A 72,089-nucleotide genomic window follows, 5' to 3' on the forward strand; every position below is an offset into this window, starting at 1 on the left:
TTTCTTCTCGATCTTTAGACTACCTTGGTTGGAAGCCTTCAACCTTACGCTTTTGTATAAGTGGAGGTGGAGATTTTTTACAGAAGGCACTTCTCTCTAGGTTAAATGTATAAAGTCTTTGTATGGTGAAGATGGAGGTTTGAAGGGTGAGGTTCGGTTTTTAGGAGGGGGAGTGTGGAAAAAATTGTTGGCTCAATTAATCATTTGCATGAAAATAATGCTATTCCTAGGGACTGTATGGTGATATTTATTGGGATTGGGGTTTTGCCTATGTTTTGGATGGATGTTTAGTGTGGGGGTGTGGTTATTAAGGATCACTTTCATAGACTTTTTGCTTTGTCAACTTCGAAAAATGCTTTTGTTTGTGATTTTTTTTCGGGTAATGGGTGGAGATTTGACTGGAGATGTCCGATTAAGGGAGGAGAATAATCTTTTCAACTTGATACCCCTATGAGGTTTTTGAGTTCAGTGGTTCTTAATTTCAGTCCGGATAGATGGATTTAGCAATTGGATTCTAGTGGTACTTTCACTGTCAAATCGACTATGATGTATCTTGATGATCATCGGTTACCCGAGGGATGAAGGTCTACAAGATGGAGTAGCTTTGTCCCGATTAAGATTAATGTATTTTTTTTTGGGAGATTGTTGTTAGACAGACTTCCTCTTAGAAGTAACTTGGTGGATAGAGGTGTGGATGTGGATTCTTTTTTATGCCCTATTTGTCAGATGGAAAGTATTATTCATTTTTTTTTCGGTGCACGACGACTTGTCAGATGTGGAGAAGGGTTGCTTTGTGGCTTGATTTGCAGACTCCATCTTTCTCTTTGGTGCTGGATTTTTTAGATTGGATTGATGCTTGCTCGATGGCCAGAATGGAAAGATCGATCGAGGAGTCGGTTTTTATGACAATGTCATGGGTTATTTGGATGTATCAGAATGCGGTTGTTTTTTCGTCGTCTGAATATAGGAAACAATTTATTTTTGATACTATTGTCTAAAATTCTTTTCGTTGGTTTTCTTTTAAAAACTCTAAGGTTGGGATTAATTGCATTGTTTGGTTGAAAAATCTAGTTATTTCGAAAGATCTCATGCAGGTTGTCCAAAATATGATATATTGTTACGTTTGTTGGGATTATAATAATTATTGGAGTATTAAATTGTAATGTATCCCTAAAAAGCCGATATAAATCTGTTTGATTTTATATCTTCATACGAATCCACAAGTTATGGGCCTTCTGTTTATTATATTAAATTTACAATAAAAGATTATCCATATTATATTATATGTTTATTTTTCTTAATTTTTTTGCCAGTTGAAAACTTTCCATTTATAGGAACAAGTTTTTAGCAAATCATACGAACCTTATTGGGCAAAATGTCAAAAGAAGAGGACACCCAATTGAAAATGACTTTCCAAACGTATTTTGCTTCAACTATCTAATTTTGTTTGAAAATATGGATGATATAATCTTAACATATTGTGTTTGATTACAATATCATATTTAGATATTAAAGCCGACATTTTAAGTTATAATTTTTTTTAAAGAAAAATCAAACCCTACTCACACACTTCAACGAATAATAAGACTAGAAAGCGACTCACGACATCACAAAGCGGCAACACGTATGCTTGCTAATAAAGTCGTATTTGAATATTGATAGTTTGATACGAATGGAAAAGTAAATGAAGAACGGCAAGATCTGGTTATAGACTAGAATTCGAGTTAAAACAATTGAGGTTGTGAATGAAAATATAGACACGATTCCCTTTTTAGAATTCAAGAACGACGGGGGCATCATATGTATTGTGTCGTGTTGGCAATCAAACATAAATTTTGAATAGGGAAATGGAACATATAAAGCTAAATAATCACATTTCTTTTTTTAAATTTTGTTTAGTATATTATTAAAACATATCAGATTTAATAAACTTTTTATTTTTGGAATTGAAAACAAATAAAAACCATATGCATGTCGATTTGTTTCAAACTTCGATGTCAACTTGTCTCAAAGTTTATGTGGAAGGTTAACCAGAGAACAATAACAATTTTTTTTACAAGGTTTGAACCTATATATGTAAAATTTCATTCCGTAATTATTAGGCTTCTATTACGGAGTTTAATTAAATACCAATATCAATATATTTCTAAACCACAAAAATTATATTACAATATTCATAGCTGAACAGAAAATAATGAATCATGTCATTTTTTTCTTAAAATTATTTCAACATTTATTTCAAACTGTAAGTAGCAAAAATTCAATAATTTTATATAATTTATTATTTCTAGTTAATAAATAAGTAAAAATATATACAAGAAAAATTAATAAATTACAAATTATTGTTTTGATAATTTATAAACATTTTGATGTTTCCCATTTAAACTGTTTTTTGTAGCATTCTTATAATTATTTATAGATTAATCTTCATAAATAGTTAATATGGTTTCTTAAAATATCAAGTTTCGTTTTTAATTTTTTTCGGTCTCATAAAATGTCTCGATGGTTTCAATTTTTATAGTAATTGGTCATTGTTCCACCTTTTTATTTTATTTTGTCTTTTCTTTCTAATTAATTTAGAATTTATATTATTTGTATATTATTATTAAATTAGAAAAGGCTTCCACCATTACCACCCCCATACACCATCATTACCCTCACCATCCATCAGTATTACCACCACCGTCTAACACCATCAAACACCACCACCACCACCGTCCACTCTAACTAAACCTCTTTTTCCTCTACCTTGTTGCTACCGCCACCAACTAAAATTTGAAAAGTTAAATAGAAATCAGAACCTGAAACTAAAATCAAATCATAACTTCAAATCAAAACTTCCATCTAAAATATCAAGTTTCGCCTCTAATTTTTTTCGGTTTCATAAAATGTCTTGGTGGTTTCAATTTTTATTGTAATTGGTCCATGTTCCACATTTTTATTTTATTTTACCTTTTCTTTCTAATTAATTTAGAATTTATATTATTTGTATATTATTATTAAATTAGAAAATGCTTCCACCATTACCACCCCATACACTATCATTACCCTCATCGTCCATCAGTATTACCACCACCGTCTAACACCATCAACCACCACCACAACAACCACCGTCCACTCTAGCTAACCCATTTTTTCCTCTATCTTCTTGCTACCGCCACCAAATAAATTTAAAACGTTGAATAGAAATCAGAACCTGAACTAAAATCAAATCCTAACTTCAAATCAAAACTTGCATCTAAATTTAACGCTTGAAACCCAAATAGACAAATACAAATATACAACAATCAAAAAGGTATTTCATGTCTTTCAATGGTGGTTCAAACAATTTATTGAGCATATCAATAATCGTAATTGAACAGTTAATATCAAGCAATACAAAAAAACAAAGAACAAAGTTAATCAAAAACTAATTTTGATTAAGAGATCTTACACGTAGAGAGATTACACAAAGCGTTAATTACATCAATACCTAGTGTAACTTATATACTAGGTAAGAGCATGGGGGTGTTAAGGGGAGCAAAGTGGGTAGCTGCTCAGGGCCCAATTTTTTTATTATATATTTTTATTTAAAATTAAAAATTTATAATAACGATAAGGCCTTTTTTTCTGGTTCGTCTTGGGCATTTGAAGATATTTAATTTCTCAGGACCGGCCCTGTAAGAGACTATTCTAGATTCAAATGCCTATGTATCAGGGATTTGAATAATAAGATATCTACCAAATATAAAAGATGTATACTATACAAAAGAGATCATATCACAAAGATAATGGATCAGTAACTTGTAACAAAAGTACTATCACGCTGCAGTGAAAAGCTAGTCAGCGACTGGTGACGCTGATGAGAGAAAGCGTGATACAAGGTTTAACACATCAGAGTATAAGGTTTGACCTCACAATATCACCCAATCCAATTATGTCAAAACTTATTACAGTAAGATGTCTTCATCATAGACCTTATCAGCTTCAGAAATTATCTTTGGCTTGATCTACTTGAAATCATTACAAGCCATTTCATCTCTTCTTTGTCCACTTTATAAGAGATGATCCAGTGATAGCAATCATCGTGAGGTTTATCTTTGCACTCCAACTTTATATGGAATAAATGTTCAGTATAAGCTTTAGAAAGATCAATAGGGCATTGAAAACACATATGATCATGATGATCAACATAAAACAATCCATGTTCAGGTTCTCTGATGAAAAGATGTTAAAAATAATCAACATTTGTTGGAAGTGAGTTGTTGATGTAGACGATACCATATAGAAGTAAGAACTTTGAATGCTTGGACCTTCTACCAGATCTAGCAAAAATGGAGCAACAGATACAAAGGATATAGCAGGAAGAGGAACCAACTTGATATTATTGACTTTATTAATCATCAAAATAATAGCAAGCTTTAATTCCTGTGCATGGATACCCTTAAGATTTTTGACAATTTCTTGAATTTCTAACCATTCTGAATCCATATTTAACAAGCTGGGATATCAGAATCTTTTCAACGTATTAACCTCTATCATCCTTTCCAGGTAATAAAGATTAAGAATTTTCTCTCCTTTTGGATTAGTACTTCTAACCTTCACAATAGGATCAGAAGAAGCTCTTCTTGGCAAGACATCAACGTAGGTAGGACGATCAATCTTGGTGGGAATTTCTTCAACATTCTTCTTCTTGTCAACCCCAACATTAAAATGTTCAACAATGGTTTTGTGTTAAGCTATAGTGTTTTCAACGGAAACAACTTTTAGAGATGATTTCCTGAGACGAATGTTGTCTCGTGTAGCAGCATTATGCTTAGAAAGAAAAGCTCTAGCATTTTCTTTATACAGACCCATTCAACAAAAATGTTAGAGAGCTTTGTAATCTTGGGAATTTTCATGTGTTTGACAGGTTCATAGGTTGAAGCTGAAGACTTGTATTTCTTGCAGATAAGTTGATCATCATCTAATTTAATGTCACTATTTACATTTTTCTCCCCCTGAGGCTGAGACTCCCCCTCATCCTGATAATCACAAGGGAAAACTATAAAATGTGGAATAGTATAGGCTTGAACATAGTTGCCAAGAAAACCAAGTTCCATAAATTCTTCTTCATCTTGATCAGGGGTAGCATAAGCTTCACCATCAAAATTTGTAGTTACATAGACAAATTGCAGATCAAATGAATTGTCTCCCTTTTTTATATTATCAGAGGAAGCACCAGTAGGATGTTGAGGTGATAGAGGAGGAGTTGGATCTTTTTTTGGAGACTTTCACTGTAGGAGTAGCATGAGAGGGTGGAGGTAGTGGTGTAGTATCATCATCTGGAGGTTATTGATTATTTAAGGGAGGAGGTGGTGGTGGAGGTGTAGCACTTGATGAAGTAATTGAAGAGGAAAAGATGGAAAAATGGCTCTCGTGATAGTAGGAACATCTCCTTTGATAGTAGCAACATCTGGTTTTATATAAACAATATCTCTTTCCAATATATCTTGACGTTCATAGAAAATGTCTTCTAACCTAATCAATATCCTAAGAGCTTTAAGAATCTGGGTTTGAACATCAGGTTGATCAGGTTTCTCAAGATGAAGCTCCCCCTCAACTTGCACAGGTGGTTGAGAGTTATGAGCAAATTGAGATTCACCAGCAAAGGGACCAAGAGAATTGTCAAGTAACGTCCCAATTTTCAACACAAAATTTTCATTTTTAGTTATTCAAATATATCAGAGTATAATTACATTATGCAGAAAACATGATACGAATGTGTGTGTACAGTCGAGCCTTGCCCTTCTTACGATCCGAGGAAGTACCCGAAAACATTTATAATCAACTAGGATACATACTATAGTATATAGTGATATAACTCACATGGACAATCGAATCTACTCTACTAGCTCTTATACCCTAACATACATGGATACATACTATAGTATATAATGATATAACTCACATGGACAATTACTCAAACAATTGAAAACTATCCTTCTGTCGATTCAATTGGCTGGTAACGCATGTATCAAGTATTGGCTATAATACTATGACTTATTAATATCTATGGAAATCTGGTAGAAGTTAGATTCTTCACTAATTCTAAATATACTTTCATGGCTATCAAATTAGGATAAGCCAAACAGGATAGTTGGGAGGCATGATAATTTCGTCATATAGTTATTCTGAAATTAAGCAACCATGTCAACATGCCCATTCTAGACACCTCTCTCGTAAGTAAACAATCATAATATTTAACTGGAATTAATGACTAATATGATACTTATAGGTTCTTAGTAACGAATATAACCATAATTATAAGTTACTCTAAAATCCTAATAAGCATAGCTTAACTTACATATATTTCTAGTGAAAAACCCAAAAAGTCGGGGGCGGAACCTCAATATTGAGCACTCCTTTCTGACCGGCTTACTATTGCCCTAGAATTTTTCTAAAAATAAGATTCTTAAAAACCCCATAAAAGTCAAGAAAAGTCAGACTAGAGAGAGATGTAATAGGATTGGTATGAGAATGAGAAGGGGTTTGAATGGTTATTTATAGGGGTTTTAAGAGAGGGGCGGGGGGGCTCTTTCCTAGGCACACCATGCCTCTGCGCTATGCTAATCCATTATATGGCTGCCACGTGTAAAAAAGCTAGAAGTCCACGCCCACCTTATAGAAGACGTGCACATCGCGTCCATGCGCATTGTGTGCGCGAAATTCCATTTTTATTTTATGAGAATCGTATCCCCCTTATACGAGCTCCATTTTCAACATTCTTTATTTCCATGCATAGATATCGACTAGTACTACAACTTTCATTTACACTCCGTCGGCTAATTCTCACTCTATTTTTAATGCATATTTTTATAGAGGCTTAGACTGACAAAGTCCGTGCAAAATTCATAACTTCCTCATACAGACTTTGTTCTCGATGTTCTTTATATTGACAGATTGGTATTTACGAGATCTTCAACACTCATTTATATTGTTTTGGATAACACTCAACCGATTTTAATTTTGATTTCTGTGTCGCACATTGTTGCGCTGAAACTTCAAAAAATTATAACTTCCGCATGCGAAGTCAGATATGAGCGTTCTTTATATGCATGCTTTCGCTTTTACGATTACTATAACTTTTGTTTATATTACTTAGGCTAATAAGCAACCTATCTCCAAGTCACGTTTTACGACACGCTTTGCCGTATAGGGCTGAACGCGAAATTTCAAAGGATCATAGTTTCTTCATACGAAGTCAAATTTAAGCGTTCTTTATATCTACGAAATTTGTATTAATTTCTTCTACATTTTTGTGATGATTAATTTGCCTAAAAAGTAATCTATTTCTACTTTGAATTTTATAAACAAAAGGGTTTATATTAAATCCTATAGAATGGTGAAAATAGGGTGTTACAACTCTCCCCACTTACAAAACTTTCGACCGTAAAATCCTACTCCTAGCACATTGTTGCGCTGAAACTTCAAAAAATTATAACTTCCGCATGCGAAGTCAGATCTGAGCGTTCTTTATATGCATGCTTTCGCTTTTACGATTACTATAACTTTTGTTTATATTACTTAGGCTAATAAGCAACCTATCTCCAAGTCACGTTTTACGACACGCTTTGCCGTATAGGGCTGAACGCGGAATTTCAAAGGATCATAGCTTCTTCATACAAAGTCAAATTTAAGCGTTTTTTATATCTATGAAATTTGTATTAACTTCTTCTACATTTTTGTGATGATTAATTTGCCTAAAAAATAATATATTTCTACTTTGAATATTATAAACAAAAGGGTTTATATTAAATCCTATAGAGGGGTGAAAACAGGGTGTTACAACTCTCCCCACTTACAAAACTTTTGTCCGTAAAATCCTACTCCTAGCACACCTGAACGTCATATTATCGGAGTTATCGAGATTAACTAGTGATCTAGCCTACGTTTTCGCATCAAGTTCGCCCACAGAACTTCGTTTTCTACCTTAGACGTACTCTGAAACTCCTCGTGAAGTCTTCCAAAGTTGGGAACTCGTAGATCTGGACCTCCAGAATTTATACTCTACGACTGAAGATCGCCTTTAGACGTGAAATGATGATTTGTGCCTTTGACAAGGAACACAGTCGACTCATTATAAAGCGAGTAGCAAGGGAAATTTATTCATGACTCTCTAATGGAATCCACTTTCCAGAACGTACCTCTATAAAAGTCTTATGATATATCATTCTGGATTTGTGTTCTACAACAACTTTCTACAATATACCCTTAAATACAAATGAACCTAGATTGCAAGTGGTCTCGCTACCTAGTTCAGGTGTTCCAACATCCTGAAATCTAACAAAGCCAATATAATAGGTTAATTGGTTTGAAAACTCTAGAACCAATACTCCGGTAGTGATGACAAAATCATTATAAGGCTTGCTCATCTCCCAACCTATTAGATAATAATGAACATTAAGTCACCAACAACCTTCTCACAAGGCTCTAACTACTTTACCTGTAATAAGGTATGACTATCAGTCAGGAAATTTGTTCCTATTCCTGCTAACGACATGTCGTGATACCATCCAACTATTGTTTTTATGATGCTAGATCGCTATTGTAATCATCCCCATTGAGTTTGAAGACTCATGATCAACCCTTCGGTGGTTTTAAAGACTAACAACCATTATCTGACTGTCCCAAAGTAACCCAGTCATCATCTGATATTGGCATATTTAATCATATAATTCATGCTTTATCTTAATATTTTATGTTGCATTAGTTTGAAATATTGAACAAAAGGTACTTAATTAGTTTAAAATTTCATTTACAGCAACAAAGACATGCTTGGAAGGAAAAAGAAGTAGAATTGGCAATTGGAAGCTTGGATCTTGGATTTTGAAGAAAAAGAAGAAATTGAAGAAGAACACGACATATTATCTCTGAACACGGCGTGTTGAGATGGAAAATCCTGATGGAAAAGTGCCTTGCCGTACACATGTTTTTAATGAAGAACACGACATGTTGGGTCCTAGAACACACCATGTTGCATCATTTTTAAGGATGTATTTAAGGATCGTTTCTTTTCGTAAACCTAATGGATGCTGGAGGTTTTTATCGATTTTTGGAGGCCAGAGACATCCCCAAGGACCTGTGGATTACAGAATTCGACTAGGATCTTGCTATTGAAGAGATCAAAGGGAAATCATCATTACTTTACTTAATTCTCTTGTTTACATCATGTATGTAATATTGGATTTCGTTTTTATGATTGTTTCTGCTAAAGTCATGGGCTAAACACCCTACTTTCGTTTAGAGTAGAGGATCTTATAACTATGAGTTGATTTTGTGGTTTTGGATTATGTTTAATTGATTATTCATCATGCTAAGCTTGTTAAAATAACCTTATGTGTTAACGATAATTATTTTCTGTTAATTTATACGTTTATTGAGATTGCATGAACATCTTCCTGATTGCTTCCCTTTTATGATTGTGTTACCATCAAGATTGTAAGCCTAGCGTTGTGAACATAACCTAGGGTTAATAAGAAAATAAATAAGTTAATGTATGAGCTATATATGATGACCAACCATATATGGGTTAAGTGAACATGAACCTAATCATATTAGAAATAGGTAATTAATAATACATTAATCCATTGTACTTGCCACGAAATCAACCATAGGAGTAAGTGAATCGAATCTAAACAGAAGTCTCTTTAATATTCTTGAATCAAGTCATATTTTGTCCTTCAATTAGTTGTTACTTGTTTCTTTTTTAAGTGCTTAATTGATTGTCTAAGTTTCTAGTCTTGCAAAACTAGAGAAACCCCTTTTTTAATCATTGTTAAAATTAGTTAACATTAGTAGTATTTTTAATTGTTTTTACTATTCCCTTTGTTCGATACCTTACTTACCTGCACTAAACTACTATTCGATTAGGTACACTGCCTATCGTGTGTTGGTTTTTGTTTAAGTTAGTTAGGATTAAAACTAGTATACCTCGCATGTATCAAGTTTTTTGTGCCGTTGCCGGGGAACGGTTCTAAATAGTTAATTTTATTTGCTAATTGTTATCGATCCTTTGTGTGAGATTTATCTCATATAAAGTTACAAGTTTGTATGTTTTAATTTTCTTATTTGTTATTCTGTTTTTGCATAAAACACGATGTGTTCTTCTTTGAACACATCGTGTTTATCATGTTTCCAGTTTTCATTTTTGTTCGTTTTACGCGTGATTTTCTGTTTTTGTTTTAGTTAGTTTATGACCAAGAACTCTAATTCTACAGTAGTTCCACCATTGGGAGATCCGTAATTAATATTTCGCAAAAACTAGGACAAAGCAATCGGGGAATCAAGCAGTTTTGAAAGTTTCGAGAAAACTTAAGAATACAAGGTAGCGGATCACGAGCCTGAAACACCCAAGTCTGAAGAAAATAGTAAACCCGACCCTGAAGTAAAGATGGCGGATATTACGGATATATCCATGGAGGAATACGAGAAGAGGATGCGTGAGGATACTGGACCAGGTCTTGTGCAACACACCATTTCAGCAAAAACAAATTTTAAGCTGAAGGGTCACATACTCGCCCAACTGAAGGACATCCCATTCTACGGGAAGGATCATGAAGATGCCTATAAGCGTATTGACGAGGTCAACGACATAGCCAAGTACTTCAAAATTCCAAATGTGCCACGCGAGATTGTGCTACTTAGGATGCTACCTGTTACATTCAAGGGTGCCGCGAAGGAATGGTTAAAGGCACTTCCCCCATGATCAATAACCACATGACTAAAGATGCGTGAAGAGTTCATTCAGCAGTTCTCCCCCCCCCCCTCGAAGGCCTCAAAGTTAAAGAAAGCAATCGCCAATTTTGAACAACAAGGAGGTGAAACACTTTATGAAGTATGGGAGAGGTACAAAGGGTTGCTGAGAAATTGTCCCCAGAATGACCTCAATGTGCAACAGGAAGTCTCCATTTTCTACGATGGAGTAAATGTGACAACTAGCAACTCCTTGAATCCTAAGGACCACTAACGAAGAAAGCACCAGCCGTGATAAAAGATTTGATTGAAGAATTCTCTAAACACTCAAGAGAATATCATAATCCTTGAATGACACCACTCGAGGGACAGTGAATGCAGTTTCAGATGATATGGGGGCGGTAATGGCCAAATTGGAAAGCATGGATCATCGAATGACAAAGATGGACCGATCCATCCATGCCATTCGTGTGGGGTGCGATAACTGTAGCGGTCCACATCTCACAAAAGATTCTGACCTTGACTAGAATGGAAACCGAAAGGCCCAAGTGTGTTATTCAAGTGGGGATAGGTATGATGAAGATTGGAGGAAACCGAAAAAGGAGTAGCTACCATATGATGAATACAAGAAGGCCAAGGAGGAGAAGTACAAACAAAAGGCGAGTGGGTACTATAAAAAAGAAGAACCGGTGCCCGAAAAGAAGACGGATCTTGTAGCAATGCTCACTCGTTTTGCAGCCGCGTCAGAAAAAAGGCATGATGAAACCGATGCGAAAATGAGAGATCGACAAGCTATGATGAGAGATCATTAAGCCCTCATGAGGAATCAGCAAGCTTCAATCCTCAATATCGAGAAGCAACTCGGGCAACTTGCTAAGCAATTCAATGAAGGGTCACCAGGCAGACTTCCAAGAAACACCGAGCAAAATCCGAGAGGGTCACACATCAATGTTGTGACAACTAGGAGTGGAAAAATTGTCACACCTATGGCCCCAATCCCAAGTGAAGATCCAAAAGTGGTGCAGGAAGTAGACAAAGAAAACTGAGAATCGCATTTTGAAGACTCAAAACGGCGTGTTCAGGAGAAGGACACATCGTGTTTGCCGACTGAAGAAAATAAAACCCCTTCGGTAAAGCCGTATCAGCCTCCATTGCCATTCCTGAGCCGAGCTAGACAAGATAAAAAGAATGAAGACTATAAGAAGTTTCTTGAGCACATCAAGGCCCTCAAAATCAGCATCCCATTCATTGAGGCGGTGGATCAAATGCCAAAGTATGATAAGTTCTTAAAGGACCTTCTCACCAATAGAAAGAAGATGGAGGAGGCATCTAAGGTGGTTCTGAACGAGAATTGCTCAACCGCGATGTAGAACAAACTACCAAAGTAGATGGGGGACCTAGGAAGTTTAACTTTTCCATGTCAATTCGGGAACTTAGGTACAAGCTATTCATTGGCTGATTCGGGAGCTAGTGTAAAGCTTATGCCCTACTTATTCTTCAAAAAGTTAAACCTTCCGGAACCGAGGCCCATCCGTATGGCAATTCATCTAGCAAACAATACGGTGACATTTCCAAGAGGGATATGCGAGGATCTATTGGTGAATGTTAACAAATTCGTATTTCCTGTAGATTTTATCGTGTTAGATATGGAAGAAGAAAATCAAGTTCCAATAATCCTTGGAAGACCATTTCTAAGTACCGCTTGAGCCCTAGTGGATGTGAGAGAGTCTAAACTCACTCTCCGGGTAGGAGAAGATGTTATTACCTTTGGAGTAGATCGAGCCATGAAGCATTCCAGGTTTAGTGATGATACGGTCTTCTTGGTGGACACGTTTGAAGACCTTTTGGAAAAAGAATTGGCAAGCTGGCAAGAAGACAAATCAGGAGGATTCACATTCTTATCAGAAGGGGACTTTGATGCTGAGAATGCTCTAAAAGAGATGGAAAGGTTGCTTGAAGGAAGTGAATTCAAAGAACTTACAAGACATTCTGAAGAATCAACACGACGTGTTTGGGTCGAAAATCGCGATATGACGAAGGAACCGACGACAACACGGCGTGCTTTGCAAATGTACACGCCGTGTTCAGTGATCAGAAGACACAAATGGAACTCAAAACTTTACCGGAACACTTGGAATACGTTTTTCTGGAAGAGGATGAACAAAAGCCGGTTATTATTGCTGCTGGCCTTGCACCAATTGAAAAGGAAAGTCTCATGAAGGTTTTTAAAAAAAGGAAGAATGCCATTGCTTGGAAAATTACCGACATCAAGGGCACTAGTCCTTCCTATTTCTCGCACAAGATCAACCTAGAAGAAGGAGCAAATCTGGTAGTACAACATGAGAGACGATTAAACCCAAACATCCAAGAGGTGGTCAAGAAGGAGGTCGTGAAGCTCTTGGATGCTGAAATCATCTACTCCATTTACGATAGCCAATGGGTGAGTCCATTACAAGTAGTGCCAAAGAAAGGAGGAATGACGGGCGTTACAAACGAGAAGAATGAGCTCATACCTACACGAACGGTAACCGGTTGGCGAGTGTGCATCGATTATCGCAAGCTAAACGATGTCTCTTGCAAAGACCACTTCCATATTCCTTTTATTGATCAAATGCTTGAACGTTTATCTAGTCATTGCTATTACTGTTTTCTAGATGGATATTCAGGTTACTTCCAAATTCCCATTGACCCCACAGATCAAGAGAAGACGACATTCAACTATCTAAGTGGAAATTTTTCATATCGACACATGTCATTTGGGTTATGCAATGCGCTAACCACTTTTCAACGATGCATGATGGCCATATTCGATGACATGGTGGAGAAGTTTATGGAAATATTTATGGATGACTTTTCAGTCTTTGGCTCTTCTTTTGATGACTGTCTTACTAACCTTGATTTGATGCTTGCTAGGTGCAAAAAGACCAATTTAGTCTTAAATTAGAAAAAATGTCATTTCATGGTGAAGGAAGGAATCATATTAGGTCATAAATTTTCCAAATCGGGGATTGAGGTGGATCGAGCAAAGATCGACACCATTGCCAAGTTACCCCCACCAACTAATGTGAAGGGCGTTAGGAGTTTTTTAGGTCACGCGGGGTTTTACCGCCGTTTTATCAAGGATTTTTCTAAAATAACTAGACATTTAACTCAATTACTTTTAAAAGATGCAAGATTTTTCTAATGAATTCTTAAAAGCTTTTGAAATTCTAAAAGCAAAATTGGCTAATGCCCCGATCATTATCGCCCCGAATTGGAACTTTCTCTTTGAAATAATGTGCGATGTCAGTGACTATGCTTTGGGAGTCGTGCTTGGTCAAACGTTTGATAAACACTTTCAACCCATTTAATATGCGAGCAAGACATTAAACCCGACCCAAGAAAATTACACCACTACTAAAAAAGATTTATTGGTCGTGGTTTATACATTTGACTAGTTTCGTTCCTACCTAATTTTGTCCAAAACAATTGTTTTTACTGACCATTTTGCTATAAAATATTTGTTTGCCAAGTAGGATGCCAAACCAAGACTGATCCGGTGGGTACTCTTACTTCAAGAATTTGACATCGAGATCAGGAACAAAAAGGGAATGGAAAATGTAGCGGCTGACCACATCTCTAGATTGGAAAATCTAGAAAGGGAAGAAATGGAAAACAAGGGTATTGGAGATGATTTACCAGAGGAGTACTTAATGATGGTAGTAGGAGAAGAGCCTTGGTATGCAGATATTGCAAACTTTTTTGCAGGCAGCTATCTTCCGAAGGGGTTAACTCACCATCAGAAGAAAAATCACTTCTCAGAAATCAAATATTACATCTGGGATGAGCCTTATATTTTTAGAAGTTGTGCAGATGGTATCATTAGGAGATGCGTGTTTGGAAAGGAAATCCAGGATATGTTGAGACATTGTGACCACGGGCCTACGGGAGGACATCATGGAGCTCAATATACAGCCAAGAAAGTGTTTGATGCAGGTTTTTATTGGCAACGATCTTCAAGGATGCTACTACTTATGTTAAAGAGTGTAACTCATGCAAGAGGACGTGAAATATATCAGCAAGGAACGAGATGCCACAAAGGAGCATCCAAGTCTGTGAGGTGTGCGATTAGACTTTATGGGACCATTCCCATCATCTAGAGGAAACAAGTCCATCCTTGTGGCAGTCGACTATGTTTCCAAGTGGGAAGAAGCGCATGCACTACCTACCAATGAAGCGAGGGTGGTTGTGGAGTTTCTTTGGAAATTATTCTCTCGTTTTGGAGTGCCAAAAGCACTTATAAGTGACAGGGGAACCCATTTTTCTAATGATCAACTTGCAAAAGTGTTATAGAAGTGTGTGGTATAACATAGGTTTGCAACACCATATCATCCTCAAACGAATGGGAAAACCGAGATCACAAATAGGGCACCCAAGAGAATCTTGGAAAGATCAGTGGGGAGTAAAAGGAAGGAATGGTCGGACAAACTCGATGATGTGCTTTGGGCATTTCGCATCGCGTTCAAGACACCCATTGGGACTATGCCTTATAGGTTAGTTTTTGGGAAGAATTTCCATTTACCAGTGGAACTCGAGCACAAGGCGTATTGGGCATTAAAGACATGCAACTTTGAACCGAGTGAATTGCGCACCAATCGGATTTTGCAAATGAATGCCTTGGAAGAGTTGAGAAACGAGTCATACACAAACTCGTTGATCTACAAGGATAAGACAAAAAAATGGCACGTTGCAAGGCTGAAAGGGAATAAGGAATTTAAAGCCGGACAAAAAGTTCTCCTTTACAACTCAAGGTTGAAACTTTTTCTGGAAAGTTGCGTACACGATGATCCGGGCCATTCAAGATAAAGCAAGTGTATCCATATGGGGAATCGAGCTATTCAACAAAGATGGATCAACCTTTAAGGTAAATGGGCATAGAGTCAAACATTACGCAGAAGGAATGCCAAGCAAAGAGGAAATGGGAGAAGGCATGGACTTGGAGGAGGCCGCCACAACGTAGGGCAGAAAGGAGTCCAACTCAAGACTCCCTAAAAAAGAAGCGCTTGAAGGAGGAAACCCGTCTTTTGAGTTTGCATTTCTTTTCATTTCTCTTTCTTTGTGTTTTTTGTCTTTAATTCCCTTTATTTTATAATGTTTTATTAAGGATTTTCATCTTTTCCTTTTGATACTTAAAATGTTGTTTGAGGGCAAGCAAGGCTTAAGTGTGGGGTGTGGTAAAAACGTTAATGAGAAAACATAAATTTTTTTGTTCTGAACACCCAAAACGGCGTGGATGAGCTCTTCCCATGCCGTGTTTGGGCAAAATTTCATGATTTTTCGAAGATTCTCGTTTCAACACGACGTGTTGCTACCCCAACATGGTGTGTTGCTTTAGCAGTTACTGAAAATAGATCATTTTTAAACACAGTCAAAAAGGTTCTCTAACCCTAAAAGGGCAAAAACTCGTTTTCACCTTTTACCAACTACCCCCAAACACACCGAGTTTGCTTCAAGCACCCTCAATCTCCAATTCCTTCGGTTTTGCTTCATTTTCGTCAAGAAAAGTAAGATTTTTAACCCCCAATTCTGTTTTAGGTGAAGGTTTTCCTAGGTCTTGTGTCCAGTTTACATGTTAAACCAAATTAGGGCATTTTGGCCGGATTTTCTTATGTTTATGTGCATATTACAGTGTTCTAAGCAAACCCCTTGACTTGTTTTAAGTTAATTTGGTCGATATGGGTTTGATTCAAAACTTGACAGCCAACCTGTTCATCGAACACGACATGTTGTTCATCCAACACGGCAAGTTTGATGTTTAGTAAACCCAGTTTTTGCTGAAAATGTTATTTTAATCTCTTTTGGCTTTTGGTTTTCTCTTTTGTTGTTTAATTGTGCAGAAAAGATGAGGAGAGGCCAGAGAAGCCAATAAGCTCCACAAGTACAAGCAGGTTTCCCATGCTACAATATTCCAAAAAGTCGTTCATTTGGGGTTTCTAGCGGAATGGCAGAACAAACTGGAGAAACTAAAGACAAGAGAGTTTTACATCACAAGTGAAGTGGATTGGCACTGGCTGTAGCAAGCTGGGATAGTTGATGCAATGAACCCATATTTGAATAAGATTTTTATGGGTGATGGGGTAAGGATTACGTGTACAAGTTGGAGGAGGTTGTTTCAAATTTAAGAATCGATTTACAAGGAACTGTGCTTGGAATTTTATGCTATCGTTCGGTTTAGAGGACAAAGTGATGCTTTTGACATGGAAAACCTAACTTTTTGTTTGGGTGGGGAGCGAAGGGAGTGTAGTGTTGCAGAGTTGGCTTGGAGATTGGATCTATACAATCGATCAGAGGCTATGACCGAGGGCTTTGGTGCCTTTTTAGATACTTGTCACACGGAACTGCCGTAAGGTGTTAATGGGGCGAATTGGTGGACCACTATCGCCAATGGTGTTCACATTCCATCGGTGGCTCAAGAAGGTGACATTTGGTCACCTATTCACCGCCTCATTCACTGTTTTATCCCGAGTACTATTAACATGAGGAAGGATTATGATAAGGTTCCCAACCTTGATATATTTTTCTTATGGTGCATTCTCACACGCGGGGTTTTCTGCAACATATCGCATTGTTTAGCAAAGTATATGGCGGGAAGGGCGACAAAGGATAAAAAGGGGGAGCCAATCTGTGGTGGTATGTTGGTGACAAAATTGGCTAGGTCCTATGGGTTGTTTGAAAGAGGGGCAGGGAGTTTCTTGACTATGTTGCGAACACGTCGCTTCAATGTTCTTCATTACAATAGGGCTCGGATTGTACAAGACAATGGAGGGAATATTTACTTTATTCCCAATGACGACGATGTAGTGCAACCGGAGCAAGCGGGAGACGGGTAAGGAAACACCCCGACGACATTCACAAGGAGCCCCTAGTGATCCCCGTGGAGGATGAGATGCCCATGGACTTGTATAATCGGGCAATGAGGAGGTACCAAGATAATATTGGTCGGGGGATTAACTATCAAAACATGTGCACCGATATCCTTTACCAACAATTGCAAATTTTACGATCGGACGGGTATCCTACTTTTTATCCTCACATCCCTAGTTGGGATGAATTATGGAGCGAGATGCAAGGAGTAGCCGGTGGGAGCGGAGCCGGAAGAGAAGATGATGACTGACTATCCTTTTTCAATTTTGGTTTTTGTCTGAAATTTTTGAAACTATTTTTATTTGTCTTTATTTGTGCGTGTTTGATTGTTTTAAACTTTTAGTTTATTAGGAGTAATTTAGGAATCTTAATTTAGTTTTTCTTTCATTTTTTTAATGTAGTTGTTGTTTTTGATTTCTGCAGAAGTTAGGTTGAGAATTGAGCGAATATTTAAAGCGTGAGAGGAATCAAGAGAGGGTTTGAGTCTTTGACGAGAGAATAGAATATTTTTGATGAAAATTTTGATTATGATGCTTATAATTACTGAGAGGGATCATGTCACAGAAGATATAGAAAGGTGTATAGCATTTATACCCTCTCTAACCCACAAAATCATTGTTAAAGCAGAAAAGAGTCAAATCACGTGATGACCGTCAAACACGTCGTGGTCATAAACAAACACGACGTGTTCCAGTGAAAAAACATGACTTCTTTCTGAGCAATAGTTCAACACGGCGCGTTTCCCTTACAACTCGGCGTGTTTATGCTTCAGCCAACCTTTTCGATTCATTGATTTGTGCCTACTCAAGGAAGGCATTGTCCATATTCCTTGAGTCCATTCCGAGGTGTTCCAAGATGATTTTTCCAGTTATTTTACGAGATTTCAACCACACGAGACATATGACAACCAAGGCATGGATGAGTTGTTCCCATGCCAAAGTCAGCTGAAAAAGGAGCATAAAAAAGAAAATCAACCTCGCCACTTCTATCCCAGGGGAGTATGTTCCTTTTTTCCCTTCTTTTTACTTTTTCTTTATTTTTCATAGCATGCAATGGGGACATTACCTGAGATAAGTGTGGGGTAGGGGGTTGGTTACATTAGTTACATTAGAATCTAGGTATCATTTAAAAAAAATTGCATAAAAAAATTGCTTGGATAATTTAGAAAATTATGGTAAAAGCAATTAGGATTCCATGCTAGTATTGTGTTTGATGATGCAATACATAACTGATGATTAGTTGAGCCAACATATATAGTGTATTTGTGGCCTCCTTATCCTAGTGAAATCATGGAACAAAAACATAACCTTGCTTAGTTGAGGGACGCAACATGTTTAGCATCGTGCACTTAAAATGTATCCAAGAAAGCTTAAGTAGTCATTGCACACTGAGACTAATGCCTTTAATCAATAAAGGTTGAAGTTAAAACCCCTTGCGTAAGCATATGTTTTTCTAGGATTTTTAGTTTTGAGTAAAAAAAGTGCGTATGAAAAAAAAAAAAAAAGAGTGTTGCAATGTTTGAAAGAATCTACAAGTTATGAATACATGAAGAAGAGCTACAAATTATCAAAGATTCAAAGAAAAAGTTGTTATTTTATTTTATTTGTCATTTTATTTTGTAGGTTATTTTTCCATATGTATGCTTGGGGGTTTAACCAAATATACCTTGAGGTTAAGAAAGTCTTCTGCGGATAGATTCGGAGGGATGCATAAAATGAGCGTTGTTCAGAAAAAGTGGGTGAGTGTTTATGAAGATTGTAAGTATTTAGGATTAGGGAGGTTCTTAGGAAAAATTAGACATAAATACATGCGTTGCGGTCTTGGCATAATGGCTTGGTTCAATTCGGATTGTCTTATGTGGTATTGGTATGCTAAAATCCAGTTTTGCTTGGGGGCAAGCAAAAGTCAAGTGTGGGGTATGTTGATATTAGCATATTTAATCATATAATTCATGCATTATCTTAATATTTTAAGTTGCATTTGTTTGAAATATTGAACAACAGGTACTTAATTAGTTTAAAATTTCATTTGCAGCAACAAAGACATGCTTGGAAGGAAAAGGAAGCAGAATTGGCAATTAGAAGCTTGGATCTTGGATTTTAAAGAAAAAGAAGAAAATGAAGAAGAACACGACGTGTTATCTCTGAACACGGTGTGTTGAGATGGAAAATCCCGATAGAAAAGTGCCTTGCCGTACATGTGTTTTTAATGAAGAACACGACGTGTTGGGTCATAAAACACGCCGTGTTGCACCGTTTTTAAGAATCTATTTGGGGATCGTTTCTTTTTGTAAACCTAATGGATGTTGGGGGTTTTTATCGATTTTTAGAGACCAAAGACATCCCCAAGGAGCTGTGGATTACAGAATTCGACTAGGAGCTTGCTATTGAAGAGATCAAAGGCAAATCATCATTACTTTACTTAATTCTCTTATTTACATCATGTTTACAATATTGGATTTCATTTTTATGATTTTTTCTGCTGAAGTCATGAGCTAAACACCCTACTTTCGTTTAGAGTAAAGGATCTTATAACTATGAGTTGATTTTGTGATTTTGGATTATGTGTAATTGATTATTCATCATGCTAAGCTTGTTAAAAGAACCTTATGTGTTAATGATAATTATTTCATGTTAATTAATAAGTTTATAGAGATTGCATGAACATCATCTTGATTGCTTGCCTCTTATGCTTTTGTTACCATCAAGATTGTAAGTCTAGTGTTGTGAGCATAACGCAGGGTTAATAAGAAAATAAATAAGTTAATGTATGAGCTATATATGATCACCAACCATATATGAGTTAACTGAACCAACCAATTTAATTAACCACCATTACAAGTCTTGCATGATTCGAACTTAATACTAGTAAACCTGTTACTTTAATCAACTAATCACTTATTGAATTGATTTGTTTGCTGAAGGATTAGTAATAGTGAACATGAACCTAATCATATTAGAAATCGGTAATTGATAATACATTAATCCATTGCACTTGCCACGAAATCAACCATCGGAGTAAGTGAATCGAAACTAAACGAAAGTCTCTTTAATATTCTTGAATCAAGTCATCTTTTTTCCTTCAATTACTTGTTAATTGTTTCTTTCTTAAGTGCTTAATTGATTGTCTAAGTTTCTAGTCTTGTAAAACTAGAGAAACCCCCTTTTTAATCATTGTTAAAATTAGTTAACATTAGTAGTATTTTTAATTGTTTTTACTGTTCCCTGTGTTCGATACCTTACTTACCTGCACTAAACTACCATTCGATTAGGTACACTGCCTATCGTGTGTTGGTTTTTGTTTAAATTAGTTAGGATTAAAACTAGTATATCTTGCACGTATCAAGTTTTTGGCGCCGTTGCCGGGGTAAAAAAACTAACACATGATAGGCAACACACGATAGGCAGTGCACCTAATCGAATAGTAGTTTAGTGCAGGTAAGTAAAATTTTACTATTTAAACTTTTGAGGCTACAACCGATCTGAGGTCCTTAATCTACATGATACAAATGCTAAAGTCTCATCTTATGTCAACCTATTAATGTTAAACTTCGGTCCTAATTTTATATAAACCTTTACGCTTATCGATACCTAAACCAAACATGTAACTTACTTCGAAAAACTATGATATTAATGGCGTATACGCCGTTGAAATCGACGATTATCTAAGATAACCCTTAGTTGAACGAGTGTGTCTAGAAAATTTACACTAGTTACTTATTATCCTTTTGTGTTTTTATCGCTAACTGAAACCTTGCATCCTAAGAACCTGAATAACTTCCTGATAATATCCTACCATCTTACTGTAGTTCTAAATCTCAAAGGAAGTCCTTAGATCTTTTCTTTGCAGTTCGATCTTTTGTTGACACCTACTGAGGTGTCTCCACAACCGAATCTTCAGCACCTACTACTTCTTACACAAGTTTTAACAGCGAGTCGCTCCTAAAGTTGAATTGTTTCCAATTAATGATAGGGACTCTTAGTTAATATCAACTTATGTTGATAACATCATGACCGTCTGGTTGAACCTGGATCAACAACTTGATCCGCTAATCATATTGTGTATACTACTGATACACTTGTATCCCTTGGATGGTATTACCGCCTCTCTTAACTGGAATAGTCCATCTTGAATGACCTCCTTCTAGGCATCCTTTATTTTACGTATACGCACCTGAGACGACGAATTGAAGTCGTCGAACGACATAAACATTCTTTCGTTTGACATTGATCCTACCATTGTAATTCCTTGTCATGGGATAACTGAATCCTCTATGTGGTTTTAACCAAACTCTGTAAGTGTGGTATATGTGTTGAGTACTCGACATTTTCTATAGAGAACTATGCGACCTACTGAATTCCTTATCTAACTGATCTTCTGTTGCGAGGATAAATCCCTTATCTGTAAAGGTACAAATCTAATTGGTTCTCTTGGCTATCTGAGCCGCACTAGGAATTTGGCCAATTCCTAAATCCTATTAGATTTATTGGGAGGAAATACCAACCTTTCCTTGAGAAGAAATAAAGTTATAGCCTATGGATATTCTAGCAGAAGACCTCCTTACTCCTGTGAAACTGAAACTAACAACCTCCATTACTTGTGTTGAAACCTTCCTGGACCTTGACGTTGAAAGCCAAAGCCAAACTACTCTTAGCACTTTCGCATTATGGCTCGGCTCTCCCCCACTTGGGTTCGACCCAACATCTGTTGATGTTCGTAACTAACCGAAGTCCAAGCTGGCTTTGCTTATGTGATTCGTAGCTCCTTTTGACTTTGAAGAAACTCATGATTGTCATATCCAATGACTTTAGACATTCTTATCATAGCATTACTGCTTGTTCTTACTGTAAGTGGTCTCCTTGCAAAGCACGGCCAAAATAGGATAAGGTTGTGACAATCATAACGTTGTATAGAAATGCACTAACGCACATGCATGTCTAAATGGTATAAATGGGCATTACTAACGTATTCAAACTACTAGCAACAACGACGGTTGTTGGATCCACTCCATCCTTTTCATTTCTCTGGGATAATCATCTTGTCACGTTCAAATTGTCCCTCTTGTAACAATCCTCTTAACATCTCCAAAGCACATGGGTGCAAGCACACGAAATATGCCCGCATGTGCCTTTCTATACTAGCTACAATGATCACAGTTTCCCTAGTTTCCTATATAAGAATCAATAGGTCTGAACCTATTCGTTGATGGTGGTGTTTGAACCTACACATGTTTCTTCATACTCCGATGGACCTTTAGTCGTAACTCTCGAGTCATACACTCAACTCCCAATGTATGCACACATAATCCTTCCTAACTCATCCCTTGATGCAGTATCTATCACAACTATTGTATAAGACTTAATGGTCATACCTTGATGACCTTTATTAAAAAAATCCATAACAAGGTGAACCCTTGTTTCTACGAGACAGGCCCTAGTATGGAAGATACCTTCCATATCTCTAATCCTTCTTATTCTAACAACTCGATTCTTCCTCCTTTGATCATAGGAGGTCGACACATAACCACACCACAATAATAGCAGTTCTAGCTTCTAGTTGCTTTGCCTCAACGAAGGTTGCAATCCTTCTGTCAATTATGTTGATCACTTCCTTCTTAAAATCTCACAACTAAAGTGGGCCCTATGTCGGATAAGGTTCTCAAAACCAGCCCTCTTACGCAAATCTACTTTATTCAGAATCGATCTTTTATGGCTACTTGGGACCAAACTTAGAGTCACTCTCTTGGACATCACCATACTACAGATAATGGTGGAAATAAAGCGAAACAAATTTATAGTGTTAGATATACTATCTACCAAACTGCTAGTGCCTTAGTAACTTTGTGAATCTTCCTGATCCAAGTGCGGGTCTTGTGCTTTGGGTATTATAGGCCTCTACTACCTTTCACACCTACTAATACTTGTCCCAACATTTTCCTTGCAGCTTCCAAGTCATTTCTCAACACTACACCCGATGACCGAGCGATATATATATATATATATATATATATATATATATATATATATATATATATATATATATATATATATATATATATATATATATATATATATGTGTGTGTGTGTGTGTGTGTGTCCTAATGAGCATATACAACATATTTTCCAAGAATCCACTAGGATTTTGCATCTCTACCAATGCCCTGTCAAGCACATACTACACTTTCTAGAATCTCCTTCTAGGATTCCATTCATTTCACCCTGCTATCAGCTGAGGAAGAACTTTTACCAATATTAACCAATTATCAGACGAATACAAATACATGCCGCCAATATCAAACAGTTTGTCGACTGAAATATCGGACACTAAAACGGTTGGACTCAGACAAGAGCTAAGCAATAGCACCAAATCAAGCAATCTAAAGCTATTTAATTCCGGGAGCATGCAACCTAATGTATTTGTCAAATAACTAATTATTATCAATATAGGTTCTAAGCATCAAATAACAAACAAATCTCTAGTCTATAATGCATCTTAAGAATCAGACAATTCTAACCGGCAATTCCTGAAAAGATCTGTAGCCTACATACTAGCATGTATTTCTAAAAGTTCACATATCAGCACACATAACAAATATGGATCTTATGCATCATATTCTTTTCTTTTGAATAAATTACTTTTTGTTTAAAATATTTGTGAAGATATTCATATCCTTAGTTTGATTCTGGAATCACACGGGTGTTCATCCAATTCGCTCAAACCAGGGCTCTAATACCAACTTGTAACATTCTAATTTTCAACATAAATATTTCTTTTTTATTTAATCAAATATATTAGAGTATAATTACATTATGCGGAAAACATAATGCGAATGCACTTGTGTACGGTCGAGCCTTGCCCTTTTTACGATTCGATAAAGTACCCGAAAACATTTATAATCAACTGGGTAATCACAAAACTTATTGAGTTCCCCAAAATACCATATACCACAATATATATACATGCATACAAACAATGCCTCACGACCTTTCGTCGATCTGCCAATTGGAACACGACCTTTCGACGATCAACCAATAATATGTGTATCTTAGACTTACGGCCTACCTGCCATTTCGTCTTCAACACTCGGTTCTATAAGCTTCCGACCTGTCGTCATTTTGTCGTCAATCTATAACTTAACCATAATAAATAACAGCATTTAGTCACATAGACACTACACTTTCAACTCTACTAATACATGCACATAGAGACTATACTCTCTACTATACTAGTTCCAAATATATTAACATTAAGCTCATAAAGACTATACTATAGGTTCTACTCTATTAGCTCCTATATACTAACATACATGGATATATACTGTAGTACATAGTATAGTGAGATAACTCACCTGGACAATTATTTAGATGATTGACAACTATCCTTCTGACAATTCAACTGGCGGGTAACGCGTCTTTCAAGTATAAACCTATAATACTATAACTTATTAATATCTATGGCAATCTGGTTGAAGTTAGATTTGAAGGTTTGTATCAACCGGATACACTTCATGTATAATAAACAAGAACACAATAACTAGGCAAATAAAGAACAGAAAAATAAAGAACACAAAGAATTCACCAAATTATCTTTTACCAAGAAAGAAGTTTATTCACCAAGAAAAAGGGGTTGCCAAAAAGATGGTCACCAAGACGAATACATTAGGGTTTCACCCTAATGTTGATTATATACTAATCTATACAAGTATATCCCTTCAATCAAGAGATTGTATCTAATCTATAGTAAGAACTGATCTTTATGACAAAGATATCAGATCTGCTATCTATTCTAAACATATATATATATATATATATATATGTATATATATATATATATATATATATATTTACCTAATATACAAAGGTTACATTAGATTCTATAGCTACACGCTGATGCTGATAAGGCTTGAGGCGTTGGCGTTGACCATGATGTTGGCGTTGGCGCTAGTGCTGGTGGTCAGCGTATAGAGTGTTTGACTCATCAGATCATAAGGTGTGACCTTACAATCTCCCTTATATGATGATGTCAAAACTAATCTTTGAAAATTTTCAGCTAGTGCTCCCCTAAGAGTAAGATTGAAACTTTAAATTCTTCAGCTTTAACGAATGCTTTCCCTGAGAAAGTGTATGACTCTTCCCATGTATGATTATCAGTAGTAGAAACATCATTTTTGAGTTGCGCAGACGAATAAATGATGTGTTGTTGATATCAACTATTAGTTGAGCAGTTTATCTCCCCTTTAGATTTTTCTTCTCTTCAGATCAATAACACTTAGTAGTTTCTCACATTTAGAAAGTCTATATCCCCCTTTTTGACATCAACAGCAAATATGAGACTGGACAAAGTGTTCAATGTATAAAAGTTGTGACCTAGTAAGTTTGTGATGTCTCCAGATCGTATGGGTTTGAACTATTGTTCACTGACATAGTATTGCGAGATTTCATCAGTGTGTGGTTTCATATGCTAACTCATGAATCACTTTTATTAGAAGATATGGGTAAGAGTGGTATGATGCATGTGATAAGATGTGGTGTTTTAGCTTAACCATCGACATAGATTTTTCAAGCTCTTATCAGCGTATGGTACATTACGCTGAATCATAAAGCTTTAAAGAAGAATGTATGGAGAGAATAGAGTGTTTCAAGCATGTTGAGGTGAATCATCAACAGTAATAACCCATCAGTAAGAAGTGGTTTAATCCTTGCATCATACAGTTAGTTGCAATCTAGAATCATAGATTCGCCATCAATTCGTAATGGTACCATGTTATAACTCAGTCTAGGAGGTCAAGGACATGAACAACCCTTTGTCATTTAAGGACTAGACAAGTATCTCTTATACTGATGACTATGCAATCAGGGTAATCCATTTAATTATGCTAAATGTTTCAGCAGAACATGAGACTTGATGCATATGACAAGCATGCTTCCAGGGACGGATTCAGGTAAGATAGTAAACTAAGGATAAACACCCAAGCCTTTCTATAACTTTTTATTTGTACCAGACAATCTCATTTAGAAAGTTTAGAAAATGCTAGACAATCATCGCGATGGGGTGACTCAATGTAAATCTAGCAGATGGTCTCGCTGATGAGATACTTAGAGAGATTTAGGCACATACAGCAGCATGCTTCTAGGGACGATGAATTGTCAATAGTTACATACTTGGCTTACTAAATGCCACCGTCAAATTCCTTAAGAATGGTAAAAGATAAAATAAATAATATAAGAATACAAAAAAATGAGTTAGTCCAACATGGAAATATTCTAAAGGAGATATTTGTGCAGCTTTTTCAAAAGTTATCTTCGTAGACTTTTCAGTGAAATCATAAAGATAGAAAATCTTTTTGAGTGAAATTACCAAAGAGAAATCTTTTGCAATGAATACTCATTAATCAATTTCCTTTCTTCGAGATATCCATCCTTTAGGACTGACTATAAAAGAAAATACAAGTAAGAGCAAATACATTACAATACAACTTACTACAAACCAAGAATTATAAGGTCATTAGATGATGAGATGTTGCAAATGTTGCAGATGGATTTCAAGCTTCATGTACACCAAAAGCAAGAGAGAAGCAAAAGACGGTCTTTGTAACCAACGAGTTATTTGGCTCAAATCTATGAAATCATCGTGTTGAAAAGATCAAGATGAGGGCATTCGATGTTTTATCATATTATGAGTGAGTAGATGAAAGCAAGATTCATTGCATTGATGGTTGCAGCTTGCATCCATAACAGTGATTGGAGGAGAAAGAGGGCATTATCAACAAGAAGAGGACATGATGCTAATATTCTTCTCGACAACGAGAGCATTAAAAATATTTTGGATAACTCCTGCTCTTCTAATAAGAAAAGAGACATGCCTAAAGAATAGATAATAGAAAGAAACTAGAATACTTGTAAATATTAGAAACAAAACTTCAACCAAAGTATGTAAAGTTCTAAAAGTATAATAAAAACAACCACTACAAACAAAATGTCAATTAGTGGCATACATTTTTAATGGCATATATTTGATGTGCCACTGTATCTTGTTTTTAGTGACATATTTTTTGTGCCACTATAAAAGTTAATGGATTTAGTGGCACTTAACATTTTTATGCCACTAATATTTACAATTATTAGCGACATAATGTTTTAAAATGCCACTAAAAGTGTTGTTTTATTAAAAATATATCTAGTTTTATAGTAATAAAAGTAAATTACAAAATGATCTCTAATCTTTACTGAAATTACAACTACGAACCATCTTTTGAATATTTTTTATATTTGTCCTGTTGGTCGTGTAGGAATCCTTTTGAGGTTGATGTGTTACATTAAACAAGACCATTCCAATTAAAAGCTCTTTTGTTGTATTTGAGGATATTATACATAAATTATTATATAACGATATTTAATTCAATTTAGACTTCAATCCACTTAAGTCTTTAATTTTGAGTCTGTTATCTCCGAGTCCATTATCATATATTATATAATATATTATTGGTTATTGAGTCATTAACTTTGTTCATTTTCCTCTAGGTCTACCTGCTAATACGCCCCTAAAAAGTCATCCCGCTAACAATGATAATTTGAGCGTACGATCATCACCTACCTTCATCTCAGCTAACCATCACGTCGTCGTCCTCCATTTCGTCGCTGCCGCATCACATCGTCGTTGTTGTCCATATCGCCATATCCCTACTATTGAGTGTGCGATTTATAGGAAAACACGAACCGAAAACTGATTTGCAAAGAGAAAAGGTCGATATACCCCTAAATATTTGGATTAACAATTATCATCGATTTTCCACCTTTATTAGGGTTATTCTTTCGATTATGTTATACATGATTTGTGCATTATGTGATTCAAGTTGTAATCGATGAAATTGATTCAACAAATTTTGGATTATGAATCTGAATACTACTTATTGGAGGCACTATTCGATTTCATAGCATTAAAGCTAGTAATGTTCATATCAACAAAAACAAAAACAAATTTCATAGCTCCAAAAGGAAAACTAGGGTTCATTTCAGACGACTTCGATGGAGAATTGTTAATCCAAATATTTACAAAAACAAAATGCTTCATGTTGTCATTCCCAACGATGTAAGATTCTATTTCTTCCTTTCTTCAATCAATTGAACTTTTTATATGAGGATCATGAACAATCAGACATCAATCTGCATCAAAGTATATAACTAACCAGTGCATAATTTCAATCTAACCTTACAAATTTTCTTTTTGAATGTTGATTTCCGTTTGATCAGTGCATATATTCCACTTGATCTGACCACTTTCCTTTAGTTACAACTTACATTCTGAGCAGTTGGTACTTCGATTTGCAATTCTCTTTTATCTTGCCACTATGGAACCATGGCAACATTTCAAGTGTACTGGTGATGATCTTTATTAGTTCAATATACTTTACACCTTTTATTTGACTATAGATGTCCATTCTTTCTTGCTCAAAGTATGTTGATTTATAAATTTGATAAAATCCCAATCTTCTTTAACTCATATGCTTATTCTTTTTCAAATTGTATTTAAAGAGGATTTTGGGACTGAAGGTCGTGGTGGATATTTCAGACAATACGGGTGCTTTGAATGGTGTTGTTATCGTGTCATAAAGATTCTCAATTGCAGTTATTGATATGTTTTTGCTTTGTTTATCAGAATTATCAGGGACATCCTTCAGAATCATTTACTACAGGTAATAGGAATATATTACTACTACATTAGATTTCTTATTTTTATATTTGTATAAAATAAAAAATTTAGAGTTTGTTGCAAATGCAGGTGCTTTGCCTGGTTGCAATGGAGAAGCCTTTTTCTTTAATGCCTAAACATTCTCCATTGTGTTTGACTTGATTCGTGGCATATCCATGAGTGAGAACCAACAGGTAATATATATATATATATATATATATATATATATATATATATATATATATATATATATATATATAATAAACTTTGTATATTTTTTCACTTTGTTGATTGTGATATCTTTTATTTTTTATTTAAGGATTAAGAAAAATTCTGGAGAATTTCCGAAAGCATTTGAAATTGGTCTACAAACATGGAAAGGTATATTTTTATTATTTTTTAAAAACATTAACCACCAATATTTTGATTTTTTTTTGGGAAATCCTATGTTAATGAGGCATAGAAACAAATGTCATGTTTTTTGGTCACACTGTCAAAGGGTTAGATTAGATGTCTTCCACATGCAACCTGCCTACACTAAGCTACATAAAATTGTGATTAACCTATGTTCTATGGAATATGTTCATAAAAATCCTTGATCATATTTTAGGTTGGACATCTTAATAGGGTTATTTGTTGTCATACAAATTTTATAAAGATTAATTAAACTCTTCCCTTACAATTGATTTATTGGTTTATATCATGTCAATTAACATTTTGTATCTTGATGGCAGCTTTATACAAATATAGAATCTTATACACATCAAAGATGCTGGGCCTGAAAGAAGGTTAGAAACATTGCATTTTATTTTAGAGTAAATTTTCAAATACCAAAAAAAAAACAAAACTTTTATGCATTTTCACAATTTTCGTGCATGTCAAGTTGAATAGTTTATACTTTGTAATGTGTGTTTTTTTAGCATTATGCGTAGAGACAGAAGATAGACCTGGATTGCTTCTAGAAATTGTCAAGATAATGGCTAATGTCAATATTACTATGGAATCAACAAAAATTGATACTAAAGTATGTTAACTTTTTTTTTTGCCTTAATGTTGACTCTGTAAATATGTAGAAAATATATGGACCATTTAGTCATTTTCTCTACTTTGATTATGGTACAGGGGTTGATTGCCGAAGATAAATTACACTTTAGCTACAGAGGGCAACTTTAAACAGTTCTTTGTCTCAGGTAACCAAAATGGTTTCATTCGTTTTGGAGTAAAAGTAAAATTACTGTTATACCCTCTTGTAAATTATTCAAATGGGAAGGTGTTGACAAATTACCTATACTATTACCTTCGAAAATCTGAAACTAATGAAGACAGTTACTAGGGAAGCACTTCCAGTTCAACACATCTTCCATGCATGTCATCTTTAAAATTACACATAACTCCATGTGCTTGTTTTTGTACACATTTCAGAATCATGAATGTATTCTAGAAGATAACCATTTCTATAATATAAATATCATATTTTGACTAGTTTATTTTTCACAAAAGTATTTGAAAATTACATATTAGATTAATACTAATATTGTTATTTTGGAAGGCTAAGTCTATACATATTAATGATAGGAGTCTAGCAAGAATGTAGAATGTGTTTAAAAGGATATGAAGGGTTATAATGGGTTATAAAAATATTTTATTGTATTGTAGCAGACAAAAAATGCCACTAAAATATTAAAATGTGTAACCAAAAGCAGCATCAATAATTGAAACAAATAAGTATTTAGTGGCACAAAATATGTGCCACAAAAAACTATTCTTCTATTGTGACAAATAAAAAAGTGTTACTAAAAACCTAAAAATTGCAGCGGCAAAAACAATAAGTGTCACTAAAAGGTTTTAGTGGGAGCGCTTATAGTGGCATTTATTATGTGTGCTGCTGATTCTGTGAGAAACCTTTAGTGACATTTTTTTGAGTTTTTAGTGGCACTTTTTATTTGCCACTAATTGACATATTTTTTGTAGTGAACACTTGTTTCTGTGTTTTTGAGAAAGTAAGTAAAAGAGATTAGAAAATGATTAAGTCATTGAAAGCATGCCAAGATCTGTAATCAATTTGTTTAAAGTCTTCTCTTCCAACCCCTTAGTGAAAATGTCAGCCAGTTGATCAATTGATGGGATATAGAACAACTCCACTTTTCGTTTTTGAACAATGTACCTGATGAAGTGATAACGGATGTCAATGTGCTTGGTTTTGGAATGTTGCACTGGATTTTGTATCATCTAGATGGCACTGGTGTTGTCACAGAAGATAGGAGTTTTTATGAAGTTTAGACCATAATCTAAAAGCTAATTTTGAATCCATAGAATCTGAGCAAAACACCTTCCATTGGCTACATATTCAGCTTCAGCGGTAGAGCAAGCCACTGATGTCTACTTCTTGCTGGACTAGCTCAACAATCTATCTCCAAGCATTTGAGCACCTCCTAAAGTACTTTTATGATCAATGACACATCCACCATGATTGGAATCAGTGTATCCAACCAGATTGAACTTAGAATCTCGAGGATACCATAACCCAAGATTGGGTGTATGCTTTAAGAAGCGAAAAATTCTTTTTACAAGGAGAAGATGGGATTCCTTAGGACTAGCTTGATAACGAGCACACAAAACGGTAGCAAACATAATGTCAGGACGACTGACAGTAAGATAAAGCAGTGAACCTATCATTCCTCGATATAGTGTTATATTCACATCAGCTCCAGATAGATCAGTGCCAATAGACGTTGATGAATACATTAGAGTCTTTACCGGATTGCAATCAGAAAACCAAACTTCTTCAGCATATCTGCAATGTATTTAGCTTAACAAACAAAAATTCTACCATTAGTTGTATAACCAACAAACCTAAAAAAGAAAGTTAGTTCACCCATCATGCTCATCATAAACTTCTTAGCCATGATCTCAGTGAATTCTAAACTTAGTTTCTCATCAGTTGATCCGAAAATGATATGATCAACATACACTTGAGCAAGAATGATGTGAGATACTGAATGCTTGATGAACAAAGTGTTGTGAGTCTTTCCTCGTTTGTATCCAATTTCAAGAAGATAGCTTGCTAATGTCTCATACCATGCTCTAGGTGCCTGCTTTAAATCATAGACCACTTTATCAATACGATATACATGATTTGGAGACCCTTCACTTTCAAACCATGAGGTTGGTTTAGAAAGACTTCTTCTTGAAGATCTCCATGTAAATAGGCCGTCTTAACATCCATTTGATAGACATTGAAGTTCTTGAATGAATCAAAATCAAGAAACATGGAATTAGTTCAAGTCTAGCAACAAGAGCAAACGTTTCATCATAGTCTAACTCTTACACTTGACAAAAACCATGAGACACGAGTCTTGCTTTGTTGCTTATGACAATTTCATCTTCATCTGTCTTGTTTCTAAATACCCAACGAGTGCTAATGATAGTTTTTCCTTGAGGTTTGGGAACAAGACTCCACACACGGTGGCGTTCAAATTCATTCAGTTCATCCTGCATTGCCTTGATCCATTCAACTTCTTTCAAAGCCTCAACAACATTATTTAGGTCAATCATCGAGACAAGTCTCACAAACATGCAAAAGTTGCTGTTGATTATGCTACAAGTGAGAATCCCATAATTTTCATCACCAATGATTTTAGATTCAGGCTGATCTCTAGGAATTCTAGGATTAAAGCATTCATTCGTATTATTTGGAACATAATCTTCCTGATTAGATGGATCAACTTCTTTAGAGATGATAGGCTGATCTTTAGAGATAGCTTCGGAGCTGATAATTTTATCAACATTGGGAATAACAGGCTTAGTGTCATTTGGAAAGAAATTAGGAACAGAGTCTGAAGGACTGTAAGTAAGTTCATTCAGAATTGATGAAGGGTGATCAATTTGGTCATGAATAAATAAGTCTTCATCGAAAGTAACATGAGTTGTTTCCTCAACTGTTTGTCTTGTCAGATTGAAAACCCAAAAAGCTTTAGATTCACTAGAATAGCCTAGAAACACTCCTTCATCAGCTTTAGCTTCAAAGTTAGAACGCTGATCTCTTTGATTCAAAATGTAACAAATACACCCAAACATATAAAAGTAAGGGATGATCGGTTTCCTTCCCTTAAGTAGCTCATAGGCAGTTTTCACATGACGTTTAAGAATGATTGACCGGTTACAAGTATAACACGCTGTGTTGAAAGCTTCAGCCCAAATTGACAAAGGAAGACCAGCTTCAACAACCATAGTTCTTCCAGCTTCAATGAGAGTTATGTTTCTTTTTTCAGCAATGCCAGTTTGTTGAGGAGTTCTAACAATAGAGAAGTTCTGATAAATCCCTGAGATTGAGCAAAACTCTTCCAGGGAAGAGTTTCTAAACTCAGTTCCATGATCACTACGCAATTGCCTGACTTTATGATCATAAAGAACTTCCCATTGCTTAATGAGATAAATGATTTCATCATCGGCATGACTCTTCTTTCTTAAGAAGACTACCCAGGAAAATCTTGAAAATTCATCCACAATAATGAGAGGATACTTCTTCCCAGCTCTTGACTTAATCGGGACCGGTCCAAAAAGATACATGTGGAGAAGATGAAGTGGTTTGATAATAGAAGAACAAGACTTTGACTTGAAGGAAGACTTGGTTTTCTTTCCCTTTTCACATGCTGAGAAAAGCTTATCTTTAACAAATTGCATCTTAGGAATTCCTCTTACGAGCTGATTCCCCAAAATCTTTGATATGTTCTTGAAATTCAAATGAAATAACCTCTTATGCCACAGCAAATTTAGATGAGACTGAGCACGAGAAAAGAAGTAGCGGCGGAGAGAGTTGTTAGCAGAAAACGTATCCAAAACATAAATGTCAATATGTCGTTGCAGTTAGAACAATGTTAGGATTGAATCCTAGTTAGATCGAATAGATTCAAACAAGTAAATAATATGAACACGACAAATAGATCAAAATGTGCTTAATTATTATAAGACACAACCTCAGAAGAACTCGATGAAGAATTGCTACGGTAGATGCGTGTAGGGTTACAAGACTATTTCCAAAATTACAAAATACGGTGCATGTATGCACCTTAAATACTATAACCCTAATAATAAATAACGGGTGGACAGGCTCAGCCCGGTTACAAAATTGACTAAACAAATAATCACAATGACGCAACACTTATACCCAAGAATCTCCCCCTTTGCGTCAATTGAGGCGAGAGTCCTTCAAGGATGAGTTCGCTTCTGCACTTCAAAAACTTTCGTAATGACGCTCAGTAGAACCTTGCAAACTTGGATATACCATAGAATCATATCCGAAAAGCACTTCTTGTCACATTTGCTGTTACCCTTGTACTTGTTGATCATGTCCAAAACATAATCCAGGCAAGAGGTAGTGAACAGATGCTTATCAGCGAGAAAGAAGCAAGCCTTATGAAAGTCTGCATCATTTCGTTCTCTCATCTGAAATGCCACATACCATCCTTCCTTTTGTATCTTCCCAAGCTTTAACTTCTCAAAACCTTCTAGGACTTCTTTAGCAAGAACACTGGGCTTCCTTCGCAAAACAGCAGCAATTTCCACATCCATTTTCCTTACCTCTTGAATATACGAAATTAACATCTGCTTGAGGTGAGCAATAATGGGCTCATACTTCTGTCCATCTCTCAGCAATAAATTGTAAAGCATGATCCAGTCATAAGGGTTGGGGCAAGGCAGATCAGCGAGAGTGAACTCGTGGACTTGATTGGAAGAACCTCTCACAACCTTGAACTTTGCATTTAGGAATCTATCGGTTTCAATTGGACCAGTGACCTTCAAAGCAGTAATCTTTTTCGCACTCCATGTTTCGTATTGTGGCTTCATATGCTTGAGGTAGAAAGAGAAGAGTAAATGATATGTGCCGCTATCTGTAGATGGGACATTCGCTACTTTCACAAAGCTATGAAACCTGAAGGCTTTCGGAGTTCTTGGTAGGTCCAGTTGCGAATCTTGTGAATTCTGAATATCGAATGACACAACCGGTTCCAGCAAATATTGACTTGGCATATCAAATGCTTCACTCAGGATTCGCTTCAAGGTCCATACTGGAAACAAGTGCTTTCGGCTTTCCAGCGTGGCCTGAGCTTCGCGTTCAGCTTTTTCCTTCGCTTCAGCTTCACGAATTATTCTTTGATGCTCATCCATCTGAGCTTCGCGAATTATTCTTTGATGCTCATCCATCTGAGCTTCACGTTCCTTTGGTCTTTTCAGCTCATTTTCATCAGGCTCTTCATCTTCATCGTTATCGATAATTGGCTCTTCACTAAAAAGCTTTTCTTTTCCTTTAGGTTCAGTATCGCTTTTCACAATGGGCTTGACTGAAGGTTTGGGGTTTTCCTTCTTGGATTGTTTGACTTCTTCTCCCCCTTGTTTCAGAATGGAGCTAGATTCCGAAACACCTTCCAGTCGATGAAGCATTACGAACACTGGCCGGAGTTTCTCAGAGAGATGCTTCTTTATAGTAATAGTGATCATTGAGTCATGAGTCTCAATGATATCTGAAAGTAGAGCATTTACATCTACTATACAACTATTCATAACTGCTTTTTCAGATAACAAATCATTGACTTGTCTCTCGGCATTCTCAAGTTTGACCGTCAAGACTTTCACCTTTTCAGTCTTTAAAGCAAGAGCATCCATGATTTTGCTCTCGACGGATAAGTCCTCCTGAAGCTGTGTGATCTTCGAGGAAATGGATGAATTCAACTCAGCATGGTCAGTTTTAAGACCAGTGTGAACCTCTTGAAGTTTCGCTTTCTTTGTTTTAAGAGTTAAGCCCAGGCTAGAAATGACTTCATTAGCCTTCGCGGTGTTGAGCTCAAAGGAGATCTGGAACTTCTCCATGAATACACAGGCATCATTAATTAGTTTATCGACTTTTTCGATCGTGTTGTTGCAGACAGAAGAAGAAGCATCTACCGCTTTGTTCATCTTTTCAAGGTTGGCGGAGTGCTCTTTCGTAAGGGTCTCAAGAAGGGACTTGATCGTGGCTTACGAATACTCATCACTAGATGATGCCTTAGAGGGTTGAAGCAACAAATCCAGTTTTTCATGAATCGCCTTGAGTTTCCCTCTCGTGATGGGAGCTTCGTCATCACTTTCAGTCCTGAGGTTAAATGGACTGTAGGTGAATCCTGCGAAGTCGTCGTCATCATCACCGTAAATCATGTCTGGGTAATTTTGGCATAGAGGAGAAATTGGTGGTGTGGAATGACCAGTTTTGAAACTTGAAGCTCATGCCCCCGCATCAGATGCATTGACAGTCACAGGAGGCTCAACAGTGAACGTTGTTGTGGTGGTAGTGGAATCAGTGAAAATAGGAGGTGGAGATTGCAAAACGCCCAAAGTAACAGGTGGGCATTGGGCAATAGTAATGGGTGTAGAAACAGTGGCAGTTGGAGAAGGAATAGATACATGCTCAAAGAAATCATTGGTAGTAGGAACTAAGACTGGAATGTCAAATGGTACCTTAGGGTTCGTAGATATGGGCTGCGAAACCTCAAGATGTGAAGTTGCCGTGATGTCTTCATGGTGTACCGTCTCATCATCTGGAATGCGAACGTCAGAGTGAGTGACAGACTGCGAACCTTCGCTTTCATTGGGATTTGGAGATCTCGGCTTGAGAGCCGCCTTCTTTACCTTTCGCTTCTTTGTAGGATTTGGAGCTGGTGCAGATGAGCCAACGTGTTCTTTTCTTTTCTTTGGGGTTTGAGCGGGTTCAAATGGAACCTCTTGAGCACATTGTTTCTTTTCTCCTTTCTTACGTCCTTTCTGTCCTCCTTTCTTTGGTTTTTTAGCTTCATCGATGATTGATTGCATCTCAGGAGTTAAAGGACGAAAACCTAAAACAGGAAGTTTTCTGTAGGCTTCAAGAATCTTGCTTGCTGGAGGGACATCGCGAAACATGGCTTCAGGAATGGAGCCAACGAATGAGAACTTTGAGTTATTATCAAGAATGATGTTTGTAGTGTGGAAGATTGAAATGGCAGATATGAAGGAGTCTTGCATCACCGGAATCTGGAGCTTCTCCATTGCCCTCTGAACGATGATTGTCCAGAAGCGAGCACATGAAATTTCACTGTGTCGGGTTGTAGAATGGGTACTTTGGACCAATTGAGCCCAAAGAACAGCCCCAAAATCAATTTTGATTCCCGTGTAGATCCCATACATGATGGTCATGAATAATTTACTGGCACAATCCGAGCCAGTCACCCGCTCAGAAAAACTTTTGAATATCAGGGTAAAAAGCCCATTCCATTGAGGTGGCAGATTGGGTTTCCTGAATTTTGAGATGGTAGTTAGCGTTTATTTGTACCCCATTTGGTAAAACATCTCCATGATGGCTACGATGGAGACAGATTCAGGGTCAACCAAATCATCATGTTGAGCAAGCCCTAGTAAGGTGCAGAATCTGGACTTGGTAATTGAGGTTTTCATGTTGTGAATTTCAAAGGTGATTCTTTGTTCCTCCTTGATATAGCTAGCAGAAGAGTAGGCTATGGATAAGAGAGACATCGGAACAATCTCCGATGTGGTCAAAGCTTTGACCAGAGGAGAATATTTCAAGCACTCGACAATGGGTAGAAGAAAGTTGTCGTACTTGAGAGGATCGAGATCGAGAATCAAGTTTTGATTTGGCTTGATGGCAAGAAGCGACGACTGTGCAGATTGATCTTGAACAGAAGGGTTTTCTGAAGAGGCGGCCATGGAGCTTGTTGGAGAAGATGATGAACAGTAGAGAGAAAAATCGCCTGAGGGTTTTTGAAATCTTTTGACAATGGTGACGAATGATGAATCGTTGAAAAAACCTTTATAACATTAACCTGGAGAGAGGAAATAAGGTGACGATTGCGTTTTATCCTCTGAAACGTCGCCTAAAAAGACGTGATGTGACAACTGTTACGCCAGAAAAGGTGTCAGGCGCCGGAAAATCAGGTGTCGTTTCAAATTTCACGTGCCTATTTGAAATCTTATCCATTAGGTTTGCAGCTTCAATTACCCCCTTTCGCAGTTGACTTATGTGCCACCTTTCGCAATTAAGACAAATACGAACTTTCGCTTTTAAGTAAACCCCAGTTGAACTGCGAAACTAAAAATAAATGTAAGTGCCACGAACCAGACTTTTGGAAAATCACAAGGATCTTCGTGTGAGAGTGTGCCAAAGATAGAGAAATAAAGTAAAACATATATGTGGGATTTTAGTGATGTCTTGTTTAAGACACAAAGCAGTGGATCCCAGCCAACGATCTCTTCCTTCAAAGTCAAGAGAGAATAATAAGTGTCTGTTTGGTTTCCCGTTGAACTACGATCATCTGTTTAATAAGAAACAGTGAAAGACATCTTTTAAAAAGCTTTATTGGATGGTTCTATCTCCAACGAAACTACGAAACTTGATATAAGTCTGAAAGTTCGAATAAATTACTTGTTTGACCAGTGTAGACAATTGAACAAGCAAGCTTTGGAATTATTTTAAGTAACAGGGATTTGCATAGAAATCTCAAGAAAAATAAAAACTGGATCTATTGGGTAGAAACGTCTTAGGTCTAGAACATTTCATTAAGATCTCGCAAAATAAAAAGATATTTCATGGTACAGACCATGAAAGTGGAGTTTCGTTGACTCCTTGGTGAAAAGTCTAGAACATGTATATTGTTCACCGTCAATTCGTATAAGTGTGTTGGATTTTGGGTTTCACTCAATTCGTGGTGATAACGAATTGAATATCATAAACACAGAAGTTGTGTAACCATAAAACTCAGTGGTAATACCTGAGAGTCTCGAGGGTTACATTGGTGAATGCGAAAGTGATGGAGAAGAGTATGAGGTGGTTCCAAAGAAAATAGTGTACATCTGCTATGCAAAAGTGACCAAGCAGCGAACTCTTAACTCATAATGAGAGGAATAAGGTAGCTCGAGACTTATGTGAATGAACAACCTAATTGGGAAGAAACGATTGGTGTTATCGAATCATTAAGGCTTCAACATAGAGTCATTGAGGCTTCAAACACTACTAGAAAAACAGCCTATTACGACGCGCAATGCGTGTCATAAAACGATCAAAACTTGTAGGTCTCCTCAATCTGGAAGAAAGAAAGAAACCAACAGTGACTTAGGAGCTACATAAACCAGTTTCAGTTTATTAAGGATGTTAGTTTGTATTCCTTAAAAGAGTCAATAGAGTATATCTTTGAGGACCTTGTTTTATTGTAAAGAAATAAATTCATAGCTAGACTCATTAGATCTTTTATCTGGTCATCTTCATGAGAGGAATCAACAACAACTCATTCAGATTAAGAAAAACAACCATTATATAGTTTATGATAAGAAAAACTTATACAGGACATTGCACTCCTTATGGTATGTCGCATCGGTACTTTGATCTCAACTGATTCATTTTTTTCCTAAATTTTATATGTACCTCTTCTTAATCACAAACCTATTATGCCTAAAAAATTAACTTATTTGAAGCTCTCACATTTATCATGAAAATATTACAGCAAAATTGAAGTTCATGTCTTCTATTGACAAGAGAGAGAGAGAGAGAGAGAGAGAGAGAGAGAGAGAATCTCGTAATCCATTCTAAGTACCTGCAGAAACTCAATACGGAACCCTAACCATCCATTTAACCTGTTGTTGTGGAAATCCATTCTTAGAGAAAAACGTTATAGAACTAACATAAACAGGAGAAGAAAAAATGATAAGAATGAAAACTTACAATAATCTTTCATTGAATTATAGACATGTTTGTGAGTGTCTTGCGAAGGATGGGGGGACTAGGGTCTTAGGGAATATCCAAAATCACACAAAAATGATAACATTTCCCTTTTTTCTTCTTCTCTCAATCACTTCTGTATCTATCGCTCTCTTCACCAAAGCGAGATGAAGATGAAACAACTTGATTGCGGAGGCCCCTTGTCGATTTGTGAAGACTAAAATATGGAAATGTTGAAAGAAGGAAATGACAAATGTTCACGAATGAAGTTCACGTCGCCGGCTCCAAAGCGCCATAATCATGGTCGAGATCCAGAATCGTATATGTTTGTTGTTTACAAATCTGTTGTTGAACCCTGAAGAATCGACCTAAGTATTCCCACTGTTGAAGATGAAGATGAAGGCCCTAGGGCTTTTTCTTACTAAGTCGAAGAGGCCGGGGGTTTAATTTTTGGGATCCAATAAGCGGGGGTAATTTTCGTCGATTTCATTTCCCGCCTAAAACGCATGTTTCATTAAAAAATTATAAAGCGACACATTTACATGACGCACATTTTATGAAAGGCGCCCTCCACATTTCTTTTTTTTCTTTTCTGACACTAATTTTAGGGCACGCATAAATGCGTGTCCTCTGTCCTGAAAATTTTGGAAAACTGACATTAATTTTTAGGGCACGTACAAATGCGTGTCCTCTATCAGTGCATGTCATTGTTTGCGCATCATTAAAGGGCTGTTTTCTAGTAGTGAGACAACATGCATCAGCATGCTTCTAGGGACACTTAAATAGTACATAGATAAGAAAGTTTATACCTACCCCATCATTCGTAATTGAGATCATCAAGATTCTTGATATGAGACCTGCTCAATTATCTAATATTTTTGGTATTTTGAAATAATTAAAATAAAAGAGAAGAAAATAAAGAAAATATTTTTGTAATTTTGTTTTTCTGAAAAGAAACAAAAACAGAAATGAAGTAATTTTGGATTTTTGATTAAAATAAAAATTTAAAACAGAAACAAATAAAATATTTTTGTAATTTTTGAATATAAGTACATAATATACATAAGGATATAAAAATCACCAAACCACGAGTGAACAGTTGATTGTGAGACACTACGGACTTTTGTATGGATTCGCAAGATAAAAGAGGGCTGCAAATTATTACGAGCGTTCGCACCGATTCGCAGGAACAAAAAGATGACTGTGAATTACTGCGAGCGTTCACATCGATTCGCATGACATCCTATAGACTGCGAAAGTGAAAGTGTCACTAAAAACGAAAGTGTCACTATGAAAGCGAAAGTGGTTTTGGAATTGATTCAGCTTCCATCATTTCTAAGCCTTCAAGAATATGATTGAATGTTGATTCAGGTGGGGATTTTGTGAATATGTCAGCTAGTTGATCATCAGATCTAACAAAATGTATCTCAACATTACCATCTTCTACATGATCTTTGATGAAGTGATACCTCAGTGCTATATGTTTCGTTTTTTAGTGTTACACTGAGTTATGACAAATGAGAATGGCACTTTCGGAGTCACAATATAGTGGGATTCGTTTTATGTTCAGGCCATAATCACGAAGTTGACTTTGAATCCATATGACCTTGGAAGTGCAAGAGGCAGCAGCAATGTACTCGGCTTCAGCTGTTGATAAGGAAACACAGGTTTGCTTTTTGGACTACCAACTGACAAGTTTGCCATCAAGTAATTGGCATCCTCCAGTTGTACTCTTTCTATCTAACCCACATCCTCCAAGACCAGCATCCGAAAATGCTTACACAAAGAAACCAGACTTTGAGGGGTACCATATTCCAAGTGAAGATGTTCGTTTAAGATACCTGAATATGTTCTTGACAGCGATCATGTGAGGTTCTCGAGGATTAGCTTGAAATCTAGCAAAATAACAAATGGAAAACATGATATCTGGTTGACTAGCAGTTAGATACATTAGTGAACCTATCATTTGACGATAAAGTGTCATATCTGTAGCCGGTTTTTCCAGAGATGGAGTTAGTTTCGTTCCGAATGCCATTGGGACCTTCACCTTTGAGTCTCCCACCATTCCAAACTTAGCAAGCAAGGTCTTTGTATAAGCTTCCTGATTTATGAAGATTCCTTCCTGACTCTGCCTTATGTTTAAGCCAAGGAAAAGTTAATCAGACCCATGGAGCTCATCTCAAACTTTGTTTTCATCAATTTTCGAAACTCAGCAGTTAAGCTTGGGTTAGTTGATCCGAAAATGATGTCATCAACGTAGATTTGGACGATCATCAAGTGGTCACCCTCTTTCTTGCGAAAGAAGGTTGGGTCGACCGAACCTTGTTTAAAGTTAGCCTGTTTTAAAAAACGACTAAAAGTTTCGTACCAGGCTCTTGGAGCTTGCTTCAGACCATAGACCGCTTTGTCCAGAATATAGCAGTGGTTAGGATATTTTTCGTTTATAAACTCAGGTGGTTGTTCCACATACACTGTCTCTTCAAGTTCCCCATTTAAAAATGCATATTTGACATCAATCTGGTATACTTCAAAGTTCTTGTGCGCTGCATAAGCCAAGAAGATACGAACAAATTCGAACCTTGCAACTAGTGCGGAGGTTTCTTCGTAGTCGATGCCTTCCTCCTGGAAATACCGCTTGACAACCAGTCGTTCCTTGTTTTGTATGACGTTACCTTCTTTGTCTAACTTGTTGCGAAATACCCATTTGAGACCAACAACGGATGCATCTTTTGGAGTGGGAATAAGTCTCCAGACTTTGTTTCGTTCGAACTCATTGAGCTCCTCCTGCATGGCTTGCACCCAATCAGAGTGATCAAGAGCAATTTGAACACTTTTAGGTTCAATTTTGGAGATGAACGAATTGAACATGCAAAATTCCACTTTAGAGAATAATGAAGTTCGCTTTGCCTTTTGTTGAGCTCTTGTAAGAACGCCTGAGGACGAATTTCTAATGACTTGAGTTTTCGGATGATCTTTGGTCCATTTAGCTAATGGAGGGTACTTTGGATCATATGATGGATCCAATTCTGCATTGACATCATCAAATTCTGATTGTTCATCCGAATCATCATTCGCATTTCCATTCTACCCCTCCAATGATGTATGATTGTAATCTTCTGGATTCGGATTCTCCCCCTGGAAATGTGGTTCTAAACTGACATAAGGGGTTTCAAAGGTTTCGTTATCCCCCTGAACTGGTGTCTGGTGGTAGGGCAAACCTAATAATCCTCATTGCCTTGACGTTCCTAATTAACTTTTCCTTCTCATCTTGTGGAACATCCTTTACTTCAAGAATAAGCTTGTTATAGTCAGACTGAGTTTTAATTACTCTCCTGGTTCCAGTATGAACAAACGTCCCAACTGTGATGGCATCCCAGATCAGATAGCCATTGTATTCTAGGCCAAGGACGTAGTCTTCAAAATGCAACGCCCACACTTCATATTCACTAGGGAATAAGATAGGAATCCTGGTTTTGGATCTAATACCGCTTGAGAGATTTATCGAGTTAACTTGAGAATATTCTGAATGCATGTTTGTATATCGAACAAAACCTGTATGAACCAGATGTGTAAACAAGCTTAGGGTAATATTAAGATCAAGATCAGCATCAAAAGTTGAACAAACAATGATGACGGCTGAAACAAGATCCAATAATAGAGGAAACCCTAAAAGCTTCTTTCAACAGAAGATATGTGTATAGATTACACAGTCTCCTGATCTGATACCAATTGTTAGGATTGAATCCTAGTTAGATCGAATAGATTCAAACAACTAAATAATATGAACACGACAAATATATCAAAATGTGCTTAATGATTATAAGCCACAGCCTCAGAAGAACTCGATGAAGAATTGCTACTGTAGAGGCGTGTAGGGTTACAAGACTATTTCCAAAATTACAAAATATGATGCATGCATGCACCTTAAATACTATAACCCTAATAATAAATAACGGGTGGATAGGCCCAGCCCGGTTACAAAATGGACTAAACAAATAATCATAATGACGTAACACTTATACCCAACAAACAGTGACATTCTTTTGATCAACAACCTTTCCTTCTCTCTTGTCGAAGATAACTTCATAATCAGCGTCACACAATTGGCTGATTGAAATGAGATTATACTGAAGACCTTTCACATAAGAGACATTCTTGAATACAACATAATTGCATTTGATGGATCCATATCCCTTTGTAGCTCTCTTGCCATTATCTCCATATGTAATAGTAGGACCATCCTTCTTTATGAAATCATCCAGAAGAGACTTGAATCTGATCATATATCTTGAGCAGCCACTATCTAGATACCAAATATGTTCTTTACCCTGAAACTAAAATATACAAGTAATATACACTGATCCATCTTGCAATCGGTCTCTTATGAAAAGATATTATAACAATAATTAGGGAGACAATTTAAAGAGTTTCCCTTATTAATCCGCTTCTCATTTTGAATCATGATGTTGTCTGTGCGAATAGAGTTGTTTTTTAAAAGTACACTCGCTGACTTTATGCGAAGCATCACCACATCAATAACAAACTTTGATTCCAGGATTCTTTCCTTTAACATTAGATTTTGATTTCTTTTCAATTGTTGAATCTGAAGAACTTTGAGTTTTTGATTTAAAAGTTCTTGATTTAGTTCTGGAACAAAGAATGTCATTGATGGTATGCTTAGTAGATACCTTGTCATGAGGTTCATGAGACATTCAAGAGTCATCTGAAATAGAACAGTTTGATTGATCTTCAGGTTCAGAGTTGCTAACGAGGAACTAAGGAAACATGCTAAGAATTTTGTTTACCGAATGAACTTCACCATTACATTTAGGAAATTTCAGTAAAATATTAGTGGAGGGTAGAACATACTCATGATGAGAAGGTTGGCGGGAAGGATCAAGAGCAGATAATTGAGAAACAAATTTGGTTTTTCCATTAGATTCAGTAGTGCAATGAGTATCAGTTAAAGTTTGATTTTTAAAATAAGTACTTACAAATCTACTCTTAAAATCTTTTTCTAAACAATCAGCGTTATAGAAGATTTGTTTAGTCTCAACACTTTTTGTTAAGGAAACAACACCTTCTATATCACCTCCAAGATTTTTTGCACACTGATCCGGAATCTGAGCATTAATCTTTCTTTGTAACATTATGGTGAGAAGAAGCCCAGTTTTTAAAATAAGTTGAATGTTTTTGTCATGATCAACAACTTTTTCTTTTTCAGAGTAAACAAAATTGTTGGTCAACAAGATACAATTGTTTTCCTTCTTTAAAAGAGAGAGATTTTTCGAAAGATGAGAGTTTTTCTTTGAGTTTTTTTAACTCAAATCTGAGAGAAGATCTTTGTTTGTTTGAAATAGATAAATCAAAATGTAAGTGATCAATCGTGTCATTTTTTTACATTTTCAACAGTAGAGAAGTTGACAAGATTTTTCACCGGATACGCTGAGGTAGCGTCCCATTTCATAAGGTCAGTACCAGCTTGAGAAGGATCAGCGTGAAGAGTGTCAACGCTGTCATTTGATGTGTCGGCATGAGATTCAATGATCTGGGCCGTGAGACACTTACTTTTTGAAGCTTCATCATCTGACAGGTTTTCTTTTTCAAAAGTAGGTGATAGAATGGTCATCATCTCTTGAGCATTTGAGCAGTTTTGAACCAAATGATAGACAAAATAAGGGAGTGAGTTTCCAATGGAAACTCTCGCCTTTACATCGAGATTTATCACCCTTTTTTCTTCTTTATTGTATCTCGGCACATATTTCCTTTTTAGCCTACTATCAGATTGTGACAACCCGAAACTTTTTGCCTTGTAAGTTCAGCCATTCAATTCAACCGTGAGTCAGACTCATTTATAATGACTTATAGCCTTGTTAAGGGTCATTCTAAGGAGTTTTAACCAAGTACACTTAAGGATTAAGTGTATGAATGGGTCAACTAAAGTTCCAAACCATCAAACAAGCCATAAACCCTCAAATGAGGAGTTTACGGCCAGGACGCATGAGTTTACGACCATAAACTCATGGTGGCCGTAAACTCCAGCCTATAATTATGAAGCTTGGGCCATTTTCTTCACTTTTTCCATTTCCAAGGTTTGGAACTCGAAAACTCTCTCAAGTATCATAGGATTTTGCTTCAAAACCCTCAATATGTAAGTGATTCCTTCCATTTATGTGTTAATACTTCTCTTATCCATGAATCACCATTGATTTCATCCATGGATTTCATCTTTGAGTCTAGATCTTCAAAGATTCTTAAGAACATCAAGAACACTTAGGTGTTTTGGGCCGAAAACACCCTCCTTTGCCTTCAAATCGTAAGTATCTACCCCTATACTTGTTATCTAGTTAAGACTCATAATGCTAGCCTTGAAATCAAGCTTTTCCCAAGAACATGAGGTGTTTACGGCCAAGAGCATCTCCCTTGGCCGTAAACCCTAGTTTGTAGTGCATTTGGACCTTAAACACTTCCTAAGGCATGGACAAGAACCTAGAACCCTTCCTCAATTCTTGAAAGCCCTTCAAAACACCCATATGCACAAAGTAGCATGAGTTTACGGCCGCAAACTCTTGAGGCCATAAACTCATCGGCCGAAATCACATAGGGACGTGAACACATGGCCTTGAACTCCCTTGGTCATGCCATTTTGGCCATAAACTCCTCTTAGTGGCCGTACACTCCCCTTTGATGAATCACATTTGATTCTAACACTTGGTCCAAGTGTTTCCTAGTCCCTAGAGGTGGTTCCTTGCATGTGTTTGCTTCTGAACACTATATTCATGCCAATACATGCCTTATATGTCATTTAGGACTCGTTTGTGTCTCGGGACTTCATTCGTGGAACTTCTCATCCTTACGCGCATATTCGTTTGAATCACCCACATAAGGTGAGTTCATACCCCGTAATCAATCTTTTAAACTGTTTTAAATGCTTTTAAGGGGGGGGGGGAATACAATTTGAACACAATGATAATTGTGTAATTGTTTGTTATAAACATTTTTAAAGGATTTCTTATGTCATTTATAAGTTGTCAAAACATTTAAAAAACTCTTTTAAAGTTATGTTACTTTATAGTTTAACAAAACTCTGTTTTTAAAGTACAAGCATAACTTATTAGTAAATTGAGTCTTTTCAACAACAGTTCAAGTAAAATACTAGTAAACTATAAGGGGTATAGTTTAGAGGTTCAGTTCATACTAGATAACATAAAGAGAAACAGGGAGGTAGATACAATACATGATAACATAAAGAGAAACAGGGAGGTAGAAACAATACATCAGAGAGACATACTAAGATACTATAACAGAACGAACATACTAAGATACTATAACAGAACGAACATACTAAGATGCTATAGCATAGAACAACTACAAGATCTAATTATACCAATGAATCACTAACTCATTGTTCTTAACAAAAGGTGATAGTTAAATTGGGTATACAGATCATATAGCTTTAATGTGAATTACACGGCTAGCAATTGTTTGTTGCAGTCGCGTTTGGTTCCCAGAATCTCTTGACAGGGAGAGCGTATAGTATGGGTACTAGCCTTCACATTATGACCTTACTAAAACAAACATGTTTTAAGGTAATCAGTACTGCAGAATGTCAATTCAAAAGACAACTGTGTACTTATAATTTCCCGTTACTTTCATTTTGTGACAGTTCCACTTGAAAGTTAATGCAAACTATTTTCGAGTCAAGATAGTTATAAACTAGGGAAAACTTACATTTTACAAACGACACACAGAACAGTCGAGTCTAGTACATTCAGTAGAAAGTGATCTATAATGCTAACTTTATGATTCCTTAGTGTATGCATTCAGGGATATATATTAATCGGGTCCGACAGGTAGTAGGATGTGTGCTTTTCGCTTCATTTCATGTTCCTTGTTTGGTTGTGGGCTTAGAGCAGATACACCCAGCCTACTATCTATCCAAGCTTAGCTATATATATGTTATGTATACACCAAGTAATCATAAGGGGTACCATGTATGGGTCAGGTCATAGGACACTAATTCAATGCACCGTTTTGTAGTAGAAAACATACTTTTCAAATGAAGAATTTTTGGAATACAAAACTAGAAACTTAACCAGTAAAGGGTTTAATCCATTTTATTAAACCAGTAAAACTTATAGGACCTTAGGTGGTTAATTCTATAATACCTTAGTTTATACACCAGGGTTATATATAATTAATATCCGATAGGTAGTTGGATGTGTTCCTTCCGCCTCATTCCCTGTTCCTTGTTTGGTTGTGGGTTTAGGGCAGATTCACACAATTAACTATCTGTTCGATATTAGATTATATATAACTAGTATAAACTAAGTGATTATAGAAGGAACTACTATGGTTATCATTTTATTATAAGAAATAAGGGTTTTCTTAAAGGATCATTTCATCAAATATAAATGAATTATTACAGTTAACTCCGTGAGTACCGAGTGAATACGCAGGGATTATATACAATGATGATCTAACAAACAATGGGATGTGTGCTTCCGCCTCATTTCCTGTTCCTTGTTTGGTTGTGGGCTTAGGGCAGATACACACAACCGATTGTTTGTTTACTCTGGGTTTTATATAACTTGTATCCATTTAATACTCATAGAAAGGATTGTAGAGCCATTTTTACTTATCTTTCATCAAAGCAGGAAATATAGGATTTCCTGGAGGAACAGGCAAACTTTTCTAAACAAGAACTGTGACATCCCCATTTTCACGGCCAGAAAAGACCAATTTTTGTTTATGCTTTGTTTGAAAATCAGAGTAACATTTTAAATAAAAGTGTTGCGGAATTTGTCCCAAAACAAAATATGATAAAGATTTATCAAAAGCATTTCCATAGAAATGTATTTCATTAAAAAGACTCGGGATGTCATGTTCGATAAAGATCATAAGTATAAACAATACAACATAGGCCTTACTACATTATTCCGTATTTACAGGCCTAAAATCCCTTAATCTCTCATCCCAAGACATCACATCTATGCTCATGCGCCACTACTTGTAATACAAGAAACTGAGTGGGTCAGGCTTGGGTGCCTGGTGAGCACATAGGGTTTTCAACCCACAATAAATAAGTTTATTAACTTTATCAAACCAAACAAACCCGATTACCCATTCCCGTTATCCTCACTTTACGTCCCTAAAACATCTAACACAAGGGACCTAGTCTAAGGATTTTCATCGGGGTGACGATACATGCTTCGGGGGTTCCTCAGCAATGCATGTCAATTAAGGCAACCATGTGGGGGATGGAGTACTTCACACAGATCAAATAAACACACAGTTCAAATAAACACCTACAGGTTGCGAGCCTGCTAGCGTTCCACTGGACTGTCTAGAAAAGTCTGTGGTCGTCATCTATAGTCCACTAGATGACTGGATCATCAAAACATCTATATCGAGGCCTCTCATTATTTTATTTTGTCACACAACAACTATTACATCTACCCATGTTTTACCCAACACATTTTGTAGATATAAAATACATATACAGTTTAAATCATTTAAAACATGTATAAAATCGTTCATCCAGCATAGATAGCAAGTATACAGATAATATGCACACGTAGCATCTAATTTATATAAAATACTTCATATCTATGTGTAAGATGAAAGTAACTATGCACTCACCTGATTAGGTGGCGACTCGGTACTCGAACAGCACTTCGTTATCTCAAAACAATTTTTTTCCTTGATCAAAACCTAGTATTAATACCACTAGAGTTTAGTTTTAACGTTAACCGCGACTAATTAATAGTCTGGCTATTATTATTATTATATAAGCGTTAAATAACACTCAATATAACTCACAATAATAGCTCAAATAATTATTTTAAGGACCTAATAACATTACTATAATTATTTAAAAGTTATATTAAAAATTGCGTAGTCGTAGCTTACTTACAACGGGTTTTATTAAAAACCGGGCTTTGCTCGGAGCAGCGTTTCCGAAACCGAAAGACCCTTTTTCTCGGGACTCCGGGAGCCTCGGGGCTTCCTTCAGGTGCTAGGGGTTCACCTAGGCTTAGGGGAGGGTTAAAACCCTTAGAGAGAGAAAGTTATTTAGAGAGAGAAAGAAAATGGTGTGAAAAACCCGGAGACCCTCGCAGGTATTTATAGGGGCGAAGCCTCTCGGTTACGTTGGGTGTAGGGAGAATACGCGGGGCGTAGTCCTCGGATAAGATTGCCAGCCGAAGCCAGCTGTCTCGCACCCACTCTCGGATTCGGACAAGATCGAGTACGCCGGGCGTACCCAGCTTCGGACGCGTGGCGTATGCGAGGGCGACGTGTCCTTCATCCGAAGCGAGCCGTGATCAGCAAGCGACGGTCCAGATTATGCCACGTCATCAATCAAGAAACAAATTTCGCAAATTCGAGTCTAAACTTTAAAAATTCGTATCTTTCGCATACAAGCTCCGTTTTTGACGTTCTTTATATCCACGCGTAGGCGGGAACGCACTCTACAACTTTCGTTTAGCCTCCGTCGGCTAATTTTGACTTTATTTTAAAAGTTATATTTTTAACAGGTCGGGACAGGATTGGTCCGTTAAAAATTCATAACTTCTTCATCCGACGTCCGTTTTCGTCTGTCTTTTTATCGTTGTGCTACTATTAACGAGATCTTCGATTCTCGTCTAGGTTGTGTTGGCTAAAAACCGCTCGATCTAATATTCGAACTTCGGGCTGTACACTGCTAAGCCGAAACTTCGAAAAATCATAACTTCTTCATACGAAGTCAGATTTGGGCGTTCTTTTTATGGACGCTCTCGGTTTAACGTTTTCTACGACTTTTGTTTAGATCGCTAAGGCTAAAACTCGATGTATCATAAATTCACTATTTACGCTTCCCGGTGTCGTGCCGGTTCGGTCGTGAAACTTCGACGGGTCATAACTTCTTCGTTATAACTCGGATTTCGGCGTTCTTTATATCTCCGGAATCCTTGTTTCGACCACTAAAACTTTATGTAAAGATATCGGGCTTATCTCACACTTTAATTTTGACGCTTATTTTTATTATTTATTAATTATACATTTATAATTAAATATTAAGCACACAAATACACATAATTCACATAGTATTTAAACATTTCATCTTTACTACATCAAAAAGAGTTACAATAGTTGACCTAGACTATTACATCGTCTAAAATGCTTAGCCCCGAAACCCGGGCGTTACAATTCTCTCCCCCTTAGGATGATTCCGTCCCGGAATCATGCGTCAGCAAACAGATGCGGATAGCGACTCATCATGTCATCCTCTGTTTCCCAAGTGAGATTCGGCCCATTCGAATGTTTCCATCGGAATAGCACTAAGTCGACCATCTTGCGTCGTAACTTGTTAGTCTTACGGTCAACAATTGCCTCGGGCTCTTCAATCAGCCTTTTATTCTCATCCATCCTTAACTCTGAGATTGGAATTATGTCGGGAACTTCTCCCGTGAATTTCCTCAGATAACACACATGGAAAGTGTTATGAATACCATCGAGTTCTTCGGTCAATTCCAGCTTGTAAGCTTGGTTCCCAATCTTCTGAAGAGCTTTGAACGGTCCAATAAACCTTGGACTTAGCTTTCCTCGTTTCCCGAATCTTATAAGTCCCTTCCACGGTGAGACTTTAAGCAAAACCGAATCCCCAATTTCGAAGGTCATCGGTCGTCTCTTCTTGTCAGCATAGCTCTTCTGACGATCTTGAGCTGCTAACATCCTTTCCCTAATCACTTTCAACTTCTCAGCAGTCTCATGGACTATCTCGGGGCCCATAAACTGCTTCTCTCCGGCCTCAAGCCAACAAGACGGCGTACGACACTTCTGTCCGTACAATGCGTGATAAGGTGCCATCTTGATGCTCGAGTGGAAACTGTTCTTGTAGGAAAATTCTACCAAAGGTAAGTGCTCATCCCAGTTACCTTGGAACTCGAGGGTACATGCTCTCAACATATCTTCAAGCGTTTGAATCGTTCTTTCGCTCTGACCATCAGTCTGCAGATGGTAAGCTGTACTCAGACACAACTTCGTACCCAGTTCCTCTTGTAGACTTCTCCAAAACCTTGACGTGAAACGACTATCACGATTCGATACAATTGTAAGAGGAACACCGTGAAGTCTCACAATTTCCTTCACGTAAGCATTTGCAAGCTTATCCATAGACCACTTATCGTTGGCCGCTATGAAGTGTGCACTCTTAGTGAAACGATCCACGACCACCCAAATCATGTCGTGTCCGTTCTTCGTCCTGGGCAGTTTAGTCACAAAATCCATGGTGATGTCTTCCCATTTACCCATGGGAATAGGTAAGGGTTCTAAACTCCCATACGGTTTCTGATGTTGTGCCTTAACTCTCGCACATGTCACACACTCGGCCACATACTTTGCAACATCGAGCTTCATCGTCGGCCACCAGTAGTAGGGTTTTAGGTCCCTATACATTTTAGTGCTACCAGGATGGATCGAGTACATGGTCTTGTGAGCTTCTTCCATCAGAAGATCTCTTATTCCTCCTGTCTTAGGTACCCAAATCCGATCTTGGAATACCTTCAGTCCTTGATGGTTTGTACCGAATACCAACTTTCTTCCCAAATATTCTTCCTTTCGGTCATTCTTTTCTGAAGCTTCTTCTTGAGCTTTCTTGATACTTTCCACAATTGTCGAGACAACTTCTATTCTCAACGCCCTTGGCCTTTTTCTTTCAAGATTGACTTTTCGACTTAGAGCATCAGCAACAACATTTGCTTTACCGGGGTGGTAAAGTATCTCACAGTCGTAGTCCTTAAGTAACTCTAGCCAGCGTCGCTGCCTCATGTTCAACTCCTTCTGATTAAAGAGATACTGGAGACTCTTATGATCAGTGAAAAGTTTGCACTTCATTCCATAGAGGTAATACCTCCATATCTTTAGAGCAAAAACTACCGCTGCCAACTCCAAATCATGAGTGGGGTAGTTCTTTTCGTGCTCCTTCAATTGTCGAGATGCGTATGCTATCACCTTTTCCCTTTGGGTCAGAACACAACCCAACCCGACTCCAGATGCGTCGCTATAGACCGCAAAGTCTTCAACTCCATCGGGTAGAGAAAGAATCGGTGCTTCACATAATTTCTTCTTTAGCTTCTCGAATGCTTCTTCATGTTTCTCACTCCATGTATAAGTAGCTCCTTTGTGGGTCAAAGCTATCAATGGAGCAGCTATCGAAGAAAAGCCTTGGATAAATCGACGGTAATATCCGGCTAATCCTAGAAAGCTTCGAATTTCTGTGGGACTCTTTCGACGTTCCCACTTCATCACAACTTCGATTTTTGCTGGGTCAACCATTATCCCCTCCTGGTTAACCACATGACCCAAGAATTGGACTTCTCGGATCCAAAAATCACACTTGGAGAACTTTGCATATAGTTTCTCCTTCTTCAAGACTTCCAACACTTCTCGTAGATGCTTGCCATGCTCCTCCTGGCTTTTCGAGTAGATGAGAATGTCATCTATGAACACTATCACGGATTTATCGAGGAATGGTTTACAAACCCTGTTCATCAAATCCATGAATGCTGCTGGAGCATTGGTTAGTCCAAACTGTTGGTTTATGAGCATTCTAACACTCCTAAGTGTACATGCAACCCTAAATACCTTGGATCTATGTTTTCTCTATTATACATACAATTATGAACATCCAAGGTATTATCCTAATCTAGCATACAAAATAATAAATATAACAAGATAGAATACATACCTCTTTGATGTAGAATATCTTCATGAAGCTTGAGTGCCTAGTGCCCCAAGTGTGACACCTCAAATGGTTCACACAACACCAAATACACTTGGAATAACTTGAGAGAAACTTGAACACTCCTTGAAATCGTCTAGCCCTCACACTCACACATTAGTGCACGATTTCTTGAGCCATGGGATTCTTTTATATGGTGGCTATTAGGGTTACACCATGTAACTCATAACTTTACCCATTCCTTATGCTCCATGGATTTTAACCTCTATAGAGTATCCATGGGTCACCCCATGGACTTAGTCCAACATAAGGAATCTTGGATCACAAGCCCACATATATAAGAATGAATGATTTACACAATCAACCCATATATTTAATTAGTCTCCTTTTGATCACTTAATTAATTCCAAATTAATTCTTGATCAATACTAATTAAATAACCTTATTAATATATTAGAACTTATAATATATTAACCAACCTTAAGTGTTATTTCTCTCATTATAGTCTATCCAAATGCATGATGCCATGCAACCCAAATGGACCATGCCGGGTCGGGTCAAGTCTTACCAATTATAGTTATGGACTTAGACATTAATCCAACAGTCTCCCACTTGGATAAGTCTAAAACTATTATTGCGTATGACTTCAGGAACCGATCAGCAATCGTAGCTCTCAAAAGCTTCTGTCGATGAACTGTGACCTTTGTCAATGACTTGTCCATTAGATAAAGGATCATATATTCCTCCATTCTAGATATCATACGGACTGAGACATGGATTACCAATCATTCTCTCTGTCCATTTGTTGTTTCCCGATTTCCGATTCATGATGACTGACTGATTGAACAAATCAAATCAGTCCTGGCTTGGCCAAGCACTCACATGTATCATCTTTAAATCATCGAGGGGCCCACAGATATCGCTTTTATCCCGAAGGTAAAAGGAATGGATAAACTTCGACTCATATGGCTTGTTCTACTACTTGTTGAATCATACACAAAGGCACGTTTTATAACATCGAGTTACCAATGCGTTTTCGTGCAATCAATGTATAACCAACTTATAGTAACAACTCATATCTCTAGGTTTGAAGAATATAAGATATTATCGTCTCATGATCATTCATGATAAAATCCATGAAGTGATTCAAATTAGCGCGGGTTGAATCCAATACTCAGAACTTATGAGCACTCATGAGTGTTGTAGCACCACTTTGTCCACCAACTTGGACCTCTACAAACCAACCCATGACAGTCTTGATTCATATCTACTTCCAACATATGACCGAATGTGGATGGTTTGAATAACTTAATCATTCAGGAAGAGAGACTTAGTTATTCTAGAAGTCAAAACATGCAAAGTGAAACACAAGAATAAATGAATCAAATATGGTATCAAACCCTATGAATATAAATAAACACTTTTATTTATCACCATACTGATTACTCATTATTCATTGTTTCGGTTTTATCAACTTTATACTTGAATTTAAAACAATAGTTGTCCCATGCTCCAAGCATGTACACCATGTTTTCTAAACACTAGTCATGCCATACACCAAGTATGCATACTATGTTTGTCTATGATCTTTACTTAGTAAAATAGATCAATTGAACATCACTCCAATGATCCTCTTTTCACAGTCCCAAATCCTTACTGCAAATGCAAGAATTCCAAATTCATGCCATTTACTGAAATCTGTTAGATTCTAAACTTATATGCATTGATCCTCTTAATGATTATGCACAAAGTCAGAAAGACTTGACAACAATCATTACAGAGCATTCCAAAGGAGATCAGCTCCTTGGAAACATCCTTCTTTCATTAAGTTTCCTAATCTTACACATATTGAATAATTTCTAACTTTGAAACATTTCCATATTCCATTTTGACTATCACTTCTGAACAAGAGTTGCCTCCTTACAGATTATATCAATATGGTCCTTCCAGAATTAACATTGTACTTCCAACTGTCCTTGAGCAACCAATCTTTGGTAAACCTTAGATTGTCCTCGACAATTGCTTAATCATTTTAGTCATATCCAATTCTAGACCTTTTCCCTTCATAATGCCCCAGGCATTTGGAAAATTTTAGAAGGGATGAATATAGCACATGTAATCGATCCTATATCCGAAGCATATGGGACACGATTCATGATGTCTCACATAAAGACTAAACCAGTCTTTTGCTATAATATTTCCATTTCAATTTGCCAAGTTCTCAAAATTCAGATTATGAAAAGGGATGCCGTAATCATAATCGAATTTTAGAACGCAAATAATGGACCCATATATAGAATTTCCTTATGTTGAGCCATTCCAACATGAAATTCATATATATATCCTTGATTAAATACGATTAAAATCTCAATCTAAGCTTTTAGAATTGAAATGAAGTATAAATACGATTAAAATCTCAATCTAAGCTTTTAGAATTGAAATGAAGTATAATTTCCTCTCCCTTAATTATAGCAAAACAACTTTTTCAACCCCTGCAACCTCACGAATTGAAACTTTTGTTTTCTATAATTAACATTGCTAACTTGCAACCTTTGTCATAATTATCAAGCTCCCACTAACATGATGATTATTAGCATAACACTTATGCTCCCACTAGCTTTGACATGTACTTAGAAATCAGCTGACTTTCTTACCAAAGTTCAGATTTCTGATACTAGATTGTTTTGATAAAACTTTATCAAAATCATACACCTCTCTTAGATAGCTCACATGTGTGTCTAAACAATTTTAGAACTATGAAACGGGATGCCGTAATCATAGTCTCAATTGTTTAGACCTTTTCCACTTCTCACAAGTCCATGTTAGTGTGCCGGTAAACCACATACGCTCCACTAACGACTTTGAGAATGCAAATATCATAATTGCTATCTAGCTAAAATCTACTTAGTGAAAGTGTTTCCTCACCATCATTTTCCTGAATCGGAGAGAAACCTTATGACACTTAGATTTAATAGTGTATGTGTTCTTATCCATATGAATTTGTCAAAACCATAATCACAAGACAAGGTTAGTGACAAATCCAAACTCATATTGATTAAACTTGTGCAATCTTAAATTCTTGCCATTTGGCAGCTCAGGTGCCTGCCATTGCTTCCAAGTAGTTGTGCAACCAATTGAGAACTCTCAGAACTCCTATGCAAAGCCAACTTGAATAGGCACAAAAATTTCAACACGATAGGTTATAAACCTCAAGTCGTGTGCTAGTGAAGGACTTTAGGTTTTATTCTTGATTAAGTCTTGAAACTTTCAAGAGCTTTAAGACTCCCACTGTCCTCTTGACATATAAGACTCCCTTGTCAAATATTCAAGAGATAGTGCGGATTCTTTATCAAGACTAACACTTTACACAATTGGCCTAAGTTGGTCTCTATTTTATCCAAAACATCACAACTTACCAATTTCAAATGTACAAGAGTAGATAACCTTTTACTCTTACATTTGACTAGTGTTAACAAACCCTCTTTAAGATATGTCACCCAAGTTACAATCTTGGAGTATGACTCTAAGAATTGTTTTGGAACGAAGTATGACTCATCTTTTTGATTTAACCATTTCAACAATTCATGACTCCTCTTCTTGACTTTAGAGGACCAATTGTGATATGGTATCTTAATCATTAAGATGATCATAAACATGATACTAAAGTACTCTCCCATCTTTTCAGATTTGAGAAACTTTTATCTTTCTGCCATACTTTGATTATTCTTATTCGTTCTGTCTCACATTGAAACTTCTCCAATGCTACAGACTTATACTTAAACTTATAAGTATAACCATATTTACTGAACTTAAGTAAATCATGACGAATAGTCTTCTTGATCTTTTGTGGTGGACTTGACCAGTGCACAAGAATGTGTACTCGATCCATTAGTCCTTTCCTTATTCACATAAGGAATTAGTCTTAATTTTCCAAGCTGAAAGTTCTCATTCATCATACTATACAACTTGCATGATTCCAAGTTTCGGTCCAATTGAACCTTGGGTGATGAGAATCTTTCCTTATTTGGTAATATTAGACACTACCACAACCGAAAGAATCAAATCCATTTTTCCAATATTGCTATCAATGGAATCTTATAAGCAACAACTTTTCACAAATGCCATTGTAAGGATACTTAAAATAAATAAAATCAAAACCTTTTTTTCTTTTATTTTAAAACTTTGCGGAAAAACTTATCCTTACAATCCATATGAAAACCTTGTTGTTATCTATTCCTAAGCAATATAAATATCATAACTCTTAAGTAATACCCCAAAATTCTGATCACCGAACCATGCGATTGAAATCCATCTTCGCGATCAGAATCAGTATGTACTTAATAGAGTTAGACAATGGACTCTACCTGAAGTAGAGCCAAACTTATTGACGTTAACATCCTTAGGTAAATTTGGCAGCTTCGTAACCAATGCCCCTTCCTTTGGCAATAGTTACCTATGGACCCTTGATAATGGGACTATCTCAGACTTCGCCTCTCTCTTTACCATTGGGTCAACCGAGTTGACTATGGCCGATCCATTTCCATTGGGAAGAGAGAGCTTTACTGGATATTCAATGTCATCATTGTCAATGTCCATAGCGTTTTAGGAAGTTGATCTTAGCAAATTGATAAGATCATTAAGGGTCTTGTCTTAGTCTGTTTCATAGGATTCCCAAAACAACTCACTATGTGACTTAGAAAGTAGTTGAGCCACCAACTTTCTCAAGACTTTGACACCCAACTCTCCCGGCTTGTCAATATGTGACTACATCTCCAAGATGTGATCACACCTAGACCTTGCCTTGCCAATAGGGCTTGAGTGACCTTAAACTTTTTAGGAACTTGTGGGTTAGGGAGAATAATTGGAGGAGGTGACAGAGGTATGATATCCATGGGACATCATCTTCATTTAGGAAAGCTTGTTTCAAGAGATTTGGGAAGATCATAAATGTCTAGACCAGACATCTTTTTGGGAGATATTCAAGATAGTTGATTTAAAGTCCTTAATATGACACCCAATATGAAATATTAAGGCTAGGACCCAACAAACTATTTTATAACTTAGAAGAGGGATGCCGTAATCCAAGCTATAAAATATTTGAAGGTAGGTGAATGACGATTCACCAATTTCCACCATGAAAAACGAAATAATTTATTAGGTTTTAATTGGATTTGAAAGTGCTAGATCTTTGAGATTCATTGAACTGTTCAAAGGCATGTTTCAATCTCGAGTGTGCCCTTCAGGTTTTGTGACTGGGATGCCGAGGATCACAAAACAAGGTGTGAATAACCATGCAAATATACTTGGTACCCTTAATATTTACCCCTTAATCAGTGTGTCGGTTAACCACACGCGCTCCACCGATACTATGATAAATATTAAGTTACCCTTTGCCTACCTTGTTAAGTCCAGGTTAGTGTGCCGGTTAACCACACACGCTCCACTAACGACTTAAGCAAAGTGCAAAGTGTAATTTCATGGGTTAGCACCAAATTCACATTTTCCTAAGTAACTAAGATTGGGTATTAATAAGAGTTTAGTTACTTAGTATTTATCATTAATACTTTTAATGAAAGGAGAATTATAGTCCTTGTCCTACCCGTTCGGCTAACGACCCTCCACCAGTCAAGGAAGCGGTGGGTGAGAGTGGACACCCATTAAACTGCCATTTTATAGGCAGTAACCTTATACCCCCCTTATAGACCGGCTTCGTGAATGAGGCCCACTAACGGTAAGACTGACTTTACTCTTATACATATATATAAATATTATTAACTTATAATATTATAAAGTATAAGGGTTGAATTTTAACTTTTAAATTTCTAAGGGCTAACTTGGAATTAAAGTATTCATAAGTGAAAACTTTTCAAATTCGAAAACTTGAGGGCAAGTTTTGAAACTATTCAAAACTAATTAATTCCATAACTTATGAGTTTAAAGTAGTTTTAATTAAAAAAAACTACTTTAATTTAAAAAAACTCTTCAAGTTCCATAACTTGAGGACAAGTTATGGAAGACTTTAAACTAATTAATAAAAAAAATAACCTTTTTTTTTATTGTAACTTATGGAACTAATTAAGGTTACACTTTTTTTTTAATTTAATGAAGAGACTCTTCATTTTGTAACCTTTGCCAACTTTTATGAGTTTTATGATTCTTAAATGCGACTTTTCATATAACTTGAGGACAAGTTACAAAAACACACTTTGGAATCAACTCTTAGATTAAAATGGATTGAAAACAACTATTTCACACAACTTTTCTATTAATATAAGAACCTCATAAGAACAAGATAATTCAAATCATCAATCTTCAAGAAATTAGCATGAACATACAAACTAATACAAATCTTGAAATTATGACAATTATCTTAGAAATTGGATTAGCATGAACATTACCACATCAAAAACAAGTTTATAAGTCCAAAAACATCTTAGGGTAATGTTCCTAGTCCAATTCCAGCCAAAACAATCGAATATATGTATCCAACTCGATTTTTCAGCTACTTTTGCAAGTATAACAAGAAAACAAGCATAGGCTCTGATACCACTGTTGGTTTATGAGCATTCTAACACTCCTAAGTGTACATGCAACCCTAAATACCTTGGATCTATGTTTTCTCTATTATACATACAATTATGAACATCCAAAGTATTATCCTAATCTAGCATACAAAATAATAAATATAACAAGATAGAATACATACCTCTTTGATGTAGAATATCTTCATGAAGCTTGAGTGCCTAGTGCCCCAAGTGTGACACCTCAAATGGTTCACACAACACCAAATACACTTGGAATAACTTGAGAGAAACTTGAACACTCCTTGAAATCGTCTAGCCCTCACACTCACACATTAGTGCACTATTTCTTGAGCCATGAGATTCTTTTATATGGTGGCTATTAGGGTTACACCATGTAACTCATAACTTTACCCATTCCTTATGCTCCATGGATTTTAACCTCATGGAGTATCCATGGGTCACCCCCATGGACTTAGTCCAACATAAGGAATCTTGGATCACAAGCCCACATATATAAGAATGAATGATTTACACAATCAACCCATATATTTAATTAGTCTCCTTTTGATCACTTAATTAATTCCAAATTAATTCTTGATCAATACTAATTAAATAACCTTATTAATATATTAGAACTTATAATATATTAACCAACCTTAAGTGTTATTTCTATCATTATAGTCTATCCAAATGCATGATGCCATGCAACCCAAATGGACCATGTCGGGCCGGGTCAAGTCTTACCAATTATAGTTATGGACTTAGACATTAATCCAACAGAAACAACATAACCAAGAACTCGTAGTGTCCATATCTCGTTCTGAATGCAGTCTTTTTGATATCATGCTCTCTCACCTTCAGCTGATGATATCCTGACCTAAGATCGATCTTTGAGAAATAGCTCGAACCTTGCAGCTGATCGAATAGGTCATCAATCCTTGGCAATGGATACTTGTTCTTCACTGTTGCCTTGTTCAGCTCTCGGTAGTCTATACACATTCTCATGCTTCCTTCTTTCTTCTTCACGAATAGCACCGGAGCTCCCCAGGGTGATGAACTAGGTCGAATGAAACCGTTGTCCAACAACTCCTGAAGTTGCGTCATAAGCTCCTTCATCTCCGTCGGTGCTAATCGGTAAGGTGCCTTCGCTATCGGTGTTGTACCTGGTAACAAGTCTATTATGAACTCCACTTGTCTATCAGGTGGTAATCCGGGAAGATCTTTGGGAAAGACTTCCGGATAATCACACACAACCGGTATATTTTGCACTTCTTTCTTTTCCTTCTTAGCATCGATTACGAATGCCAAGTATGATGCACACCCCTTGGACAAACATTTTCTGGCTTTCATTAGGGAGATGATTCCAGAATTTACTCGGCGTTTGTCCCCGTACACCATGAATGACTCTTTTCCGGGTGGGTTTACCCTTACTATCTTCTTTCGGCATTGAATCTCAGCATTGTTGGCGCTAAGCCAATCCATTCCCAAAACGATGTCGAAACCGTTCAATTCTATGGGTAACAGCTCCTCGTGGAATTCGTTTCCGTTTATGTCGATGACGATGTTCCTAATACGGTCACTAACAGGTACGAACTTGCCACTGGCAACTTCTACAATCAGGGCATTATCAAGTTTTTCTACAGGCAATGCTAAATTCCCACCGAATTTATGCGATACAAAGGAGTAGTTGGCTCCGGAATCAAATAGTATATTGGCAGGCAAACCATTTACAAGAAAGGTACCTGAGGCGACGTCTGCTGCCTCCTTCGCAGCCTCAAGCGTCATCTGGAAGGCTCTCGCCTTCGGCTTTGGTGGAATGTTGGGCCTTGCAGCATCTTTCTTCTTTGGGCAATCCTTAGCAATATGCCCTTCTTCACAGCACTCGTAGCACACCTTCTTGTTGATGGTGCACTCATTGGCATAGTGCCCCGTTTTCCCACACTTGTAGCAGGTTACTTCCTCGCTACATTTTTCCGAGTGCTTCTTCTTGCACTTCTCGCACCATTTCGATTCATTTCCTCCCCCAAACTTCTTTGAACCGAACTTGCTCTTCTTATTGTTAGGTTTAGCAGACCCTTCAAATTTTCTCTTCTCGCCAACCTCAAACTTGCTGGCAGCTCTTCCCTTGATCATCTCTTCCACAGATTTGGCAGCCCAGATAGCTGCCTCCAGGGTATGTGCCTGACGTACCGGCACCGCATACTCCCATGGGAGTCCCTTGGCGTACTTGTCAATTTTTGTTAGCTCATCCGGAACAAGACGCAAGGCAAACTCCATTTTCTCCGTGAAGTTGTTAGTGTACTCATCAATGGACATGCTTCCTTTCTTTAGGGTTAGGAACTGGTTCTCTAGCTCGAGCAGGTTTTGGGCTGAGCAGTACTTACGTTTGAACTGCACCAAAAATTCTGCCCATGTTAGTTGCAGGGGCTTATTGGGGCTCAAAGTCTTCCCCAGGGTATTCCATCAACGCACAACGCCTCCTCGGAACTGACGCACTGCAAACGTGGTATGTAGTTTTCCTCTGCAACCGCACGTCATGAAAGCTAACTCCATCTCCGAGATCCAATCCATGACTCCGATTGGATCTTCCTTTCCAATGAAAGTCGATGGCTTGCTAGTCAGAAAATCCTTGTACTTGCATCCGTTCCTCTCGACTCTGTAGTTCCCCTCCTCAGTCTGCCCTTCGTTCAACTCGGGCTGTTCGATCTGTATGGTCGCTTCCTCTCGATTTTGTTGGAGCAAACGTCTGGTTTCCTCCATTTGACGATACAACATCGCCTGGATCATCGCTTGCACTCCGGCCATCGTTATTGGCTCAGCGGCGGCTACCACAACCGGTATTTGCTCAATCACTGGGGGTTGGTTTCTGTTCCCATTTGCATTCACGTTTCCGCTACGGGTCCTTGCCATCTTGATCTATACACCGAATAAGGTGAATTTAGATCTTTATTTAGGATAGTCGTTTAAAAAGTCCTTATCACTCCGAAACGTTTACATGTTAGTTCTAATATCGTAGTCGTACGTTTAGAATCCTAAACACATAAGGTTTCCAGATCCGGTCGGCAACAGACCATAGATCCGAACAAATAACAGCATACCAGGCACGCAACATTTAGCACATAAAAGCATTTTAGGCATAATTCCTAAAATAAACTAGTGCTCACATCTCACAATCATCGCTTAGCATTCTAAGTTTAAGTCTAGAAATCCTACAAATTCCTAGTTCGCTTAAACTAATGCTCTGATACCAACTGAGACATCCCCATTTTCACGGCCAGAAAAAACCGATTTTTGTTTATGTTTTGTTTGAAAATCAGAGTAACATTATAAATAAAAGTGTTGTGTAATTTGTCCCAAAACAAAATATGATAAAGATTTATCAAAAGCATTTCCATAGAAATGTATTTTATTAAAAAGACTCGGGATATCATGTTCGATACAGATCATAAGCATAAACAATACAGCATAGGCCTTACTACATTATTCCGTATTTACAGGCCTAAAATCCCTTAATCTCTCATCCCAAGACATCACATCTATGCTCATGCGCCACTACCTGTAATACAAGAAACTGAGTGGGTCAGGCTTGGGAGCCTGGTGAGCACATAGGGTTTTCAGCCCACAATAAATAAGTTTATTAACTTTATCAAACCAAACAAACCCGATTACCCATTCCCGTTATCCTCACTTTACGTCCCTAAAACATCTAACACAAGGGACCTAGTCTAAGGATTTTCATCGGGGTGACGATACATGCTTCGGGGGTTCCTCAGCAATGCATGTCAATTAAGGCAACCATGTGGGGGATGGAGTACTTCACACAGATCAAATAAACACACAGTTCAAATAAACACCTACAGGTTGCGAGCCTGCTAGCGTTCCAGTGGATTGTCTAGAAAAGTCCGTGGTCGTCATCTATACTCCACTAGATGACTGGATCATCAAAACATCTATATCGAGGCCTCTCATTATTTTATTTTGTCACACAACAACTATTACATCTACCCATGTTTTACCCAACACATTTTGTAGATATAAAATACATATACAGTTTAAATCATTTAAACAATGTATAAAATCGTTCATCCAGCATATATAGCAAGTATACAGATAATATGCACACGTAACACGTAATTTATATAAAATACTTCATATCTATGTGTAAGATGAAAGTAACTATGCACTCACGTGATTAGGTGGTGACTCGGTACTCGAACAGCACTTCGTTATCTCAATACAATTTTTTTCCTTGATCAAAACCTAGTATTAATACCACTAGAGTTTAGTTTTAACGTTAACCGCGACTAATTAATAGTCTGGCTATTATTATTATTATATAAGCGTTAAATAACACTCAATATAACTCATAATAATAGCCCAAATAATTATTTTAAGGACCTAATAACATTACTATAATTATTTAAAAGTTATATTAAAAATTGCGTAGTCGTAGCTTACTTACAGCGGGTTTTATTAAAAACCGGGCTTTGCTCGGAGCAGCGTTTCCGAAACCGAAAGACCCTTTTTCTCGGGACTCCGGGAGCCTCGGGGCTTCCTTCAGGTGCTAGGGGTTCACCTAGGCTTAGGAGAGGGTTAAAACCCTTAGAGAGAGAAAGTTATTTAGAGAGAGAAAGAAAATGGTGTGAAAAACCCGGAGACCCTCGCAGGTATTTATAGGGGCGAAGCCTCTCGGTTACGCTGGGCGTAGGGAGGTTACGCGGGGCGTAGTCCTCGGATAAGATTGCCAGCCGAAGCCAGCTGTCTCGCACCCACTCTCGGAACCGGACAAGATCGAGTACGTCGGGCGTACCCAGCTTCGGATGCGGGGCATATGCGAGGGCGACGTGTCCTTCATCCGAAGCGAGTCGTGATCAGCAAGCGACGGTCCAGATTATGCCACGTCATCAATCGAGCAACAAATTTCGCAAATTCGAGTCTAAACTTTAAAAATTCGTATCTTTCGCATACGAGCTCCGTTTTCGACGTTCTTTATATCCACGCGTAGGAGGAAACGTACTCTACAACTTTCGTTTAGACTCCGTCGGCTAATTTTGACTTTATTTTAAAAGTTATATTTTTAACAGGCCGGGACAGGATTGGTCCGTTAAAAATTCATAACTTCTTTCATCTGACGTCCGTTTTCGTCTGTCTTTTTATCGTTGTGCTACTATTAACGAGATATTCGATTCTCGTTTAGGTTGTGTCGGCTAAAAACCGCTCGATCTAATATTCGAACTTCGGGCTGTACACTGCTAAGCCGAAACCTCGAAAAATCATAACTTCTTCATACGAAGTCAGATTTGGGCGTTCTTTTTATGGACACTCTCGGTTTAACGTTTTCTACGACTTTCGTTTAGATCGCTAAGGCTAAAACTCGATCTATCGTAAATTCACTATTCACGCTTCCCGGTGTCATGTCGGTTCGGTCGTGAAACTTCGACGGGTCATAACTTCTTCGTTATAACTCGGATTTCGGCGTTCTTTATATCTCCAGAATCCTTGTTTCGACCACTACAACTTTATGTAAACATAACGGGCTTATCTCACACTTTAATTTTGACGGTTATTTTTATTATTTATTAATTATACATTTATAATTAAATATTAAGCACATAAATACACATAATTCACATAGTATTTAAACATTTCATCTTTACTACATCAGAAAGAGTTACAATAGTTGACCTAGACTATTACATCGTCTAAAATGCTTAGCCCCGAAACCCCGGCGTTAGAAGAACTTACTACAACTTAATACAACTTTCTACAAACTTTCTTACTACTTACTACATCACTAAAATATTATGAACTCACCAGCTTAAATGTTGATCTACGCTTTCAAAATAACTTGTATTCTCAGGAGACCAGTAGACAGGTTCCCGCACTGGGATTCAGAAGATGGAGCAGTATAGCTTCATGTCTTTTTGTTAATTGCTATGCATTCTATATTATGTGAATCACATACTTTGTAAACACTTTCTTTCTAATGAAATGGTTGTTTATTACTTTGCTTACTATGATGCATGTCTTGTGATACTAAACATGACGTCCTCCGCCCCAGAACGTTTCCGCCGTTCCGGTTTTGGGGTGTGACAGATTGGTATCAGAGCATTGTTTATAGTGAACTAAGTATATCAACCGATAAAAGATATACAACTATAAATACAATGGGGCCGAAGTGCTCTGGATAAGAATATATTTTAAATATATAATGATACCTTATAAAAGTATACATACTTGCTTATACATATATACATACTAGAACAAGTATCACAAGAAGAACAGAACAGAAGAAGTTAAAGGTTGAACACTATGGTCAAACCTGGACAGTTATGTAATCATAACTAGGATTAATATTGCCTGATCAACTATATTCATTCGAGATATGACCGACATGTGTTTGGGAGTGATGTGGTGTTGCAACGATCTCAAAAACTTACCTAATACTAAGTCAAGAGAATAATTGACCAAGTACAGAGAGTTAGAATAGTATAGGAGTATTCTATGATACTATAACGCGATAACAAGTTTAAAGCATACCAAGTAGATTACATTAAATTACTATAGGAGTATTTTAGGCACCATATAAATAACTTATGTGATAACTTAAAAGACCCTTACGGATAGGTCTATAATCTTGCAGTGTATACTTCCAAGGTTATATATAATTGAGAATTTACAGACTTAGAATTTGTGATCTACGCTTCACTACCTGTTCCTTGTTTGGTTGTGGTTTTGGAGTAGGATCACTTATTCGAAGGTCTATTTAATCTTGAATTATATACAACTTGTATACATGGTGTAATTATAGGAGGACTCTGTAAGGATCACCCCATAATGTTTCACTTAATCTCATAGATTCTTTAGACACTTTCATTCTCGCACGACAAGCCCAGGTAGATGTAACCACTTCCTCATAGTAGACAACAGAAGAGTCAGGAGGAAATGAGAGCAAGTTCATGAGGAGCTTTCAAAGAAGGATCAACCGAAGTAACCCATAACGTCTTATACGTCATACTAATAAATAATAATCTTGTTTAACTTAATGAGCGAGTGGAGACACTGGTCACATTAGATGTTAGTATTATTTTCTTACATGCAGTTGGTAACAATTATTCAGGCAACAGATATTCATTCGAGGATAGCCATTCTAAATTCATAGAGTTTATTAGGTATAGACTCTTTTGTGAATTGTTTCTAGAACCCTGTGGAAGTCAGGACCCGATACATCCAGAACTAGGATAACCTTGTCTTTTCAGCTTTCGGCTTGTGTCCATTGCTTTAGACTTATTTCATCTCATCTTTGTATTCTTTTAGCAAAGATGCCTCCTCGCAGATCAAACAGACGCGCTACTCCGATAAATCCAACTCCACCGTCGCAATTCGATCTTGCTGCTCTTCAAGTAGCGATATCCTCCGCAGTGGCAACTCCTCTAGCTCACTTCGGTGAAAGTGGTACCCTCGGATCTGGTAGCAGTACCCACTTAACCAACCCCGTAGTTACTCACGAACACCCAAGGGAGTGTTAGTATAAATACTTCATGAACTGCAAACCAAATTCCTTCGATGGGAATGGTGGAGTCATCGCTCTGATGCGATGGTTCGAGAAAACAGATTCGGTCTTCGAAATATGTTCGTGCCCTGGAGGGAGCAAAGTGAAGTTTGCTGCCTGCACCTTCTCTGACAGAGCCCTGACATGGTGGAACAACCATGTAAAGTCACTGCCCTATCAGTGGCTAACTCAATAGGTTGGGAAAACCTAAAAGAGTTGATGCAGGAAGAATACTGCCCGTTGGGGGAAGTTCAAAAGCTGGAACAAGAACTGTGGGAGCTCACTATGGCCGGCTCAGACATAGTGGCCTACACTGACCGGTTCAACGACCTAGCAGCTCTATGCCCAGGTATGGTTACCCCGGAGAGCAAGAAGATAGAAAGATACATATGGGGTCTATCTGCCCCTATCCAAGGAGATGTACTGTCTTCTAACCCAGCCACATTCGATAGTGCTAAACGCCTGGCTCAGCGACTCATCGACCACAGAGTCCTCCATGGTGTAGAAGTCCTTGTTCCCGAGCCATCGAGGGAAGAGGACTATAAACAGAAGTCGGGGAACAAGAGGAAGAAGAAGCAAACAACACAGGAAAATGCAGGAGGAACAAACGAGTACTATGTACGCCGCCACAACACCTGCTACTCCAGCACCTGCCAGCCGATATGTTGGAACCCTCCGGAAGTGTGGAAAGTGCAACTATCACCACACCGGAGTATGTCAGGAAATGCAGTGCCTGAACTGCCACAGAAAAGGACACACAGTCCGTTTCTGCAGGGCATCGGCTCAACCGATCTCCCAAGTCCCTGGAGTTGAAGAAAACCAAGCCTGCTATGGCTGTGGTGAGACTGGACACTACCAGGAGGACTGCCCGATAACAAAGAACTCAGGAGCGTATGGGCGAATTCTGATGATCACTGCAGGAGAATCGACCTCGGAGTCGCCATCGAGCAGCGGTACGTTTTCAACCCAGTAATTATTTTTGAAAATTAATTTATATTTATATACGATTAAAACTTGGGGATAACACTTAAAAGTAATTATAATAACACACTTAATGAAGTAGGTCACAGTATTCAAAAGAACTAAGAGATCCGTTCTGAGAAGCTATGATGGCTTAGTATGTACGTTAGGGTTGTGCATAGCTAAGATTTTGCAGACTTAGAGTGAGTGATTCCGCCTTAATTCCTGTTCCTTGTTTGATTGTGGATTTGAGGCAGAGTTACTCAGTCGACCGTCCAATTCATCTTAATTATTCATAACATGTATATTCAAGGCGATCGTAGTGGTACCAAGGAGGATCGTAGTTTAAGTATCGATTCTAGATAACAAAGCACTTTCGCGGTATGTATGTGCACATCACAGTACGATACGTAGAAGTGTTAACATCAAGGGAAAACAGAAAGCACTAGAACATTTACAAAGAGTACATTTTCGAGCACACTAGGGAGTACATCATCGTATAACATACATTTCTTTCAAATCGGCCAAAACTTTGTTCGGTAAAGAGTCCGTTACTATCTTTCGTCATGAGTTGGCGTGGTCCTCACCATACTAAGTTCATATGTTTCTATCGCCTCGACCGTCAAGTTCATGAAACATTCGTCATTCGTAACGACAGTCCGACCTAAAACTCAGTTTTGTCTTTCGTATTCTAAACCCCGAAGTATTCATGCGAAGAGTACTTTGTTGTCCGAAGCCTTTCCGTCATATGTCACACCCCGAAACCGATGGCGGAAACGTTCCGGGGTGGATGTGACGTCATGTAGAGTATCACAAGCAATGTATATAGCAAGCAATGTAAACACAACCATTACATTACATAAGAAAGTTTTACATTTGTTTGAAAATAAAGTACTACAAGTTTTCTTAGATACATAGGTTAGAACAAAAGTAAAGACGAGTCTTCTATATGCTCCGTCTTCTTCAAAAGGTTAGCAGGAGTACCTGTCTATGGATGCCCTGAGAATACAAGCAGTTTTAAAATATCAGCATAAAGCTGGTGAGTTCATAAGTGGTTTGTTTTCTGGAAAAAAGATTCAGTTTCCTTTTGTTTCATGAACAGTTGATATCCAAGAAAATCCCGTATTTTCTTATAAAAGTATTTTGGTTATCCCTTTGTTACACAATTTGAATTAAGAAAATCCTGCAAATTTCCTTATGAAAATATGATTTGATTTCTCGTTCGATGTACCATACAACCTTGTTTATGAAAAGTTTCGTTATCCCAAGAAAATCCTATGTTTTCTTATGTTGAGCTTTCATTGGTTATCGATTCTGAAATGATGTGTACAAGTACCTACCATACTTGTATCGTTTGAGTGAAACACACTAAATGACTGGTATCCCGTAGTAAGCGTATTAGTTTTGACACGTACACAAAACTAATAAGTAAGTAGTGAACTAGTAGTAATCAAAGACAGTTATTACTAGGAGGTTAGTTCACTAGGTTCGTTATTACTTTATCAGTAAATCTTCATTATCTACGTTGCTAGTTCCATAACCATACGATAGACTAGACATGGCAATAAGAAGTCCAGCGTCATTTTATGACTTTTGTCACCCATGGACCTGACGATCCAACTGTAGCTAGCAGCAGGGTGCGGGGTAGTCAGTCCCGTATAGATCTATACACTCAAGTCACGCTCTCCCTCCAAGAGATTCTGGTTACGGGAGTAGTCCTCCACTCTCGTATCTGTTGTGGAGTGTTACCGAGGACGTGTCTCCAATCATAAGAATAATGAGTTTTACAAGTAATAGTATAGAAAGTCCCGGTTTATGAAAAGACACGAAATCCTTGTGAAATGTAAAAATATAACATTTTATAATGAGTTTCACAATTTGTTTTGAAAACTAACTCCACGAGTTAGACGGTTGGTTAAAACGGATTTTCATTGTTTAAAACATATTGAACATGTAGTTATGTTATACGAAATAACAGATTTGAGTACAAGTTTCCTTGTACTTTTGCTTGTATTCCCCCCCTGAAAACATGAAAAACACAGAAAATGGTGTAGGGGTATGAACTCACCTGACGAGAATGTGCCGATTTAGATGCTATGTATCAGTTTAGGGCTTGAACACGCGTGAGGTTCCTATGTAACATGAAGAGATACATAATTGTATCTAATTGGACTTTGTTTTTACCAAGATAGTAGGATAATACACTCCGAGGCACGAAAACACTTCAATTCAAGTGTTAGGAATGATAAGGGTTGTATCTAAGGAGTGTAGGGCCTAGATAAGGTGTTTACTCTTCAAGTGTAAACCCTTAGGGAGTTTACGGTCCAAAGACCATATCCCCCATGAGTTTACGGCCGTAAACTCATGGGTGTGTTGGTTTGAGTGATCCAAGGTCTCATCTTGCACACGGGAAGGTTCTAAGGTTTATTCTATGGCTTAGAAAGTGATCGGGACATGAAATGGCCTTGGAAATAGGGTTTACGGTCCTTGGACCACCCTTGGGGAGTTTACGGTCGTAAACTCAAGGGTTTACGGTCCTTGGACCACCTTTGGGGAGTTTACGGTCGTAAACACATGGGTTTACGGCCGTAAACCCACCTTTGCCCATGTTTGTCCATTTTCCAAGTGTTTTTGGTGGTTTGTAGGCCATTCTTGCAAGTTCTAGACTCAAATGCAAGCCATGCAAAGTGTTTGGAGCATTAAAACACCTTTGGAAGGTGTTTACGGTTTTGGGAGACGTTCCCAAACCGTAAACTCATGTTTACACTTCTTTGGACATGTTTTAGGGTTCTAAGGTCATTCAAACAAGTTTCAAGGCCATTAGACATGCATTGGAAGGGTTAAGGAGCATCAAAACCCCATTAAAGGGTGTTTACGGTTCTTGAATATTCAAGGACCGTAAACTCATGTTCATGGCCAAAAACTCATGATCTTGTGGATCTAACTCCATGCATGTAAGGATCTAAGCATTAGAAGATGTTTGGAAGGGTCTTGGGGCTTCAAAACCCCCATTGAAGGAGTTTACGGTTTTTGGGAGGCTCCCCAAACCGTAAACACGAGTTGTTGATGCATTTGAGAGTTTAAGACATGGATTTGCATGTATGTTAGGATAAACCACTAGTTAGGAAGGATCACTTACCAAATTGGAGCTTGAAAGTGAAGATCCTTGAGAGAAATCCGATTTTAGAGAGAGAAAGTAGAGAGAGAAAGTTCAAGTGTGGGAAAAGCTCAAATGGTGGTCACTCCACCCTTTTTATGTGTGACTAGAGTTAGTGACCCGGTGGGGATACA

At 37.2% G+C, this 72,089-nt stretch overlaps 1 protein-coding gene, 1 long non-coding RNA gene and 1 other non-coding gene across 3 annotated transcripts; 2 read left to right on the forward strand and 1 right to left on the reverse strand.

Annotated features, from left to right (window-relative positions):
- Positions 1 to 10,798: 10,798 nt before the first annotated feature.
- Positions 10,799 to 10,905, reverse strand: LOC145123096 (small nucleolar RNA R71). Its single transcript, XR_013714975.1, has one exon. It is a non-coding gene; the product is annotated as a small nucleolar RNA R71 (small nucleolar RNA).
- Positions 10,906 to 12,497: 1,592 nt separating this feature from the next.
- LOC145122386 (uncharacterized) lies at positions 12,498 to 27,489 on the forward strand. The gene is made up of 9 exons (XM_079057990.1): positions 12,498 to 12,661; positions 12,709 to 13,570; positions 13,682 to 13,777; positions 13,881 to 13,997; positions 14,229 to 14,812; positions 15,066 to 15,503; positions 16,590 to 16,640; positions 27,151 to 27,217; positions 27,304 to 27,489. The coding sequence occupies exons 1-9, from the start codon at positions 12,498 to 12,500 to the stop codon at positions 27,487 to 27,489; spliced, it is 2,565 nt and encodes an 854-aa protein (XP_078914116.1).
- A 2,153-nt stretch (positions 27,490 to 29,642) lies between these two features.
- LOC145118950 (uncharacterized) lies at positions 29,643 to 30,590 on the forward strand. The gene is made up of 5 exons (XR_013713559.1): positions 29,643 to 29,685; positions 30,039 to 30,092; positions 30,225 to 30,328; positions 30,427 to 30,494; positions 30,575 to 30,590. It is a non-coding gene; the product is annotated as an uncharacterized LOC145118950 (long non-coding RNA).
- Positions 30,591 to 72,089: the final 41,499 nt, after the last annotated feature.

Source organism: Lactuca virosa, chromosome 6 (assembly GCF_052849685.1).
Source record: "Lactuca virosa cultivar CGN04683 chromosome 6, Lactuca_virosa_CGN04683_v6, whole genome shotgun sequence".
Classification (NCBI taxonomy): Eukaryota; Viridiplantae; Streptophyta; class Magnoliopsida; order Asterales; family Asteraceae; genus Lactuca; species Lactuca virosa.

Excerpts from the sequence above, each read along its gene's own strand:
- LOC145122386 (XM_079057990.1), top strand. The coding sequence starts at position 12,498 with ATGAAGCATTCCAGGTTTAGTGATGATACGGTCTTCTTGGTGGACACG. Across the intron at positions 13,778-13,880 it reads AGTTACCCCCACCAACTAAT|ATGCAAGATTTTTCTAATGA; the intron begins GTGAAGGGCGTT and ends TACTTTTAAAAG. Across the intron at positions 27,218-27,303 it reads ACGGTCTTTGTAACCAACGA|ATGAAAGCAAGATTCATTGC; the intron begins GTTATTTGGCTC and ends ATGAGTGAGTAG.